Source organism: Pipistrellus hanaki, assembly GCF_964339955.1.
Source record: "Pipistrellus hanaki genome assembly, chromosome: 16".
NCBI lineage: Eukaryota > Metazoa > Chordata > Mammalia > Chiroptera > Vespertilionidae > Pipistrellus > Pipistrellus hanaki.
The window spans coordinates 9,901,088-9,971,784 of record NC_140518.1 but is presented as its reverse complement, the minus strand read 5'-3'; the positions used below and the strand labels follow the sequence as shown (position 1 = coordinate 9,971,784).

Genomic DNA, 70,697 nt, shown 5'->3' with positions numbered 1-70,697 from the left:
CCGGGTTCGATTCTGGTCAAGGGCACATACATTGGTTGCAGGCACATCCCCAGTGGTCGATGTTTCTCTCTCATCGATATTTCTAGCTTTCTATCCCTCTCCCTATCTATAAAAATAAATAAAATAAAATAGATATTTTTAAAAATAAAATAAAAGACCTCCTTGGTATGGGGCAGACTCATACAATGGAAAATCGCCTCCAAACAATGCCAATAACACCCCCACTGACAACAAGCACCGAGATGAGTGCCTTGCCCTTGCCTGAACCCCCTTCGCTCCTTGTCACTTCCTCCTGGACAGCCCTCCTCCCAGGTTGCACAGGCCTGGCTCTCGGTGGGGGTCACTGGAGGTCTGTCGGATGAATAGATGAAGGAATAGAGAGTGCAGGACTGAGGTTACAGATGAGGGCTGGAAGTTAAGGCCATCACACGGACTTCCTCCACCTGCTCAGAATCTGGGCTCTCGGGGCCTAGCAGGCCAGCCCTCCACTGAAGTCCCACCCTGACCTGTCTCATCGCTCTCCCTTCACGTGGGCTCTGTGTGTGGACTGTCCCCTCACTGTCAGCTGCCCACAGCTCGGTCTCTCCTGCTTTTGCCTGGATCACCCCCTCTCCCACCTCCCCCCTGCAACACACACACACACACACACACTTCTAAAATACATATATTTTTATTGATTTGAGAGAGAATAAAGGACGGGGAGAGAGAGAGAGACATCGATGTGAGAGAGAAACATCGAATGCTTGCCTCTAGCATGCACCTCTCCCAAGGATCAAACCCGCCACCTGGGCCTGTTTCCCTGACCAGGAATCGAACCAGATACCTTTCCGTGCACAGGACAAAGCTCCAACCACGGAGCCACCCGGCCAGGGCTCTCCGCCCCCTCTTTTAAAATATATATATTTTTTCAGTTATAGTGACATACAACATGGTGCTCACTCCAGGTGCACCGTGATTAGGCATCTGTCTCCCTCACAGAGTGGTCACCCCGATAAGCCGAGTGCCCCCCGGGGACCACACATACTTGCTACAATCTCTCTTCCCTTTTCCATCCCTGTCCCAGGCCCCGCGTGGGATCCCTCTTCTCCAGGAGCTCACCTCTGGCTGACCTCCCCCTCGCTTCCCGTGCCCACGAGTCTCCCTTTGTGAAAAGGTGCTGGCTCTGGAGCTCCGACAGCGCTGGGTCTGAGAATGAACAGAAAAGGAGTGAGGAGGCCTGGCCGGACGGGGAGGCCGGGAGCTTTGGCAGGGCCCAGAGGCGGGAGCCGGAGAGAGAAGGACGGGAACGTACTGGCTGGGGGAAGCCGGCGGACGGTTGGAAGAGCGCCTTCGCCTGCGACACGGGCGGTCAGGGAGGAGGGTGTCTTCCCAGCACCGCCACTGGAGTCCCCCGTGGAGGACGGGACAAACCCCTGGGATAGCCAGACAAGCCGGAGTCGGGAAAGGCGTGGACTGTCTGCGTTTGGCTGAATGAGCTGCAAACGCTTCGGTCAGGGATTAGCCAACTATGTGAGCTATAGGCCAAGTACATCCCTCCGCTCCTTTTTATATAGCTGACAATGGCTTTTACCCTTTTATTTACTTGTTTTTAATATATTTTATTGATTTTTTATTTTTTATTTTTATTTATTTTTTTTTTTTACAGAGAGGAAGGGATAGGGAAAGAGAGTTAGAAACATGGATGAGAGAGAAGCATCGATCAGCTGCTTCCTGCACACCTCCTACTGGAGATGTGCCTGCAACCAAGGTACGTGCCCTTGACCGGAATCGAACCTGGGAGCCTTGAGTCCGAAGGCCGATGCTCTAGCCACTGAGCCAAACCGGTTAGGACGGCTTTCACCCTTCTAAGTGGTTGGGGAAATATGAAAAGAAGAATAAGCCCGGCCGGCATGGCTCAGGGCTGAGCATCGACCTATGAGCCAGGACAGCGGCTCTCCTGGCTGACCCTGTGCAACACCACGCTGGGATGGATTTCCCATATTTCTCACCCCTTGAAGCACCTCCATTTAGTGGAAAGGATACAGGTACTAGAGTTAGAAAGATTGGGGTTTGGATTCTGATCCTGCCCCTGCTACTGACTAGCTTGGGAGATCTTGGGTCAATTACTAAAATACTTCAAACTTCTTCTCCTTCTTCTTCTTCTTCTTCTTCTTCTTCTTCTTCTTCTTCTCCTCCTCCTCTAAAAACTATTCTCACTCTCTTCCCTATTATGTCCCGAGGAGTGGACCAGGGACCAGGGAAGTTCTCGGGCATCCTGAGATGGCAGGGGGCATCCGTGTGTCCCTGACACTATGCCAGCCATTGAGAAGGGACATAAGGCCCGTCAAGGGTCTTAACCTGGTCTCATTCATATGGGGAGGGGTTGTGCTCTGGGGCCCCCTCCCCAGAGCCCCCATGTCTAGAGGGAGGTAGCCTCACCTGGCATTCCGTAAGCTCTGTACAGACATTATTTGAGGTCCATGGTACGAAATGGCGGATCACCCCAAAGTGATGTTTTGTACAAGGGTGTTGCGCATTAGCTGTTGTTGTGTCCCTGTTTACACGAGTCCCTTTACTTCTCCAGGCTCCCAGCTCCCCATCCTTCCATGGCGGGGGTAGGTCTACCAGCTCTTGGCCAGTTGATCTCGGAGCGGTGGAGAGGTGGAGGGGTGGAGGGGTGCGGAACAGGTCCAGCGGGGAGTCCCTCCCCCCCTGCTACAGCCAGGGCAGCGGGGAGCGTATCTGTCTTACCTGAGGACCTTGGTCACAGCTGTCCTGGGAGCTGGGCTCAGAGGTTCCTATTCTCTCTCTCCTCTCAGACTGAGCCCCGCGAGGCTGTGCCTCACTTCTCCACCAGGTGGCAGCAGCCTGCCTGCGGCTGCCCGTGTCCGCAAACACAGGACGTTCAGAGAAAGATCCCAGGGAAGGACTGGGAGGAGGTCAGCAGCCAGGGTGAGGATGACAGGTCCGGGTGACCTCCTGATACAGAACCCCTTGGACACCGGTGGCTGTAAATACTCACTGTCCTGCCCCAAGCACCCGCCACACGGGTGCCACCCCTCGCCTCGCCAGGGAGATCGCCACCCGGGGTAGCTCTAACGCCTCCGAACCCCAGGGCACCGGGCGCCGTTGGCAGGCCTGAGGTCAGTGTGTGGAGCTCACCCACTTGTTAGTGAATTAATACGACGCAGAGGTGACCTCAGGTTCTCGTTCTAAAGCCCCATGAGTTTTCCTCTAATTTCTTTAAGACATTTAGGAGGAGCAAAATTAAATGGAAGAGGCTGCCAGGCAGTTGGGGGAGACTTGACCTTGCATCTTATGAATGCTCTTTTTTATTTATTTATTTATTTATTTATTTATTTATTTATTTATATTTCATATATATTGATATATATATTATTGATTTTTTACAGAGAGGAAGGGAGAGGGATAGAGAGTTAGAAACATCTATGAGAGAGAAACATCCATCAGCTGCCTCCTGCACACCCCCCACTGGGGATGTGCCCGCAACTGGAATCAAACCCAGGACCCTTCAGTCCACAGGCCGACACTCTATCCAATGAGCCAAACCGGTTTCGGCTCTCTTTAAAAAAAAAATATATATATATTTTGATTTCAGAGAGATAGAAACATCTTTTTTTTTTAAATTGATTTCAGGGAGAAAGGAAGAGGGAGACAGAGATAGAAAATCAATAATGAGAAGAATCATTCATCAGCTGTTTCCTGCATGTCTCCCCCCCCCCCCCCACTGGGCATGTGTCCTGACTGGAAACTGAACCTCCTGGTTCAAAGGCTGATGCTCAATCACCAAGCAACACTGGCCGGGCATCTTGTGGATGCTCTTGATGAATGAACAGACCTAGGAAGACAAGTGTTGTGTAAACAAGCTGGTCCATTCATCCATCCAGTGATTGATTACTGCAGTAATCAATCACTGGATGGTCAGCAAACTGCGGCTCGCAAGCCACAAGCAGCTCTTTGGCCCCTTGAGTGTGGCTCTTCCACAAAATACCACATGCAGGCGCACACGTACAGTACGATGGAAACTTCTGCCCATGCGCAGAAGTCAGTTTTCAGCTCTCCAAAGAAATGTCAGTCGTTGCACTGTTGATAGTTGGCTCTGTTGACTAATGAGGGTGCCGGCCACTAGATTACTGAGTCCCTACTGTGTGCAGTTCTGGGCTAAGTGCTTCAGGGGATTGGCCGATGAATCAGACGCGGGTCCTTTATAAAGAGGCCAAGACAACTGCGCCCCGATGCCAGGTGACCAGGTCCTGTGTACTGAAGTGCATTCTGTTTTCCTTCTTCCTTCAGATTTCTGCTCCTTATTGTTTGGTTCGAGTTTGCACATAAGTGACGAGGCTGTGAAATGGAGAGAGACACAGAGAAAGGCGTGGTTGGAAGGAAGCCAGAGACAGCTCAAACGCTTGCCATAAGGAGTCCGCAAACTGGAGAGTAGAACTGGCTATTCTTCTGTCACCAACATGCACAGACCTGGTCTCCTCCATCCGTTTTCCTGGGGAAGGCGTGAGCCTCTCTCTACCCTGTTCCATCCTGCACGTGCACGCTGCCTGATTCGGTAAGCCTTACAAATAACACTTTGTGAGCTAATGCTTTTCTCTTGTACATGATGGGGACGTGTAAAGAACAGAACGGAGTGAATCATAATGCCATTGCCCACAGGTAACATTTTTTAAGTATATAAACATCACTAAAAAAAAATGCAAATGGTACAAAAAGATAAACAACGAAACGTGAACGCCTTCCCACCGCTTTCTCCCACGGTTCCTCTAACCCAGCAGAGCCGCTGTCAGGGGCGTGAATTTCCTTCCAGAAGAAAGTGAGGCATCCGCATCCATGCATCTCTCCGCCTCTGAGCATTCCCCCTTCTTCTGGTTACTGACCCCACAGGGATTGCACTGCTCTGCACCTGGCGATTTTCACCGATCAAAATGTCCCGGACACGTCGCCACAGTGGCACATACAAATCCATCCAGCTCTTTTTTTTATTTTTATTGACTTCAGAAAGGAAGGAAGAGCGAGAGAAAGACAGAAACATCCATGATGAGAGAGAATCGTGGATTGCCTGCCTCCTGCACGCCCCCACTGGGAATCGAGCCACAACCCTGGCATGTGCCCTTGACCGGAATTGAACCCGGAACATTTCAGTTCACAGGCCGATGTTCTATCCACTGAGCCTACCCGGCTAGGGATCCATCCCATTCTTTAAAAAAATAAATACTTTTAAAATTGATTTTTAGTGAGGGAAGAAGAGAGGATATACAGAGAGAAGCATGGATGTGCCCCCCTACTGGGGATGGAGCCTGCAACCCGTGCCATGACTGGGAATCAAACCGACAACCTCTCGGTGCATGGAACAGCGCTCAACCAACTGAGCCATACCGACCAGGGCCATCCCTTTTTTATATATAACTATATTTTTATTGATTTCAGAGAGGAAAGAAGAGGGAAATAGGAAGAAACATCAACGATGAGAGAGAATCATTGATCAGCTGCCTCCTTCCCGTCCCACATACCCACGCATGTGCCCTGACCAGGAGTCGAACGGTGACCTCCTCGTTCAACCACTGAGCCACGCGGGCCTGCCCACCCCATTCTTTTCTATGGCTCCGCCCTCTCCCTGGGATGGATCTGCCGTGTTTTGTTGTCACCAGCAGGCTTCTGCAAACCTGCTGGTGGTTTTCGTGTAGTTCGCTGCTGCAAACAAAACCACAGTGCATGCTGCCCGGTGGTTAAAGGGGCCCGGTGATCTCTGCACCAGATTTCCCTCCAAGGCGACACAGCGGGACCCGGGGGTCTAGGAAATGGCCCTCGGGGTGGGGAGGTGGCAATGCATGCGCCGCAGAGCTGCCCCCAGGCTTCCTCTTGTGAAGGGGTGACTCTGACATCTCTGGGGAAGTCCTTACTCCACCTCCTGCCCCCGCCAGGCTGCCATGGCTCCCCCCAGGCTGGCCACCCCGGCATGACTGTCCTAGGATGGAGTCCCTGCATCTCCCAGCTGTTGAGGGCTCACTGGGTGGGCGGACGGACGGATGGACAGGCGGGCTCTCTGGGACTCTTGCCTCAGCCCCAGGTTGCTCTGAGTAGCTGGTGTTCACAACCACACGAGGCTGCTCTGAGATTTACAAACAAACAGGAAGCCGGTCCGCTTCCTCCCTGCTGGGGCTGGCCCCCCTCCTCGGCGCCCCGTTAGCCCGGGATTCACGAGGCAGCTTCCTGGCCGAGGTGGCGGGGGAGTTCTGGGGCCCCACCCGGGGGGGCCTTCCCAGCTCTCTGCCCGTTTGCCCAGCTGGACAGCCTTCCTGACCAGCACGGGGAGGCCCAGGCCTCTCCCGGTGGGGGGACCCGTTCTGTAAACCCCACCCTGGGTGGGTCACCTTCCTCCTTCTCTCCGGAGACGGCGCTCTGAGCTGCAGTGGCCGCTCCTGGGTGTCTGTGGTGGGAGAACTTCGCCTCGCAGGCTGCTCCCCGCTCCTGGGGACACCCAGTAAGTGTTTGTAGACTGAAGGGCTGACCGGCTCTAAAAGGGGTGCCAGGGCCCCAGCTGGTGTGGCTCGGTGGATAGAGCATCAGCCTGAAGATTGAAGGGTCCCAGGTTCGATTCCCGTTAAGGGCACATGCCTGGGTTAAAGGTTCAGTCCCTCGTGGGGGACATGCAGGAGGCAGCTGATCAATGATTCTCTCTCATCGCTGATGTTTCTTTCTCTCTCCCTCTCCCTTCCTCTATAAAATCAATAAAATTTATTTTAAAAAATAAAAGGAGTGCCAGGGGGCACGGAGACGGACAGGGCCACAGTCACAGCTCACAGTGGGGCCAGAGGCGAGCTACTTGGGACCCTGGCAGCTGAACCGGGAGGGAAAGGCAGGGAAAATAACAAGAGTGAAGCCGAGGTGTGGCCGGGCGGAGGCTGGAGGTGAAAGCTGCAGATACTGTCCGGGCCCCGAGTCCTGAAGGTCCCCTTGGCAGAATGGAAAACCCACAACGCTGAGTGCACTGAACCCTAGGTGTGGTGGCGGCTCCCTGCTTCGCAGATCATTAGGCTCATCAATGACTTTATCATTAGGCTCATCAGGGACTTTAGGGAACATTAGCCTCGGGCCAGCCGCCGCTATGAGTCACTGTCAGCTGCTGGAAAAAGGAAAATCTCAGCCGGGACAGGTTTGGCTCAGTGGATAGAGCGTCGGCCTGCGGACTGATAAGTCCCGGGTTCGATTCCAGGCAGGGGCATGTACCTTGGTTGCGGGCACATCCCTGGTGGAGGGTGTGCAGGAGGCAGCTGATCGATGGTTCTCTCTCATCGATGTTTCTAACTCTCTATCCCTCTCTCTTCCTCTCTGTGAAAAATCAATAAAATATATATATTTTTAAAAATCTCGGATATCAACTTATTTAATTGCTACTGTTCAGAAAACTGGGCACAAAAACAAAATCACAAACCATCAGAACTCGGAAGCTCTGAAGGGCCGTCGGCGGCCTCACACACAGGTGTCTCTGGAAGCTGAGCCTCGTGGAGGTGAGAGAGCAGGTGAGGGCGGAGTGGAGAGCCTAGCCCGTGGGCCAGGCTCAGCGAGGAGGCCCTGGCAGCAGAGACCTCGGGAAGGTAAGGAGGGGGAGGCAGCGCCCCGCTCTCTGAGCCGCAGCTCTGGAGCTGAGAGAAGACAGCAGACCGGGGAGCAGCAGCCCTGGCAGCCCCCAATGCCCTGGGACCCCCCAATGTCCTGGGAGCCCCCCAATGCCCTGGGAGCCCCCCAATGCCCTGGGACCCCCCAATGCCCTGGGACCCCCCAATGCCCTGGGACCCCCCCAATGCCCTGGGAGCCCCCCAATGCCCTGGGAGCTCCCCAATGCCCTGGGAGCCCCAAAGCTCCAAAGGGTCTCAGTGATGCGGCCGCAGGGTGGAGCGAGAGGGGCCCCGGGCTGCTCCAGGGCCTCCTGGGTTTTCACTGGTTCCAGGTCCAACCTCTGCCCCATCCCCTAGGGGGTGGGGGGTGGGGGGATGGGGGGTGGGCTTCAGCTCCCTACAGGCAGTTTCTAAAGCCCCTTTAGGGCATTTGTTGAAGCAGAGAAGGGACAGCTTCACAGAGATGGAGGAGGGGGAGGGCCAGGCCAGGCCCCGCAGGGAGAGACACAGATTGGAGCCTCAAGGCCGCTCCCAGCCCTTCCAGCGCGCACACACACACACACACACACACACACGCACACACACACACACACACAGCCCCGCCCGGGACCCACTGGACAGCGAGCGGAGTGGAAACCTCAGGTTAAAAATACCCCGCTGGGGTGTGAAGAGACAGAACAGGAAGGAAGTGTGGGGAGGAAGGCAGACTAGACAGAAAGCCTCTGAGGAGGAGGAGAGGAAGCCGAGCAGGTAGCCCAGGTAGGGAGCGGCCTCTGGAGGCCTGAGGGGCTGCTGGGCAGGGAGTGGGGTCACGGGCATGGCTCAGGCGGGTCCTCCCGGAGAAGTGACTCGGGCCCCTGAGGCCAGGATCCCACCCCCTCGATGCACCCCGGCCCAGGAATGAGTGTGCGGTCAGAGGCCGCCCTCCAGGACAGGGAGGGCGGGTGACGGAAGGAAGGGAGCCGGCCCTTCTCCCTGGGCAGGGGGAGGCGGGGAGAGGGATGCCTGAGCCAGCAGACCCGCAGCGCCGGGCAGGGGGAAGGTTTCAGCTGGTCTTGGGAACAGCAGCCGCCTGGGGGTGGAAGAGAGAGCAGCGAGAAGGCTGAAGGAGGGGGCATGGCCCTGATCCTATCACAGAGGTCAGGATCCCGACTCTGGGTCCGAGACGCCCAGTCTGACTCCGGACGCTGTCCCTTACGAGCTGCACGACCTTGGACCATCACGTAACTCCCTGTGCCTCAGTTTCCCCACTTGTAAAGTGGAGATGCCAGGAGTGCTGGGCTCATGCCTGAGGTGAGGGTTCAGCGAGTGAATACATCCAAGTAGCTGTTACTTCGTAGCTTTTTAAATATATATTTTATTGATTTTTAGAGAGGAAGGAGGATGGAGAGAGTGATAGAAACATCAATGATGAGAGAGGATCATTGATAGGCTGCCTCCTGCACGCCCCCTACTGGGGGGGGGGGGTCAAGCCTGCAACCCAGGCATATGCCCTTGGCCGGAATCGAACCTGGGACCCTTCCGTCCGCAGGCTGATGCTCTAGCCACTGAGCCAAACCAGCCAGAGCTACTCCGCAGCTTTTTAAGGGTTAGCTAATGGGGTGGAGCCGGGGGCAGGGCAGGTGGTGGGTGGGAAAGAAGCTCCTAACCCCTTGTGTCAACCAACCGTCCTTCACAGAGAGCGTGCCCACCCCCACCCAGGGCCAGGAGGGTGCGGGGGAAGGAGGGTACAGGAAAATGAACACCGGCTCAGGTGTTCAGGAGCCACCATCTTTTTTTTTTTTTTTTAAATATATTTTATTGATTTCTTACAGAGAGGAAGAGAGAGGGACAGAGAGAAACATCCATGAGAGAGAATGGAGAATCATTGATCAGCTGCCTCCTGCACACCCCCCACCAGGGATGTGCCCGCAACCAAGGTACATGCCCCCGACCGGAATCGAACCTGGGACCCCTGAGTCTGCAGACCGACGCTCTATCCACTGAGCCACACCGGTTTCTGCCAGGAGCCAGGATCTTAAGGAGGATCCCGATACCTAAACAACCCCATGTCAGAGGAGAGTCCCACCCCCAGCGCTGGGTGCAGAGGGATGGAGCAACTTCTCTGCCCTCAGTGTCTGGAAGGTGCCAGGGAGACTGGCTCAGAGGTTGTCACGGACTCTGCAGGCCACGAGGAGAAACCATGAGAGCCGTCCGAGCAGGAGGGGGCCGTGCTCCAGGGGTGGCTCCCAGGGGCTGGCTGAGGGTGACCTTGAGGAAGGTGACCCTTAGGGAAGGGGGCTGGCTGAGGGTGACCCTTAGGGAAGGGGGCTGGCTGAGGGTGACCCTGAGGGAAGGGGGCTGGCTGAGGGTGACCCTTAGGGAAGGGGGCTGGCTGAGGGTGACCCTTAGGGAAGGGGGCTGGCTGAGGGTGACCCTGAGGGAAGGGGGCTGGCTGAGGGTGACCCTTAGGGAAGGGGGCTGGCTGAGGGTGACCCTTAGGGAAGGGGGCTGGCTGAGGGTGACCTTGAGGAAGGTGACCCTTAGGGAAGGGGGCTGGCTGAGGGTGACCTTGAGGAAGGTGACCCTTAGGGAAGGGGGCTGGCTGAGGGTGACCCTGAGGGAAGGGGGCTGGCTGAGGGTGACCTTGAGGAAGGTGACCCTTAGGGAAGGGGGTTGGCTGAGGGTGACCCTTAGGGAAGGGGGTTGGCTGAGGGTGACCCTGAGGGAAGGGGGTTGGCTGAGGGTGACCTTGAGGAAGGTGACCCTTAGGGAAGGGGGCTGGCTGAGGGTGACCCTGAGGGAAGGGGGTTGGCTGAGGGTGACCTTGAGGAAGGTGACCCTTAGGGAAGGGGGTTGGCTGAGGGTGACCTTGAGGAAGGTGACCCTTAGGGAAGGGGGCTGGCTGAGGGTGACCCTTAGGGAAGGGGGTTGGCTGAGGGTGACCCTTGCAAGCGCGGCCCAGAGTTCCCCCTTTGTTCTGCAGGCGTGAGGCCCACGGAGAGCCTAGGAACGGGGACACCCCATCAGGCTTGGGTACCTGAAACGTTTCTCTAGCAAAGTGTGGAGAGGAGAGGAGACTGGAAGAGACGGGTGGCAGGGAGCCAGGGGCCCGGCGGTGGTCAGGGCCAGGGAGGACCCTGAGAGGGTGGGCTCTTGGGGAAAGTGACGAGGAGGAAGGAGCGAGACGGACTCTGGGCTTCTGGGTAACGGAGCACGCAGCGGTGTCTTCCGTGGAAAGAGAATGGAGGGAGGCCGGTGGGCTTTGTGGAGAGGGCCTTAGAGGTGAGGTGAGGTGAGGGGAGGTGGCTGAGAGAGCCAGGGGCCCCGGGGATGCTGGAAAGGGCAGATACAGTGACAGAAACGAGGCCGCCCTTTGGATGAGCCAAGAAAGCTTCCTCTCACTTTACCCTGTGGGTGGACACGGAGACGTGGGCCACGGAGACGGTGGAATGTCCTGGAGGGTGGACAGGGCTCCCTCCCTCTTCTGTCCATGGCTAGAAACTTGCCAAGTGTCACAATACACATTGCCTGGTACAGTGGCATGGGGGCCACGAGGGGCCCGGGGGTGCATCGGGAGGGGTCCCTCAGCCCAGCCTGTGCCCCCACAGTCCGGGACCCCTCGGGGGAGCTTCCACGCCCCCCACCCCCAGCCGCGCTTCTTTGGTCCCAGGCCTTGGGTCCCAGGAGGGAGCTGGCTTCCTGCTTTATCGGCCTCCGCATCTGAAATGCCAAGCCCTGCAGTTCCCTCCGGAACAAAGGAGGCCTGTGTTCTCGAGTGCGGCCGACCGCAGCGGCTCTCTCTCACCACCTCGGTCCTCCTCTTCCTCCTGGAAGCGAGGGAATGGCGAGCGAGCTGGGCTCCCCGGAGAGAAGGATTCAGTAAATACAAGGCGTCGCCAAAGTTACCGTCACTGTCATTACAAACACGCTCAGGCAGCAGCGGAGAAGGCCGCTCCGCGGGTTCTCACAGGAGCCAGGTGCGAGGTGCTAGCACATCACCGCTCGTCTCTGCCCGCGGGAGCCCGGGGCCTTCGGGGGCAGGGTCCTAGGCATGGAGGCTGCTGGAGCTTAAACAAGAGACGCCCCCGAGGGTGGGGCTGCCGAGCTCTGAGGAGGACAGAGCCCAAGGTCAGGCTGGACCAGGGGCCAGTGAGGAGAGCATTCCACCTGTAGGCCCAGGAGCCACGTTGGGGCACGTCTTCACCGGCTACCGTGGAAGGAACACACACACACAACATTTCACATTAAAATAATTTTTTTTTTTTAATTTTTTTTTTTGCCCCAGCCTGTTTGGCTCAATGGATAGAGAGCATGGGCCTGTGGACCAAAGGGTCCCAGGTTCGATTCCGGTCAAGGACGAGTACCTTGGTTGCAGGCTCCTCCCTGGCCGGGATGGGTGCAGGAGGCAACCAATTGATGTGTTTCTCTCACATTGATGTTTCTCTCTGTTTTTCCCTCTCTCTAAAAAATAAAAATAAAAAATGAAAAATAAATCAATGGGGGAAAAAATATCCTCGGGTGAAGATTTACAACCACAACAAGGAATTGGACATATTAAAGAGTAATTGTTTTTGTTTTTACTTTTTCAAAGCACATGCATGTGGTGAAGGTGATAGGATGCCACAATGTACGTCCAACACAGATTTCTGGAGCACAGGCCCCAGGTGCAGATGCTAAACGAGGCGCCATGGAGCCAGCCAGGAACCAGGCGGGCGGACGCTGGTGGTGCTGCGGGCAGGTTGAACTACGCTCATAAGCACCCCTGTGGGCCTGAGAGGTCCAGACCAGGAGAGGCCGACGTCCCAAGGACGAGGGTCAGGCAGTCATGGAGGTGCTGGCCACTGGCCGGGGCCTCGGAGGCGGGAGCCTGGCCAGGTGGAGATGGAGGCAATGGCCTCCCGGAAGGACTGAAACCCAGAAAGGAAAAGCCGGAAGATGAATGACCGTCCGTGAGAAACGCTTCCAGCTGGCGTGCAGAAGGCGAAGAAGAAGAGATGGGAGGGGAAGGTGGGCTAGAAACAGACTTCCCGGCCGGCGTGGCTCAGTGGTTGAGCGTCAACCTATGAACCAGGAGGTCACAGTTCGATTCCCAGTTGGGGCACATGCCCAGGGTTGCCAATCAATGATTCTCTCTCATTGTTGATCTCTCTCTCTCTCTCTCTTTCTTTCTCTCTCTATCTCTCTCTTCCTCTCTGAAATCAATAAAAACATATACTTTTTTTTATTATTTAAAGAAAAGAAACTAGCGGAAACCGGTTTGGCTCAGTGGATAGAGCGTCGGCCTGCGGACTGAAAGGTCCCAGGTTCGATTCTAGTGAAGGGCATGTACCTGGGTTGCAGGCACATCCCCAGTAGGAGGTGTGCAGGAGGCAGCTGATCGATGTTTCTCTCTCATTGATGTTTCTAACTCTCTATCTCTCTCCCTTGCTCTCTGTAAAAAAACAATAAAATATATTATAGAAAAAGAAAAAGAAAAGAAACTATGCCATCCGGAGTTTATCTTCAGTGAGTAACGAGGAGCCTGGAAAGTGTGGGGCAGGTGAGGCGGTGAACCCAGAGCAATTCCAAACAGAACTCACTCAGGGCCGGACGATGAGTGGGTCTGAGGCCCAGCCAGGACCTGAATTCGGATGTGCACCGGCCCGGGCAGAGCTCCTGGCCGCACACTGGCCAGACGGAGCTGGTCTGTGGGAAAGCGCCCCAGGGCCGGGCCGGCACCGGCCTCTCTGGGAAAGCCTGGGGCCGCCCCGCTGCTGGCTTGGGCCTCGCTGGGCTGAACCTTCCCATGGAACTGGGCGGCGGACGGGCTGCAGCCCTTGGGAGCCCAGACGGGCTGGGCTGGGCAGGGCAGAGTGTGGGACCGGAGCAATAAAAGGAAGGGAGAGGAGCCGCGGAGTGTCCTGGGGGGTGAGGCGCGCAGGGCGTGGGGCCCGCATTCCTGGACGGTTAGGACGCCGGGCTGATGATTATCATTATTGTTCCTGCCCTGGCTCCGCTGAGCTTTCATCCTGCAGGACCCTGCCTCCTGGCCCGGCTTCACCTACCAGCCAGGCCTCCTGGGGTGGGCGGGGCGGGGCGGGCAGCTTCTGGCCGCGAGGGAGCTCCACCTGACTGGGTTTCTCCCCCAGTCTGCTCAGGAAGCTTCCAGAAGCTGAGCACCTTCCTCACCCTGGGAGCATGGGCATCATTCTCAAGGGGGAAACTGAGGCACCAAGCCAGGGGACGATCTGAGCAAGGTCCTGGGAGAGAGACCCGCCTCCCTCCCCTGCCATCCTCTATTCACCATGCCAGGCTTCTCCTCCCCCAGCTGGGGCAGATCTTGTCAGCCTGGCGGGGAGCCAGGGAAGGGGCAGCATCTAGAAGAGAGAACTGGGGTGGAGCCAGAACAGCAGAGCTGGTACCCCCCTTGCCAGCCGCTGTGGGCATCATGAGGTCAGCCTCGTGGTTTCTCGGTTCTCTGTAAGGTCCTGCCTCCTGGGTGAGCTCCCTTGGGTCAGAGCCCACACTGGGCATCCCCGGAGAGGAAGAGCCGGTGTGGCAGAGATGGGCCAGGCCCAGGGACAGAGGGCCAAGCCATGGCTCAGAGGCAGGGAAAGGTGTGTGTGTGTGTGTCTGTGTGTGCGCGATGGCTAACACCAGGCTTCCACGGGGACGTGTCCCTGCCCGCCGCGCTGAGATCAAAGAAAGACCAGGAGGAGAGGTGAAGGACAACCTGGTGGGGGGCTCAGAGGAACCCTGCAAAACGCAGCTCCTCCCTGGCCCGGGGAAGCCCAAGGAGAGGGAGGGTGGCCAGGCAGGCTGCAGGCTGGGACCCAGCCTGTGATTGCTGTCCAGCCAGAGAGCGGCAATCCTCAGGAACCTCTCCTGGCAGGAGACAGGTGGGACAACACGGGAGAGGAGGCTGGGGAAGCTGAGCAGGCCAGACAGTGAACAGAGATTCTCAGCGGCCTCCGTGAGCTCTCACATGCCTCCCACAGCTGGCCGGCCGGCCACGCGTTCGCGGATGAAGCTTTTATTTTTTTAATTTTTAAATATATTTTATTAATTTTTTTGCAGAGAGGAAGGGAGAGGGATACAGAGCTAGAAACATTGATGAGAGAGAATCATCGATCAGCTGCCTCCTGCACACCCCCTACCGGGGATGTTCCCGCAACCAAGGTACATGCCCTTGACCAGAATCGAACCTGGGACCCTTCAGTCCTCAGACCAACGCTCTATCCACTGAGCCAAAGCGGTTTCAGCGCAGATGAAGCTTTTATTCAGCAGCTACTACACGCAAAGCCGCCTGCTCGGAGCTGTGGGTGTGGGCGGCCAAGACACAGGCTGTGCCCCCAGGAGGCGCTCTCTGGAGAAAAACAAACTTTCCGTTTTGGTTTCACCCCGGCCCCACACAGCATATCACCAGAACCCCGAGGCCTCTCCTCCCTGGACACGTCCGGCCAGGACTGCACGGGCCCCTGTCTCTGTTCCTGCCGCCAGCTCTCCGAGTTCACCAGAATTCCTGCTGCTTTTCCTGACGTCCAGCCCCAAAGGCCATCTCTCTGGCTTACCGCTGTGATTGGGCCACGCCAGGGCGCACTGGTCTTCCGTGGCTCCGCCGTTTGCCTTCTCTTCTTGTTGACCACGAGAACCTGCCGTGGCCCATTTTCAGATACCATTGGAGCTTTCGGCCTATTTTCCAGGGCCCTCCCGCCACGTTTCTAGCTCTGATTATTATGACCACCCCACACGGTCCCTAGGATACCGACATTTATAACGTAACTGTACACCTGGCCAAGGGTTAAGAGCTCTCTTAAGGGGCTCACTTCCACATTTATAGTCGATTTATTCCACCAACATTTCACGATCAGCTGCTGTGTCCCAGGGGCCGTGACAGGTGCTAAGACAGCTCTGATGGTGATGAGAACAGACGTGCTGCCTGCCCAGGGGGAGCCCGTGAGCCAGCAGGCAGGACAGATACTAACAAGGAAAACAGAGCCTTGGCCGGTTTGGCTCAGTGGATAGAGCATCAGCCTGTGGACTCAAGGGTGGTTGTGGGCACATCCCCAATGGGGAGTGTGCAGGAGGCAGCTGATGGATGTTTCTCTCTCATCGATGTTTCTAACTCTATCCCTCTCCCTTCCTCTCTGTAAAAAAATCAATAAAATATATTTAAAATGAAAACAGAATGGGGTGCGTGGTCAGCCGGGATGGCCTTCAGGGCTGCTGCAAGCCGCGGAGACTCTTTCACTTCCTGCCTGCGTGCTTCACTGGCTGAGCGTGCCTCACCGGGAGGAACAGAGAATGTTCCACAGGATGTCCACCCAAAAGGCACCAGCCCCCCATCTGTTCTCCCTGGGCGAGCCCCCCGCCCACACACACACTCAGCCTCCGGGGAGGTGACACAGGAAGCAGGCACAGACTGGAGAGCCTCCGAATTCCACTCAGCCGGGCCGGCCTGGCTCAGCGGTGGAGCATGGACCCATGAACCAGGAGGTCACGGTTTGGTCCCCGGTCAGGGCACATGCTCCCGTTGTGGGCTCGATCCCTAGCAGGGGGCGTGCAGGAGGCAGTCAAGGGATGTTTCTCTCTCATCAATATTTCTTTTCTTTTTTTAAAAAAAAATATTTTATTGTGTTTTTACAGAGAGGAAGGGAGAGGGATACAGAGCTAGAAACATCGATGAGAGAGAAACATCGATCAGCTGCCTCCTGCACACCCCTTACTGGGGATGTGCCCGCAACCAAGGTATTTACCCTTGACCAGAATCGAGCCTGGGACCTTTCAGTCCGCAGGCTGACGCTCTGTCCACTGAGCCAAACGGGTTAGGGCTCTCATCAATATTTCTATCTCTATCCTTCTCCATTCCTCTCTCTCTAAAATAAAAATTAAAAAAAATTAAACGTATTTAAAGGAGCCTCAGAAACCCTCTGGGCAATGGCATGAGGCCCGGCACGTCCGAGTTGGAAATGACAGGGCTCGCACCTGGCCGGCGGCAGCCGCCCCGCTGGGCGTGCAGTCCCCTCCTCTGCTCTCTGACAACACCGCCCGGGGCCGGTCCGTGGCCTCCCGTGTCTGTCTCGCTTGGAAACGTGTCAGCGGTGAGGGCTTTGCCACCTCGGGCTGCTGCTGGGCGCTGAGTCAGCATGTAGCCGCTGTAATTGGAGGAAGCGTCTCCCAACCTCTAAGGAGCCAGGATGGGGCCGCACTGCCCGCCCGCCCGCCCGCCCGCCGCCGCCCTCTGCGGGCAGGTACCACGCATCCCCGCTCCGCACCCTCCCGAAAGTCTTCCGTAACACGGAGAGGAAAAGGCCTTCGGCTCGGACGCCCCCTCGTTCCCTCTACGTGTCGACATCCCGGAGGGAAACAGCTTAGAGAATGGACACGAGGGAGAGGAAGGGCCGCAGCCTCCCGGGCCTCTCCTGGGCGCCCTCTCTCCCGCCGGGGCCTCTGTCACCGGGGGTGGCGTTCACCGTCCGGGCCTGGAATGGGGGCTGTGCTCCGACGTGCGGGGGTGGGGGGCGGGGAATGTTCCTTCATTGGGGCCTTTTTAGGTAAAAGCGAAAGTGGCTTGAGATGTAAAACGAGAGCAGCACGGGAGAGAGAAAATTTTCAGAGGCTGCTGCCCTAAGTTTGCAGGAGTTTCCTCAATCAAGGGGCAAATCATTACGTCAGACAGAACGAATTTTTCTCTCTCTTTTTCTTTCTGTCTCTCTCTCTTCCTCCCTCCGACCTCCTTTCTTCCTTTCCCTCCTTCCTCCCTCTCCACACGCCCACCCCCGTCTCTCCAGAATCTACAACAACAAGTCCCTACAGAGGGATGCCTCCGTCCCTGCTCTAAAGCCGCCTCCTGAGCACCGCTCTCTCCTCTTTTCCAGCCTCGGGTTCTACCACCTTTTCCACGCTGAGCTGACGTCGAACGCCTTTCATGCGGCCCTCCCCATCCCGTCAATCTCCGAATCCCATTAAACTCCGGGGCTCGGTCCGATTACACAATGTCTCGTGTTCCCCGGCGGTTTCATGTGTGCTCATGTTGTCTCAGCCCAGTGGTGAGCTGTCAGAGGCCAGAGGCCGGAGTCCCCCGCACCCTGGACACTGAGCTGGGAACATCGGAGGCCTCTATGGAGACCTTCGTTGCCTCTCCCTTCTCGTTAAAATCAGAGAATTTACACGGGGGGAAAAAAAATCATCAGTGTAATAAACGTGAACAAGCCTTCATTTGGGTGGAGTCGCCGTCTTACAGAACATCAGATAATTCCCACTGGAAAGAACCTGGGCCTGGGAGAGCCCTCAGGTGAGTTGGAAGCGGGAAAGGTACACCTGACTCAGGACCATGGAACTCGATTACGTGAGAGCCGGGCCTGTAGGGGAACCTCCCATCTAGGTGATCTCCACCTCGGGGTGTGCAGGAGAGAGAACCCTGAGTCTGCAGAATGTGGGAAAGCCTCCCCCAAGATCTTCATCAACACCACCAGAGAATTCATCCTGAAAAGCAGTGTAGCCGAAACCGGTTTGGCTCAGTGGACAGAGCGTCGGCCTGTGGACTGGAAGGTCCCAGGTTCGATTCCGGTCAAGGGCATGTACCTTGGTTGCGGGTACATCCCCGGTGGAGGGTGTGCTGAAGGCAGCTGATCGATGTTTCTGGCTCTGTCTCTCTCCCTTCCTCTCTGTAAGAAATCAATAAAAATATATATATTATTTTTTTTAAGTAGTGTAGGTTGGGTGCGGGGGGAGGTGTACAATAGGGTGTGAGGCTGACATGGCGCCTGCCTTGTGGAGCACGTGAAATGCATTCCCAGGTGAAGAGCTGAGACTGGGAGCGGAAGCAGGAAGCACCGGGGGCACCACGGGAACATTACCAGACTCTGACTGGCGCCTTTTCCTTTTTTTGGCCTTGAGACACTTCCATGTCGATCTCCTTTGTCATCATCTCTCACTGGGGAAGGGAGGGGATGGCACCCCCAGAGCTGGTTATGGGGGGGGGGGGAGAACCGGGCAGGAGGGGCTGTGTCTCTGGTCCAGGGCCCCCTGGCAGTCAGGATGAGAGCTGTAGTCTCTGAGGACCGTTATTTGACGGGCCAAAGCCCATGCTAGTGCTAAGGGAGACCAATGCCCCCAAATGGCGTATCATTCAGGGGAAGGGGGAGCCTTATACTACGGAGCTGCTTTAACAGGAGTGCAGATGAAGGGCCGCAGCGGCGTGGGAAAGGAGCCCTATGTCCCTCGAGGGAAACGCAAGAAAGACCTCACAGAGGAGGTATTATTTGAGCTGGGCCAGAGGAAGGATGAGGAATTTGCCAAACAAGTGAGCAGAGGGTGTTCAGGTGGAAGAAGTAACACATGCAGAGGCGTGGGGATAAAGAGGACGTGACCTGGGGAGGGTCCTGGAGAAGTTCCGTGGGCAAAGCGTGGGGGAGGGGGGCCGTTAGGCAGATAACAGAAGGCCCTTGAATGCCTCGCAGAGCAGTTCAGATTTCCCTTTAGGCAACAGGGATTGAGTTTCCTGCTGCCGCTGTAACAAATTACCACTAATTCAGTGGCTTGAAACAACACAGGTCTCTTCTCGAGCCGTTCTGGAGGTCAGGCGTTTCCGATGAAGGCCGCACCAAGGTGTGGGCACGCTGTGTTCTCCCCGGAGACTCTGAAGCGTCGCTTCAGCCTGACAGGGAGCCAGTTAAAGGCCAGGCGACCCAGCACCCAGGGCGGGGATGAGTGTGCCCACCGAGCCAGTGGGCACCCGGGTCTGGGTCTCTCACGTCCCCAATACATCTTTGGCTATCGTCTCTGTCTCCGATTCCCAGTACCGGTGAACTCAAAGCGATCAAAGTATTTCTCTCCTTCCTATTGCACTGTTATCTAAGAAACTCCAGAGGAGCCGAAACCAGTTTGGCTCAGTGGATAGAGCATAGGCCTGCGGACTGAAAGGTCCCGGTCAAGGAATTGTACCATGGTTGCGGGCACATCCCCGGTAGGGGGTGTGCAAGAGGCAGCTGGTCAATGTTTCTCCCTCATCGATGTTTCTAGCTCGCTATCTTTCTCCCTTTCTCTCTGTAAGAAAAATCAATAAAATATATATATATATATTTTAAAACTAACTCCAGAGGAGTTAGCATGAATCTCTGGGTGGCTCTACCTGCAAGTAGTGTTGCCAAATAAAATACAGGACATGCAGTACAGTGAGCATTTCAGATAAACCACAAATAACCCGAGTATATCTCAAATGTTACGGTATTTTTAGGATTACTCTTTGACACAATCTACGAGGAGGGCTGGTATGCAAGCCCTGGACATTCCAGTACCTTCTTACAGGTAGCTTCCTTCGTACAGTAGTAACACCGGGAAGAAAGGCAGGCTCTGGCTCCAGAGAGATGGCAGGGGTCAGAACAATGCGGACTGGTCCCTTTTATTTCACTGTCATGAATGGTGATGGCTGGTCAGCTGTGACAGAGATCTTTCTGCTGCCCAGCTCTAAGATCAGACGAGCTCAGTTCCTGCTCTGGACCTCACCTGCCCCTCTGGTCCCCCCCTCCCCGCCATCCCCTTCATTAATGGGGAGCGCATTCCTGCTACTCCATGACCTAATGACCATGAGGGTACCCCTCTGTTTAAAATCTTTTTTTGAAATCTTTTTTTTTAAAGGTGCTATACAAGGTTGTCTTTGATCTTGACTAGGATAATGATGAAGACTTTCATCATCTTTGAGATGCAAATGAAGTGTGATTTTGAGTTGAATGTGTCAACTCTGTAGTGACCACTGTTACAGGAAGCACAAAGGAAAGAACGGTTGAAATCTGCGAGGCTGGTCACTGTTGGCCCTGGGGTTCGCTCAAGACTTTGGCTCCCAGGCTCCATCCCATGTGATTCCCATTCTAGAATGACCTCCTCTTTTTACTTCCCTGAACCCCTCCTCCTAAATTTCCCTCCTTGGTGGTGGTGGTGGGGGGGTAGGAATGGGGGGATGGATACCTGAGGTCCTTCTGTTTAACCTGTACTCAGGCCAGGGCTCCATCCTTCCAGCTGGCGCTGCACGGCGATGGTCACTTCATGGTCACTCCGGGCCACACTCCGACGCAACACTCTGCTCTGTCTAGTGCTCTCAGGTAGGACTTGAGTTCTTACATCCAAGTTGTGCAGATACTTGTGGTGGCCGATGGCCACATTTCTGAACGTATGCCTCTAAAGCGCTATTTTCTAAATGCAAATGATTATACCCGTTGATGAAGCCCTAAGGAAACCCTGGGCTTTATGGCTCTGTACGTGAACTCACCCACCGCCTCCATGACTTCCAGGAAAAAAGGTGGCCCTCAGGGGCCTGGGGAATTAATGACTTAATGCCTACAAAGCCCTAGAAACAACTTTCTGCAGATAAGGTCTCATTACGGTTAATTGTTATTATTGTTGTTGTGGTTGTTCTTCCCCCAGCTCCTGGGAAAGGCTGCCACAGCTCCGCTAGAGACCTCAGGTCAGGGTTTAATTAACACCTGCTGGAATGCCAGAGGCCCCAGGCACCATGTTGCCGCCCCCACATCCCCCGTCCTATCTCCCCTGAGCTCCGCCCTCAGGGTCCTTTCCACCCTGGAATCTTCCCAGATTCTACCTGAGTGGCTCCATCATTCTTTACTCCTGCCAACAGCTCCCCCTCCCATCCCAGACCCCCACCTTCTGCACCTTTCTCCTCCCTGGCTGCCCTTCGCCCACAATCTCACCTCCCTCCTTTGATTTTGCCTTCCCTTTTCTGCAGTTTCCTAGCCTCCTTCCCCCCCCCCCTCCCAACACGCCTTGTGGTGTTGCCAAGCCTTTTGGGGGTCATGAAAATGAAGAGAGGGTTCCCTGAGCCCCACCTTTCTCCCTTTCGGTCCCCACTTCCTGCTCTGCATCCCAGCTCTCCCACTCTACCTATGTGAACTTGGGGGTTGTTCCTCAGGCGGTGAGGCCGGTTGGGTGGGTTGGCTGGTTTAGGGTTACAAAGTCTGGCACTAACTCACAGCCCCGTGCAACTGCCTTCTTTAATTAATTAACACCAATTTTTACAAAACTATCTCTTCCATTGGGCCTCAGTGCGTGCCTCCGGGGCATATGTCACCTCAATTACAGACAACAATTAAGCGTGCTGCTTTGAAGAATTAGTGAGCCTCTTGAAAGACTCAAACACAATTGGGGCCTGACTACCTTAGAGAGCAGGCAGTCTGCTGTAGACAGAGCCTGAGGCAGGATCTACCCCCACTTCTACCCCTTCACACACACCTCTCTGCCCCCCAGGAATTGGGCTGCAGGTACACTTAGAGAGGATGTTCTGAGAAGTCCCTGCCCTCAGCCGCCCACACCCTAACCCAGGGTTTCTCTGTGTCTTTACTTAGATCCCCAGAAAGCTAAGCTGTTGCAGGTGTGGTGGTGGCCTCACTTCACTAGTAGCAAAGTCCCCCAATTCCAAAGCCCACCTCCCCACTGTCCTAACTGGCCATCTTGTATGGATAAAGACGAATCAGGCCCTGTAACAGTAAGACAGGGACTGAGCTGATCTTTCCTTCCATCAGTAAAGATGGTACATGCAGGGTTAACTGATGGTTTCACAGTGGTTTGAATTAGGCAAATGGTTGAAGATGCTTCTCTTTCTTTCTTTTTTTAAATCCTCACCCAAGGATTTTTTTCCCATTGATTTCTGGAGAAAGTAGAAGGGAGGGAGGATGGGGAGAGAGAGATGGCAGACAGGGAGGAGTGGGGAGGGAGAAAAACATTAATGTGAGAGAGACACATCAACTGGTAGCCTTAGCCCTAACCCTGACCTGGGGTGGAGACCCAGGTTTTAGTTCTGGTCATGCGACCCTTCAAATCTAGACTTCATCTGTTGGGGGGAAAAATAGTGGGAACAACATTTTTCTGCCCTTCCTACTTCTTATTGAGGGAAGGATTAAATGGGGGTAATGCAAAAGAAAGATGTGTAGAAATCCTATATAGTAATCCTATATAATAAAGAGGTAATATACAAATTGACCATTACTCCAACACACAAGATGGCCGCCCCCATGTGGTCGAAGATGGCTGCCACAAGATGGTCAGCAGGAAAGAGCAGTTGGGGGGGGAGGGACCAGTTCTGAAACAGAGGGCAGTTAGAGGCGACCAGGCCGGCAGGGGAGGGCAGTTAGGGGGTAATCAGGCCGGTAGGCAGGTGAGCGGTTGGAAGCCAGCAGTCCTGGATTGTGAGAGGGCAGTCAGACATCCCTCAAGGGGTCCCAGATTGGAGAGGGTGCAGGCTGGGCTGAGGGACACACACACACACACACACACACACACCCATGTATGAATTTTGTGCACCTGGCCTCTAGTTGTCATACAAATATGATTTTTTAAAAATTATAAAATCGCCGAAACTGGTTTGTGGATAGAGTGTCGGCCTGTGGACTGAAAGGTCCCAGGTTCAATTCCGGTCAAGGGCATGTACCCTGGTTGCAGGCACATGTGGGGGTGTGCAGGAGGCAGCTGATCAATGTCTCTCTCTCATCGATGTTTCTAACTCTCTATCCCTCTACCTTCCTCTCTGTAAAAAATAAATAAAATATAAAAAATTATAAAATGCATTTTGAGGGACATTTGAGATCTCGTTCCCTAGCACATGTTATCAGTTTGGCTCAAATAAACTCATAAAATTTTTCTCTTAAAAAAAAAAAAAAAAAAAGGCATTTTGATGATAAGCACACCAGAGTAATCAAAACCCAAACTCAGAGATGCTTCCAGCGGAGAAGCTGATATAAAGAAACCGTAGCTGTGAACCACATGACAGCCCAGGCCAGGCACGTTGCAGCTGAAACAAGCTCGAGGTCCAAGTGACACTGGCTGTCGCAATAGCCTCGCTCAAATCTGTCCCCAAGGCGGAACAGCTGCATCGCACAGCGGCCTTTCAGTGCCTCCTCTTTTTCTCTTCCAGGGCATTCTGGCATTTATTTTAACTTTTCACTAGAATTCAAGTGGGAGGTGAGGGGCACAGAGTGAGGGGAGGTAAAAGGGTCACTTCAAATGGTAGCCCTAACCCTAACCCTAACGCTGAGCCCAGGTGGGGAACCTGCAACCCGAAGACCCAGGTTTCATAGTTCTGGTCATGTGACCCTTCAAATCCAGACCTCATCTGTTCGACACAAATAGTGGGAACAACACAGAGGCCCAGGCCCATAGCCTCTCATTTACATGCGTATGCCTGCATGCGTGCACGTATGATCCCAAACCCATGATAGAAAAGCCCAGAGCCCAGCTTGCTGAGCTGTCTCTAAACACTGTCCCTGAGAGCTCTGAGAAAAGGTGAATAGGAAGGGGGAGTCCGGGACAGCTTTATCCATGTGTAAAAGGAGCAGTTCCCTGCAAGAAAGGCTGAGAGATGAGAACTGAGCAGTAATTCTTAGGAAAGGAATGGGGTTACAGGGTATTAATGAACACAGTCAGCTTTCTAGGGTCAAACCCTAGGTTTCCAATCTGGAGGACTCTAAGAACCATACAATCCCTTGCCGAAACCGGTTTGGCTCAGTGGATAGAGCGTCGGTCTGTGGACTGAAAGGTCCCAGGTTCGATTCCAGTCAAGGGCATGTACATTGGTTGTGGGCTCATCCACAGTAGGGGTTGTGCAAGAGGCACCGTCAATGTTTCTCTCTCGTCTATGTTTCTGGCTCTCTAGCCCTCTCCCTTCCTCTCTGTAAAAAATCAATAATATATATATATATATATATATATATATATATATATATATATAATTTTTTTTTTTTTAAGAACCATACAATCCCCTCTTTTCACAAAGCTTAAAAGTAAAGTGTTTGAGCAAAGGTCACAGTACTCAAGTATGGAGAGACCAGGGCCCTGGTCTGGCTCCAAGTCTGGTGCGGGGACGGGGCTCTGTCAGTCAATGCGTGGGCGGGATCCACTCGGCCCCTCTGTAAGTACAGGTGTGAGAACTATAACTGACTGGAGGACCATCCCTGGAAACTTGGGGAGCAAAGAAATATAGTGAACAGGGGCCTTGTACCAAGCCATCCAGTTCATGTTACAGAAACCAGATAGCTCTGCTGCTCTTTATTTTATTTTTTAAATATATGTTTATTGATTTCAAAGAGGAAGGGAGAAAGGGAGAGAGATACAGAAACATCAATGATGAGACAGAATCATTGATCGGCTGTCTCCTGTACGCCCCACACTGTGGATCGAGCCCAAAACCCTGTGCCCTGACCGGGAATCCAACTGTGACCTCCTGGTTCGTAGGTCAACGCTCAACCACTGAGCCACACGGGCCGGGCAACTCTGTTGTGCTTTACATGAAATCTTTGAAGGTTTTCAGAACTGTCAAAGTGTACGGAACTTTTTCCTAAAAACTTTTTAATTAAAAAAAAATAAGGGGTTCTGCTGGTTTCTGACCACTGCCTTAATGCGAATGTCAGTGAAGAATTCTACCATGGCCAGGAAACCGGGGGACAGAAGTTTGATCTCCCCACAATGCCAGGTGTGGGTGCTAAATGTGGTCTGCCGTACTGCTAAGTGCCAGCAGCTGAAGGAGGGAGACACTGCAATTAGCAGCCTAAGGGCCAATGCCCTCTTCTTGCGACACGTCAAGTGGTGACACTGGCTGGCAGCCCCCCTCTGCTGGAAGGTGCGTGAAGGAGAGGAGTTCAGAGAGAGCAAATAGAACCTCCTTAAGAGAGGAAATAGAATCTCCTTGCTAGCCCTGAGGCCCAAGGCCTTCCAAAGCGCCAATCACCAAGGTTTCAGATACTCGGAGGCAAGTCCCAGGGTTCTAGAGAGAGAAATAAGGGCGGGGGGAGGAGGGGCCATGGAATAAGGGAGACGTGGATGTAGAAGGGAATATTAGGATTACTCTCCATCAGATGCCAAGGCTGCCTGTTTCTACTCCACGGGAATACGTACCCGTTTTTCAGAGCGGGCATGTCAAGCCCTCCGAAAGGACCACCCGCTGAAAGTGATGAGCCTGGGTCTTGTTCTGGCTCCATTGTGTACTGGGCTGGGTGGTTCTGGCTGAGCTGTTAAACATTCCTTGGCTTGCATTTCCTTCATCGGGAACAATACCTGTCCTGCCTGCCTCACAGGATTTCTGGAAGATCTGATGAGATAGTGAACCCAACCTCCCTCTAAAAAAAACCACCATAAAGCACTCCTCAAACAGAAGGTAAGCATATTACTGTTCTCATTACTGGGAGCCCTTCAGAGCTTTGGCCTGTGGGTGGAGCGTTAGAGAGAATGGAAGGTCACCTTGTTTCTTTAGCCGTCACTCTGCACCCGGTCTCTTGCAAGCAGGATAGCCCTGACAGGGAGAGGGTGGGGAAGGGATCAAGTGTCCCAGAAGGCAGAGCTAGACACCTCAGTCAGATGTTCTGGGCTCACCAGCCCCCGCAGATGCCAAGTTCTTTCTTGGATCTACGTCTTTCCTTTTACTATTCATGCTTATTTCTCCCTGCTCTACCTACAGATTTCTCTGCCTGCTGAAACGTGACATCATTTTTAGTGTTTATCCACTACTGAAGAACATGACCCAAAGTTGCCAAATTACCATTCCTGGGGTCTGGAGTCAACGTGTAGTAAAAACCACGCATCTGCTTTGAGGAACCCCTTTATTTATAAAGTTTCAACGTCTTCCCTAACCTTATCCCAAACTCGGGTCATTTTACATCCTACAATAAATTTTTTTTTTGGGGGGGGGGTGGTGGTAGGAAATGCTATTTTGGGAAGAAGTGGCTGCATCTGTATTAAAACTGTGTGGAGAGGTCAGCCTTAGTGCAAGAAAATTTACTAAGTGTTCTTTTAATAATAGGAGGCCCCACCAGAGGGCTTAGTTGGTTGAGCGTTGTCTTGTGCACTAAAAGGTTGCCAGTTCAATTCCCAGTCAGGGCGCATGCCTGAGTTGCAAGTTCTATCCCTGGTTGGGGCACGTATGGAAGGCAACTGATCAGTGTTTTTCTCTCCCTTATCCTTCTCCCTCCAAAATAATGTATATATATAGGAGAATAATGTAATTAGGATAAGATTTGAAAAGCATCAAGCCCCAGCCCTTTTGGCTCAATGGATAGAGGGTTGGCCTGAGGACTGAAGGGTCCCAGGTTCAATTACGGTCAAGGGCACATGCCCGGGGTTGCAGGCTGGATCCCCAGTAGGGGGCGAGCAGGAGGCAGCTGATCAATGATTCTCTCTCATCATTGATGATGTTTCTATCTCTCTCTCCCTCTTCCTTCTCTGAAATCAATAAAAATAAATAAAAAGTATTTTAAAAAGGAAAACATCAAGGAAGTTTGGATTATGGTGAGTAAAAGTCAAGATCTTTCAAGTTGTTGTCTTAGGTCATTTCCCCTCTTTGTACTCCAAGCACCTTCAGTTATGGATACCCTCTCTTGGCTCTGAACTTGGATAAATGCTAACTTGTTAGCTAACAGTAGCATTAATTATATTAATGATTAATAGCTAATTAGTCATAATGCTGTAATGCTTACACTGGAGACTTCCCTTCTTGCAGCGGCTCTATGTCTCAAGCCCACACACATCTCCTTCCCTCTTCCTAGCCACAGAACCAGCACAGTTCTCGAACTGGTTTTCACACCGTTCTGGAAATCCCTAAATGTCTCCCTAAAACTTTTTATTAGTTTTTTCCCCCTCATTCATCTGGCCAGCGATCGCACTGCTTATTAGTTTGCCTCCTTTATTTCTGTCCTCTATCCCACCCTCTATCCCACTGCCCTTCCTCTAACAAGGAGGCCACAGGCAAGATTTTTTTTTTCTTTTTTTAACTTTATTTCATAAGCCAAAGGCTCTTTTACTTCTAAATCGCATGTGGGCCCACTTTTCAACTTTGCCCCCTTCCCGGTCTCTTCACTTTGCCTTGGCCTAACCCTAACGGGCCCCCTCGCTCCTGCAGCCCGTCCCACACCCCCCGCCCGGAGCTCCCTCCCACCCGACGCCCCGGCTTCCTCCCGGCGGCCACGCCCCCAGCCCAGGAGGGCGGCGCGCACGCGCAGTCCGCGCCTTTACCTGGGCGCTCGGCAGTGGGCGGGCGGGGGAGGAGCGGGGGCCGGCGGCTCTCGGGGCGGCGGCGGGGCGCCCACAATGCCGCGGGAGGGGGAAAGGTGCACTCCGGCCGGCCCCCGGGCTGCGCATGCGCGCCGCCGCGCCCAGCGGCCGGGATGCCGGGCCGGGCGGAGGGAGGGAGGGAGGGAGGTGTCGGGATCCCTGTTGGGCGGGGGGTGGGGGGGGCGGTGAGGGAAGGGGCCGCGGGCGCGCGCGCGCGCTCCCGCCGCCGCTCTGCCTGCCTCCTCCCTCCCCGCCCCCCGCCCCGCTCCGCACACACATCCACACGCGCACACCCCCTCCCCTGCCGCCCGCCCCGCGCGCCGCCCGCCCCGCGGCCCCGCTCGCCCTCGCGCGCTCGGAAGGGAGTCGCGAGACGTCGGAGCGGCGGCCACGTAGCGCTGCGGCGGCGGCGGCGGCGGCGGCCGAGGCCGGGCTTGCGGAGCGGCCCTGAGGACGGACGTTGGGCGGGGGGGAGGGGCCGGCCCGGCCGGCGGTTGTTACTCGAGCACCGCGGCTGCAGGGCCCCCGCCGCAGGATGGACCGCCGAGGCGGCGGTCGGGGCGGCGGAGGCGGAGGCGGAGGCGGCCGGCCCCGGTGAGTAGGGGCCCCGGCCCCCCAGTCCCACACCCCGCACCCCTGCACACGCCACAGAGGCGGCTGCGCCCCTCGCTGCCGTCCGCCTGGCCGGCGGGGCTCTGGGCGCCGGGCGAACCCTTCGCCGAGGCAGCTGCGTGCACTAGGCCGGAGCAGCCCCCATCCGGCCGGCAGGCCCCGGGCGCCGGGCTCGTCTGGCCCCGCGCTGGGGCCGGGGGCGCCCGCTTCGGCTCCCGGATCCGGGCCGGGCTCCAGTGTTGCAGAGTCTGCTGGCCCCGAGGCAAAGGGGGCTGGGTCTGCACGGGGTCGCGGGCCGAGGGGAGGTTTGCATCCGTCCTCCCACCAACAGTTCTCCTGCCCTGCAGCTGGTGGCTTGCACCCACTGCCTCCCCCCGCCCAGCGGTTGCGCCCAAACCTCCAACCCCGGGAGTATTGTGCCGCCTGAGAGCAGATGCATCCAGTGCAGGGCCTCCCAGCATTCGCCCCAGGGGGTAATGCAGACCTTCCCCCTCCTCCCCTTTCCCTCCCCTCCAGCCAAGCTCCACTCAGGATTCTTAGGTGGGAGACACTGAAGGTGGTGACACCCCGGTTACAGGGGCACGTAACATGCTCCTTGTTGAAGGATGTCTCCTGTAGAAAAGATAAATGCCCCTGCCTCTCCCTCCAAGTCTTCCTTCACAATTTAGGATCCCATATGCTCCTCTTCTGAAGAGGGCCAATCTCTGATCACATCCAGTTCATCCCTCCCCCACAACACACACACACACACACACACACACACACACACACACACTTCCTGATTGCTGAGCAGCCACTGTCATCGCGATCCATTGTCAGGAATGGCTTGTACCCATCAAAGGAATGTGCTTTTGCCTTTGGAGAAGGGTGCTTTCCACAGCCCTGTTCGCAGGGTGTCCCTCTGTGAGCCGGTCTTGGGTTGTCCCCACGCCCTGGCACCGTTATTCCAGTGTTTCCCTTCTATGCATCTCCAGCGGACCCTCAGCCACCGGGTGATGGCTTTTGCCCAGTTATTTAGACACCTATGGTGGAGGGAAAATGTCTTCTTATTTTGTTGTCGTGTTTACCATCTGTCCTCAAGGCATAGTAAAGAAAGAAGGCGACATTTATGTATTTAAGGGAAGATGGTGTCTTTCTTTTTTTAATCTTCCCCGGAGATGGTCAGGCCGGTATTGTTCTGGAAATGGCCACAAGCACACACATGCTTTGTTGACAACATGTGTATGCTTAGGGGGTGAGGAGCTGCAGAGGCCGGCGTGTGTAAGTGTGTGCGTGAAGAAGGCAGGTGATGTTCCTGGGAAAGCTGAGTTGGGAGCGGTGAGCTGCGCAGTGTGAGCCCTGGAGCTGGCGGGCAAGGCTTGGCTGTGGGAGGGAGTCAGGACTGTGCACATGCATTGGGATAGATGCTGCCGTTGGTATGACTTTGTTTAGAAGCTCACTGCTGAGTTTCCCAGCATCTGGAAGTGCCTGCTTCAGAGGTTCTCTGCTTTTCTCTGAGGTCACCGAAGCCTGGTGGGTCCGCTTAGTGAAACAGACACATGGCTTTGCGTGTCACGATTACAGTCATCTTGAAGCTGGTCCTGGGACCTCAGGATACGATCTGTATGATGACAAAGTGAAAGGAACTTGTGGGAGTGGCGGGGGGTATAGGGGAGGGGGGTGGATTTGTTTTTCTTAAGGATTGACATTACTTTGCTCCTGAGCAATGAGCAACGAAGCAGATTGTATATGTATTCTTCCTTGTGTTTTGTTACTTTATTACCGTAGGTTCTATATTTGTAAGGTATCATTTCCCTGCCTTCCTGTACAGAGGATGTGTGTGAGAGTTTCACAAAGTTAAAACTGGAGTCAGAATAATTTGTCTAAATTTGACGGGTTGGTAATGTATGATCCTTGCACTATATTCTAATCCCAGCAGCAGCCAGTGGTCTGTTTTATGATGCCCATACAGAACCTTTGTGTGTTGTTGAGGTTGACCTGGTCTCTCATAAACTTTATCGTTCCCAGAGTAGAACACCTGCTCCACGAGGGAGGTTTTTTCCAACTTTATTAAATATGATTGTGTATCTTTTTTATTCTGGGTGACACATTGCCATCAGAAGCATCTATTTTTAAGTTTCGTTGTAATGGAAGGATTTTAATTATAGTTGGGGAGTTTAATCTCCGTGTTTTAAAATCTAGAAGTAGAGATGAACCATTGCACCAGTCTGTCAATAAGCAGGGGACAGCCATCAGCTAGTCTTGTTCAAATCGCTCTGCATTTCAATCAAAAAACATTCATTCCAGCTTCATGAAAGCGTCGTGATGGGCAGTGACATTCAAGAGGCACAGTCTCCAGCCCTCCAGGAGCTTACAGTTCTGACAATGTTTTTCACTTAAAGAATCCTTTAAGACCTTACCTTTTTTTTGGCGGGGGGGATTGAGAGGCTAAGGAATTCATTGTATTAACAGCGACTTTGGGGAAGGCCAGGGTGCCGTGGAATCCTGCATAGAACCTGCTCCACATACCTGCAGAGTAGCATTTATTCTTATAAATTATGCAGTGTCCCCTAAGAAGTTTGGAAGAATGCTGAGATTGCAAATATCACATTTTTTATTGTCTAATAAACACGCTTGAAGTGGTTTATATTACAGGTTATGTTTTTCGTGTCATGCCTGAAATTTTACTGTCGGAAATTATTTGCCTTAATCCTGAACCCAAACCATTTCAAAGTTGCAAACCTGTCACTTTTCTTTGTCGGCCTAGTCTAGTAACAGATGATTACAATCTTGAGACAGGGTGCTTCCCTGGTTTTTAATGTTGCAGAACCTCTTGTAGCCAGTCACTTACCTAAACACCCACATGCCACGGAGCAGCTGATCATGTAACACACATGGCTGTGAGAACAGCATGCTCTCTGCCAGACTCGGAGCCTGGCAGCTGGAAAACAATTGCATCGCAGTGAGCCACCAGGGCGGCGGTGCCAGCAGCAACCTCGGCTCGCTTTAGTTTCTTCAGCGCTCGTCTTCAGACCCCCTTTCCGTGGGAGGTTTCAGATCAGCAGCTCCTGCTTGAGGGAGGCGGCACCTACCCTCTGCAGCTGTGGCCTCCAGAGCTGAATCGTGACACCCAGAGCTGTTTTCATTTCTGCTCTGAGCATGGGAAGTAACCTTGTCGTGTGGTAAGCAAATTCGTTTCAAGTCTGCAGAGAAAAAGTTGATTCGTAATGCTCCTGATGTGATTTTTGTCCTTGCATGTCTGAAGCCTATTGAAGTAAACTGTAAAAGTGAACTGTTAAAAGAAAGAAAAGAAAAAAAGCCCTTTTCTAAAGGGTTTTAGATAATTTGACCAAAAATACTCTCAAGTTTCATTTCCCTTGTTCGAAAAAGTCAGTTGAGACACGGCCAACTGCACCATTTAAAGGGCCTGTGGATTCTCTTGCGTTTTGAACCTCAGCCTTCGGAACTGTGATCCTCAAGGAGGCGGCTGCATTTTGTTGCTGGGAACTCTGTGCTTTGGTTTTGGGTGATGTTTTTCCTCCGCTGTTCATTGGCACGTGGATTCCCTTCGATAGAGGAGCCCTGGCTTTGCAGTTAGTGATCTAGCTGGAGGAGGAGCAGGGAGGTGCTTCTTTGGAGCCAGGCAGGGCTGGGTTTGAGGCCCAGCTCCACCACTTACTGGCTTCATAGCCTTGGGCAAGTCACCCCGACCTCTCTGGTCTGAGTCTCCTCCTCCGCAGAATGGAATTTGCGACGAGGATTAGAGGCAGTACACACAAACCTCTAGCACAGTCCTAGCACTTGTACTGAGGGAGCAGTGAGGACTCAGTCAATGGTAAGGCACCGTTGGTGTGGAGTGTAACTACAGATTGTTTTGGCTCCCAAGCTGTAGAAGTCTGGTGCTGCAATCTGCATACTTTCATTTGTGCAGATTTGGGATGAAAAAAGTGGCAAATATTTGTCTTGGAGCATACCTCAGCCTTGCAGGTGCAGGGTGCTCATTGGAACCGGGATGTGTCGCTGTATGGCTGGCTGAACTTGGTGGAGACAATAAAACTTGGCCGAGCTTGTTTTAGGCCTATTCAGAGCTTCTATGGTAAAGGGGTTTTTAAGACATGAATGTGTCTCCGTGAGTTCTGTGTCCACAGCTGAGTCATGTGCAAAGCCCTGTGTAAATGTTCATGGTTAATGAAAGCCACAGAGTGCCTGCTAGAATCAGCGGCGGCATCAGACGCTTATTTTAGCTAATCTGTTTATTTACATAGCAGGTAGCTTTGATTTTTACAAACATTTATGAACATTTTCTCTTAAAGCTTCCTCTTGCTCTTCCGAGGCTCAGTTATAAACTGTTCTGAGAGCTAGCTAGAGGTGTGAGTGCCCTCGGCATTTTTGCTTTGGTGGGAGAAGGTCCTTGTACCTGTCAGAGTGGACCAACGCTCACTTCAGGTCTACTCCTACAGATGGCGTGGAGTACCAGCCTTGTTTTTAACCAAAAAGGCAGTTTTATGGTAAACTACGACTTTTAAAAAAAAAACAAAACAGTTTAAGAGATTGATTACTTTGAAAATTCGAGTTTTACTCAGTGCAGAGAGCTTTTAAAATAGGATTTCTTAGTCTGTCACTTTTGCAGGCTGTTATTGTGGTAAGTCTGTGAGCCCAGGAGTTACCTAGAGATTTTCCACATAAGAGAGACACATCAGGTTACCTCGAGGGCACCTGCTAATCTTTATTTTCATTTATTTGTGAGCCAGCTCCAGAGGCTTGCCCATCAGTGGAATCAGCCACTGGTATTGGGTGGCGGTTAAAGATGGATTGGCAAGCAAAGGTCTCAGCCTCTCCCACCTCTGATTGTGCAGAAACTTAAAAAACGTAATCTTGGCCAGAATGTTTAATAATAGCACGCTGTGTGAATCCAGACTGACTAAACATACAATTTAGGTGATTGAGTTATGCATTTTTTCTCCATTATAATAGTTTTTGTGTGTTTGGGTTTTTTTTTTTTTTTGGTTAATCTTTACCTGAAGATATTTTTCCATTGGTTTTCAGAGAGAATAGAAGTGAGGGGGAGAGACTCAAAGAACTATCGATGTGAGAGAGACACATCAATTGGTGTCTTCCTCACGCACCTGACCAGGGCCTGGGATCGAGCCTGCTACAAGAGGTACATGCCCTGTACTGGAATCGAACCCCGGACCTTTCAGTCTGTGGGTGGAGGCTCTATCCACTGAGCTAAACCAGCTAGGGCTATCCTATATTTTTTAAGTATATTTTCTTGGGAAGGAAGGGTGCTATTTTTTAAACTATTATTTTTTCTGGTTTGCCTGGAGTAAAATGGCCTCATAGATAAGTAGATGCTTCTGTCATCTACTAGGTGAACCAGTCAGTGTGTGGTGAGAAGGGATTGTCGGAGGGATGATGCAAAGAAGGACACTGGAGCTAAATGTTCTGGTCTTTGCTATGCATGTGGCATCAGAGGGCTGTGACTCTCTCTGGGTTTCACAGAGGTACCAGCATTGGAGAGCTCCGTTTGGCTTTGATGCTAGGGAAGAACATACTTAGGTTCTTTATTATATTTATACTTTTCAGCTTTAAATTTTTTATTCCATTTGGGGGATTCAGTGGGACATAACTTCTGAATTACACCTGGTGACTTACAAAATGAGATTTGTAACTAGACCCTTATGACTTGTTTCACTCTTTTGAATGTGTCATTTTCATTTATCTAGATCAGTGTTTCCCCAGGTGTGGTACGCGTCCCCCCAGGGGTACGGGAAGAGTTTGGTGGGGGTACGCCTTGCACCGGAGTTTGGTGGGGACATGCACTGCACCGTGCTTAGCTGCGCCTAATTCTACCTTCTCATGAGTATGAGGGGTACTCAGCGTTACGGAAATTATAGAAGGGGTTCACATATGTCAAAAGTTTGGGAAACACTGATCTAGAGTAATGTCAGTGGCCTGTGAACATTGAAACACGTTGTCAAGTGCGTTTGTTTGTTTGGGGAGGTGGCAAGTGGAGCGCTGGTGACCTCAGTTACATGGATAAATCTTCATTCTTTTCAGTTCCTCTAAGACTGTACCCCAGATGCCAGGGACTTTCTTGTGTTAATATACTATTAGGACGCCTGGCAGTTTTCCTTCCTTCCTTCTCTCCTTCCTTCCTTTCTTCCTTTTTATGTTTTCTTCCTTCCTTTGCAATATAAAATCAGTTAAATTAACTGAGCAAAAGTCTAGAAAAACTAAATGCTCATCAGGGTAGAATTGGTTAAATAAATTATGGTATATTCATGAAATAGAACAGATTTTATATAGCTGCAAAAAGAATGAAGAAACTATATATATTGCTGTGGAAATCTCTAAACTGTATTGTTAATGAAAATAAGGCATATAACAGTGCATAGAACGTGTTACTGTTTGTAAAAAAGTTGGGGGACTGAACTGGATGTTACTGTTTGTAAATAACTCTAAGAAACGAATAATCTGTTGTATCAGATTTTTGGTTAAAAGTTGGGGGACTGAACTGGATGACGAGGCAACTGGGTTAGAGAGAGATGCTTCGCTGTATTTTTTTCTAAGTAAAATTTTAATTAAAATAGACAATAACATAGAAAAGTAGGGAATTCATAGGTATACACAGAAGAATCCCAGAATCTTCTGTAGAATCAGCAGATTGCATAGATTATTTCTAGAACCAGACATAGATTAGCATCCCAGAAGCTGCCTCTCTGTCCAAGTTACTGCTCTCTCAAAGGTTGCCCTATTCTGAGTTCTATCATCAGAGATTAGTTTTGCTTGTTTTTGTTGTTAAGATTCTTATAAATGGAATACAATATGTACTTATTTGTACTGTGTACTGAAGGAAGGAAACGAGAATAGCCTTCCTTAGCTCAAAATTATATTTATAAAATCTAACCATGTTGTATATAACAATAGTTTATTCTCATGTAATACTCCATTATATGCTATCTATAATAATAAAAGTATAGTGTGCTAATTAGACTGGACGTCCTTTGGGATGACCTTCCGGATGAAGCTACGATGGTGGGATCTGAGCCCCTTGTACAAATTGGTGCATTAGGCCTCTAGTATATTATAATTTATTTGTTCATACTATCACTGATGTACATTCGGATTGTTTCTGGTTTGGGCTAGCATGAGTAATGATGCTCAATTTACTACATGTTCTTCTTAAGACTTTTGATTCATGTGAATGTATTCCTATTAAATATATATGCATATATTTTTAATCCTCACCCAAGGATGTTTTTTCCATTGATTATTTTGAGAGAGTGGAAGGGATGGGGAGAGATGGAGAGAGAAACATCGATGTGAAAGAGATACATCGATTGGTTGCCTCCTACATGGCGCCCCCCACCCCCTCCGTATGTGCCCTTAACGGGAATTGAACCCAGGACCCTTCAGCCCGCAGGCCAATGCTCTATCCTCTGAGCCAAACCAGCTAGGGCTATTTTTTTTTTAGGGGTCCCCTCCCTAGCCAGGTAGCTCATTTGGTTGGGGCATCATCCCCTACACCAAAAGGTTGCCTGCTTATTCCTGACCAGGACACATACCTAGATTGTGGTTCAGTCCCTGTCCAGGCACGTGTGGGAGGCAGCCAATCAATGTTTCTCTCTTACATCTATGTTTTTTCTCTCTCCCTCCTTCCCACTCTCTAAACATTAGTTAACATGTCCTCAGGTGAAGATTTTTAAAAAATAAAAGTGGCCCCTAATTGATCCATAGGAAAATTGTAATGTCCTATTTAAAATTAAATGTTAAGATACTTAGTGGGGCAAAATAATTTCTTTTTACGTTCTCCTTATCCCCACCCCTCACAGTCACCTTTTCTCTGGTGGGATTTTACTGTAAGGAAGACTTAAATGTAAGGCTCAAAACTGTACTTATAGACCTGGCTTGTATTTCCACGATATTAAGAGAGTTCCCAAGCCTATCTAAGAGAAAAATCTGTATTCTTTTATGCTTAAATAAAGAGGATTTAAGTATGATGGAAAATGTCTTAAAAATAATTACAGCTCTTGGAGGATTTGTTTTTGTAACTGCTAAATATTTATTTTACTATCTCATCTCATAATATTGAAGTCACAATCTTTTGTGAATTGCTAATTATTAAAAATATTTTTACTTAATGTATTTTACTTAAAGTAATTTTTATAACTGCCAAATATTTAAACTCTTTGGAAACCCAGGATTTTAAACAACAACATAAAAAACTTAATTATAGGTAACCTTGTTTTGAATATTAAGAAATTAGGTAGACCTATCAATGAGTCGGTTGGTGGCATATAATTATATGTACCCTGCATTTTAATAACTGCTGAGGCCTCATCATTTCTATTAAAGACTGCATTTGATCAAATTTTTTGCTTTAATTGCAGTAATGCCATTTCCCCTTCTTTTTGCCCAAACGTGGGAATAATGATTAAAGGATAAACATGTAAAGCAGTGGTTCTCATCTGTTAAATTGCCTGCAGCGGAGGTTGGCAGAGTTTGGACACATCTCTGATTGTCACAAGTGGGGCCAGGCGTGTGCTGTTGGCATCTGGTGGGCAGAGGCCAGGTGTGTTGTTAAATATTCTATCGCCCACCCCCCAACCCCCAGCAAAGAATTCTGGTCTAAAATGTCAACTGTGCTGAGGCCGAGAGACCCTTCTGTGAAGCAACTATTTGAACTGATGCTATTAGGCAGGTAGGATTTTGGCACTTTGTTAGACTTAGCACATGAAACTCATATTTAGTTTTTCCAGTCTAGAGAAGAAAATAAGCCAGATAATTTTCCAGATAATAATAGAGTTGTTTTTTTTTTTTTTTTTAAATATATTTTACTGATTTTACACAGAGAGGAATTGAGAGGGACAGAGAGTTAGAAACATTGATGAGAGAGAAACATCGACCAGCTGCCTCTTGCACACCCCCAGCTGGGGATGTGCCCGCAACCAAGGTACATACCCTTGACCGGAATCGAACCCGGGACCTTTCAGTCCCAGGCCGACGCTCTATCCACTGAGCCAAACCGGTCCCGGCTAATAATAGAGTTTTAAATATGAAGACTGATCTTAGGATAAGTTTTAGTGGACAAGTCACCTTTTTCTAACTAGGCTATTTATAGTCTCTTACTGGGTAAAGCCAGATTATCTTGGAATATAGCTGTTATCTAAAAGGTTATCCACAAAGAGAAAAAGAAAAACCTTTATATATACTAGTACTACACAGCAAAAACTTTTAGGGGTATCATTTTTTTCAAAAGCAGATACATTTTTACTTTTATAGCTGTTTGTCATAGAATATTTTAAAAGTTCACATAATATGGTAATCTTAACACTTAATATTGCTAAGTGAGAAAATGTTTAACTTAAATTTGGAAAATACATACATAGTAGAAAAAGATCTAATTTCAAGTGGCAATTTCTTCCTGTTCCGTTGTGATAAAGAATATATGTACACTTCTGCATCTATTCTAACCTGTCCGGTATTATCACAAAATCCCAGTCTCTCCTCAACCTTTTCGTCACCTCAAATGGAAAGTTGGTTTTTTTCTTTTCTTTAAAGACGATTTATGTCTGTTGGGCCAAGTGGTACACTGAGCGCTAACAGACGGTCCACTAACACCATGCTGCAGGCTTGGACAGTTCCAATTCTAGATCCGTTTCATAATTATATATCGAATCCATGTGAAATAACTTGATTTATAGCTACCGTTTGTCCTTTGGAACTAAACATAATAATACGGTGATGGTCTGTATCATATCTATAAGTTAAAATTACTTAGGTAATATTGTAGTTAACAATCTATAGCCTGACTCTAACTATATCTTAGCTTTCTAGGATTATAGTTTACAGTAAACTCTACTTAAATAAGCTTGACTACCTGCTCATAGATTATTTTTAGTCATAGGTATGTACCATATATAATGTGTCTGGATCTCTGCACTTATTTAAACAGAGTTACCTTTGACATTAATGTCTTTGGAAGTTATCTTTTGACATTTACAGACAGTTCTGCCCAAGGCCATTTTTGGGCCACCGGGAAACTTGCAGAAACATGATTTGTAACATGGACGAGTGCAGGCTGGCACTAGTGCCCTTTCCGTGCAGTTCCAAGTCCCTGTCGCCAGCAGCACGTAGGAAACAGCCCCTTTCGTTCATTAGGACATTATCCTGTCTGTTAATTGAATGAAATAGTCAGTAGACTTTGCCAGATGGTTTCTCTGTCTGCAGTGTCTTGCTCTGAAAGAGTGTAAGTATTAAGTGATTCTTGAAGAAGAAAAAGGTGCTGGCCTTGAAGCAAAATACCATTATAGGTGGGGTAGTACTTGGGTGTCTTTTACGCTACATTGGCTAATGCAAAGAATTCCTTCTGAAACCTTGATGTCCAAACTCACCATATTAATTGAACCATTCCTTAAAACAGTTTGGGAAGAGGAGGGTGAAATTGGCAACACAAAGTAGATATGAATTTTTAAATATCCCTTTCCTCCCAGCTTAAGTGGAACTCTTGAGTGTTCCTTCCATTAGCATACCACGTTTTTCTTTTAAAGAAAAAAATTCTCTTGAGCTTTCTAGGAAAATAAAAATAGTGGTCAAGAAAAGCTTCAGGGCGATGCATCTGAGCTAGATCTTGAAAGATGTCTAGGATTTTATTTACCGTGCGTGGTGGGTGTTCTAGGTCGAGAAAGAAGGGCATAATTAGAGGGTCAGTGGTGGAGAAAGTCAAGGTGCATTGGAGAAGTAGCATGAGGATGCTGGTGGGAGAGAGAGGAGGACATGGAGCAAGGACTGAAAGGTCAGGTGGTGCAGGGTTTGTACTGCTTTGCTAAGCAGTTTGTACTTTATCCCAAGGCTGTAGTTTGTAGCTAGGGAGTTACATGATCCAAATTCTTTAGGAAAATACAGTTTAACAGCAGTCACCAGTCGGTGGTCTGCGGACCACTGGTGGTTCGTGAGGTCCAAAAGGTTGGCGACCGCTGGTTCAGAAGATCTCACACATAATAGATGCTCAATAAATGTGTTGAGCCCTGGCTAGTGTGCTCATTGGTTAGAGCATCTGCCCGCAGCCGCATACCAAAGGATTGTGAGTTCGAATCCCGGTCAAGGGTATGTACCTGGCTTGCAGGTTTGATCCCCAGCCCTGGTCAGGGTGCGATCAGTCGGTGCCCCTCTCTTTTTCAATACCTCTCAAAATAAATAAATAGATGTGTCGACATTTACTAAAAGTCTAATGATATTTTGAGATTCAGTGTACATTTTAAGGTTTTCATGCTTCATTACATTATGTTTGTACTTTTTAAAAATTGCCTTTCATCCACATTGCATCTAAAGGATCTTAAATGTGAATTTGAATGGGTTTGATGAGTTCATTTATTTTTTCAAGTTTAGGATTAGTAGTTTTGTTTATTACAGAAATAATAGATGGTCATTGTAAGCACATTAGAAAATCTTACCCTCCTTATCCCCACCCCTCACAGTCCTCTCTTCTCTGGTTGGATTTTATTGTAAGGAAGACTTAAATATAAGACTCAAAACTATAAAAATCATTAAAAACATAGGTAGTAAAATCTCAAACATTTCTTGTAGCAATCTTTTTTCTGACATGTCTTCTCAGGCAAGGGAAACACAAATGGGACTACATCAAACTAAAAAGTTTTTGCACAACAAAAAAACCACCAAAATGAAAACCCACTGAATGGGAGAACATATTCGCCAATGATACATCTGATATGGAGTTAATATCTAAAATTTATAAAGAACGTATACAACTCAACAACTAAAAAACAATCCAGTTAAAAAATGGGTAAAGGGCCTGAAAAGACACTTTTCCATAGAGGACATACAGATGGCCAGTCCCATATGAAAAGATGCTCTACTTCCCTAATCGGAGAAATACAAATTACAGCCACAGCGAGATGCCGCCTCACCCTGCCGGAATGGCTATGGGCAAAAGTCAGCAGACGAGTGTCGGTGAGGATGCGGAGCAAAGGGAACCCTCGTGCACTGTTGGTGGGACTGCGGATTGGTGCAGCCACTTTGGAAAACAGTGTGGAGTGCCTCAGAAAAATTAAAAATGGAGCTGCCGTATGACTCAGCAATTCCACTTCTGGAAATATATCTGAAAAAACGCGAGACACTGATTGGAAGGAATATATGTACCCCCATGTCCATCGAAACATTATTTATAATAGCTAAGATTCTAAGGCAGCCCATACAGGTGATGTGCTATAGGATTGTACATCTAAAATCTGTATAATTTTATTAACCAGTGTCACTCCAATAAATTCAATAAAATGTTTAAAAAGAATTATATAGGACTTCCGCCTCGGCTCCCTTCTCCCCCGCATTCCCCATTTCTGCCACTGCCCCTCCTCCCAGCCACCCACCCTCTCCCTCTTTCCCATCCCTTTCCCAGCACTAAAAAAAGAAAGAAAGAAATGAAATGAAATGAAATGAAATGAAATGAAAAGGGGGAAAAAGCATTATATAAAATTTATCTCTCCAAGTAAATGTTTTCTCCACCTACTCATTTGTCTGCAAAGCAGGAGTCTGTTCACTTCCTCCTGGGCTCTCTGCCTGGGCTGTTCCCTGCCTGGCTGTTCCCTGCCTGGGCTGTTCCCGGCCCGGGCTGTTCCCTGCCTGGGCTGCTCCCTGCCTGGGCTGTTCCCTGCCTGGGCTGCTCCCTGCCTGGGCTATTCCCTGCCTGGGCTATTCCCTGCCTGGGCTGTTCCCGGCCCGGGCTGCTCCCTGCCTGGGCTATTCCCTGCCTGGGCTATTCCCTGCCTGGGCTGCTCCCTGCCTGGGCTGTTCCCTGCCTGGGCTGCTCCCTGCCTGGGCTGCTCCCTGCCTGGGCTGTTCCAGGCTCATTTGTAGACGTTCCAGAGCAGGGAAAGCATGTTCACAGTGTGCATTGTTCCCCAAAAGTGACTGCGCTGGCGTTCAGGAGGGATCGTGTTTTGCAGCAGGTGTTCACTCAGAAATGTGGTGTGGTATTTTTGTCTTAACTGAAATAAGCACTGCTATTCACAGTTCGGTGTAGAGAACCATAATTAAGAAAAGAGTGATTAAGAATTCTGTGTGAGAAAAAATGGTCTATTTGAACACCAGTGTCACCTGCTCAGGTTATTACTGACGAGTGGTTATGCCAGGGAACACATAGCCAAGGATGATTTTATCTGATTCTGAGGGTTTTTTCTCTCGTCGCAAGCAGAGTGTTCAATTGCCACGTTCTTCAGCTTTTTTTTCTTTTTCTTTTTTAAACGTTTTTTATTGGTTTTAGAAAGAGGGAGAGCGATAGAAACATTGATGAGAGAAAAACAGTGATTGGCTGCCTCCTGCATGCCTTTAGTTTAGCTCTGAGCTAATATTTTAGAGTGAGGTCACAGTAACTAACATACGGTGTGTGTGTGTGTGTGTGTGTGTGTGTGTGTGTGTGTGTGTGCATACGGACTGTCCTTTGCTTTCATTAAACTGAAGAGTTGAGGTGTGCTGTAGCCTGAAGAGGTATTGGTTTCCCCCCTTTGCTTTACCTGTCATCTGCCATTTAATGAAAAAATCTTGCTCGAAAGTTGCAGATCCCTTGAGGGCAACAAACACAACACTCAAAATGAAACCAGGTCTCTGAAGCATGCCCGTGTGTACCCGAAGCCGCTTTGGTCTTGGCTTTGAAATTATCCCCTTTTCTTTGAAGTGGTCATATTCTGGAATGGTTTTAAATTTTAGAATTTCCTGAAGTGAACGTGAACATATTTTAATATTTTCTTATGTGGTGGCTATACACAAGTTTATAGAAAGCTTTATCTCCCGGACAAAACGCATTTCTGCAGTAAGACCGAAGGGAAACGGGACTTCAGGTTTGAGAGCGGATGGGTGACGGAGTGTGTCTTCGGAAGGTTTTCCAGATGGTTCTGGGTAGCTGGATTAGAGATTCCCCGTCTTTTGAAGTATCTGGGCTTTTGTGGTGTCGTACTTGGAGTTTGTGTTTTTATATTAGAATCATCATCATAGTACAACAGAGAAAATTAGGCATTTTTCATTTACTATTGCTGTCTTCTGTTACGTGTCTTTTTCCTTGTGGTTGATATGTTCTGAAATGTGGAGCTTAAGCTTGGGGTTCATCCAACAGGAATGGGGATTTATTTTAAATGGTCTACGTCATCTTTGATCGTTTTCTTTCTTTATCCTTTACATCTCAGGAGCAAAAGTGGCTGCCCTCCCCCTTCTGGCTCTCTGCCACCTTCCGTAACGCCTGTGTTCCTCAGCCTCTGTTTTCAGTCCCTGCTCTGTACCTTATACCGTAACCCCCGTGGGCGAGGCCGTATCATCATCACCCTGAATATATTTACTCACTCCCGGGGACAGCTCTACTCACGTAGCCTCTGCCTCGTCCTACCTTTTCACTTCCTCTCTGCCTTTTCGGACCCTCCCGCCCCTCAGCACCTGGGTCCCATCTCACGTCTGCACAGGACCTTCCCCCGCCCATCCATACACATCTTCCTTGTCATTTAAATCATCATATGGCCCCTTTAAAAAAAATACTGTTTCTTGCCAGGGCCAGTATTCTCAGTGGTTAGAGTGTCGGCCTGCATGCTGAACAGTGCAGGTTCGATCCCCAGCCCTGGTCCGGATGGGTGCGGGAGGCAACCAATGGATGTCTCTCTCGTGTCGATGTCTCTATCTAGCTAGTTATCTCCCTCTATCTCTGCCTCTCAAGAAGCATCAATCACGCCTCCTACTGGGGATCAAGCCTGCAACCCACACATGTATCCTGACCGGGAATCAAACTGGCAACCTTTCTGTGCATGGGACGACGCCCAGCCAACCGAGTCACACTGGCCAGGGCCTAAAGTGCGTCCTGAAGAAGGCATGGGGTTGTAGAAGTCACCCAAGGAACGGTGTTAAATGTGGCCGTGTCTCTTCCCCCCTGAAAAGGGTGGTGGGCCAGGGTTGTCTTTGGGAAAACTTACTTACACCATGTTTAGGTTGTGGTTCAATCCCATTTAGGGTCAGACCTGTTTCAAGACCGTAGATAATATAGCCCCTTAACCCAGGCATCCCCAACCTGAGCTTCATAAGCTCATTTTTGTGTTTGAAAGTCAAATGGAAACTACGGCAAAACTAAACAGTCTGGCCCAAAGTTACGATAGGCGATTTTTGTGTCTGGTTAGTAAAAAATACAGAAGTGTGACCTGAATGCAGAGTCTTACCATTTTTTAAAACGATGTTCCGTGGGAACGTGGCAGTGGGGGGAAGGGGTAAACGGTGGCCCTGAGTGTTGGGAAGGGTGGGAAGCACTGTGGCTGTAGGCAGTCAGGGAATTAGGCAGGAAAATGGAAACAAGTCACCAGCACAAGCAGTAAACGTCAGCGGTGGGAGGGGGAATTCCTAAGCGGACAGCGGGGAAACTGAGGGCTCCCGCAGTGAAAACCTGCCCAGTGGAGCCGTCCAGACCCCCCGTCTCATTGATCACGGCTGTGAGAGCCCGTGTGTGGTGTATGGCTATCCTGTCCATCAGTAACGGCATTTTAGATAAAATACCATTATTTTCAGATACTCTTCTTGTCTTTGGGCTGTTAGCATCCAGATAGCCTCTTTCTTTTTATTTATTTATTTATTTTTAATTGAGGTATAATTCACTTACCATGTAATTTACCGTTTTAAAGTATTCAATCCAATGTTGTTGTTGTTTTAATATATTTTATTGATTATTGATTTTTTACAGAGAGGAAGGGAGAGGGATAGAAAGCTAGAAACATTGATGAGAGAGAATCATTGACCAGCTGCCTCCTGCACATTCCCCACTGGGGATGTACCCGCAACCAATGTACATGCCCTTTACCGGAATCGAACCTGGGACCTTTCAGTCCACAGACTGATGCTCTATCCACTGAGCCAAACCGGTTTTGGCGAATCCAGTGGTTTTTAGTATTTTCAGGGGGCTATGCAACCATTACCAATATCTATTTCCAAAATATTTCATCATCCAAGAAGAAACCTGGAACCTTCCAACCCCTAACTCTTACCAATCACTAATTTATTTTCTGTGTCCATAGATTTGTTATTCTGATTATTCTGTATAATAAGAGAAGAACATGCTAATTATCCGTGACGACCTGAGGTGTAACGACCGACCACATAAATGACCAGATCTCGGATCTGCAGGGGAGTGGGGCAGCGGAGAGCTACAGGAGGAGGCAAGGCAGCAAGCTGTGAGGGGGGCAGGGGAGCTCCAGGAGGGGGCAGGGCAGCAAGCTGTGAGGGGGCAGGGGAGCTACAGGAGGGGGCAGGGGAGCTACAGGAGGGGGCAGGGCAGCAAGCTGTGAGGGGGCAGGGGAGCTACAGGAGGGGGCAGGGCAGCAAGTGTGAGGGGGCAGGGGAGCTACAGGAGGGCAGCAGCCACCTACTGGTGCACGGATTCGTGTGCAGGGCTACCAGTTTCATATAAATGGAATCTTGCAATGTACAGCCTTTTGTGTGTGGCTTCTTTCACTTAGCACAACCTTTTCAGGATTCATCTATCAGTGTTTCATTCCTTTTTTATGGCCAGTAATATATATATTTTATTTATGGATTCATCAGTTGGTGTCTATTTGGATTGTTTCCACTTTTTAGTTGTCATGAATAATGCTGCTGTGAACATTTATACACAAGTTTTTGTGTGAATGTATATTTTCAGTTCTCGAATATATACCTAGGAGTGGAATCGCTGGGTCATGTGGTAACCCTGTGTTAAACATTTTGAGGAACTGCCAGGCTGTTTTCAAAAGCGGCTGTACCTGTTTATATTCCCTCAGCAGTGTGTGCGGCTTCCAGTTTCCCCACAGCCCAGCCAACACTGCTCTTTCCCAGTCTTTTCTATAACCGTCCCTACTAGGTATAAGGTCGTATCTGATTGTGGTTTTGATTTGCATTTTTCTATTGGCAAAAGATTGTGAGCATTATTTTCCTGTACATATTGGCCATTTGTATATCTTTTTAAGTCTATTCAAATGCTTTGCCCATTTTTAAACTGGGCCTTTGTCGTCTTATTATTGAATGTAGTTCTTTTCCTATATTCTGGATGCTAGACCCTTATCGATTCTTCTTTTACAAATATTTTTTCCCATTCTCTGGGTTGTCTCGTTACTATTTTGTTGTTGTTATTAATCCTCACATGAGGATTTTTTTCCCATTGCTTTTCAGAAAGAATGGTAGAAAGTTAGGGGGGAGAGGAAGAGGAGGGGAAGGGGGAGGAGAGAAAAGAAACATTGATGTGAGAGCGACATATCAATAGATTGCCTCCCACAAGCAAACCCACAACTCAGGTATGTGCCCTCGACCGGGATCCGAACCCAGGCCCTTCAGTGCACAGGCCGGTGCTCTAGTCACCGAACACACTGGCCGGGCCTCTCTTTACTTTCTTGATAGTGTCCTTTGATGCACAAAAGTTTTTAATTTTTGCCAAAACCGGTTTGGCTCAGTAGTAGAGCGTCGGTCTGCGGACTGAAAGGTCCCAGGTTCGATTCCGGTCAAGGGCATGTACATTGGTTGCGGGCACATCCTCGGTAGAGGGTGTGCAAGAGGCAGCTGGTCGATGTTTCTCTCTCATCGACGTTTCTAGCTCTCTATCTCTCTCCCTTCCTCCCTGTAAAAAATCAATAAAATACATATTTTTTAAAAAGTTTTTAATTTTATAAACTTTAGTCTTATTCTTTCTTTGCTTTAGTCTGTTTCATTTTTTAAACTTAATTTCTCTTCACAATCTTTTCCTTTCTCTCATCTTTACTACCTCATGTTCACTATAGAAAAATGCACATATCCAATTCTAAAATTACTTAAATCTCTGCTCTGCCATTTATAATCTACAATTTCTTTAAGAAAAATCTTCTCGCCCAGCCCATGTAGCTCAGAGGTTGAGCATCAACCCATGAACCCACAGGAGGCTACATGCCCAGGTTGTGGGCTCGATCTCCAGGAAGGGATGTGCAGGGGGCAGCTGATCAATGATTCTCCTCATTGATGTTTCTCTCTCTCCCTCTCTCTGAAATCAATAAAAATATATTTTAAAAAAGAAAGATCTTCTCAAATGGAAATGAGAAAGGAGCCAGTACTGAAATCCACATGTACTGGGAACTTTGCCTGTGTCATCACATTAAATAGGTGTGGTATTGTTGTTCTAGCTTTACAAGGAACACGTTGAGATTGAGTAAGATTAATTGGCTTGTCCAAGGTGATGTATCTGGTGAAGTGGCATATTGGGGTTCATACTAAGATCTCTTATTTCTACACTTAAAGTTTTTTCACTTAATTCATTAATGGCTATAATTATGCTGGAGCGATTAGAAGGAAAGGGGGTAGGGAGAAAAATTTATAAACATAATCTAAATGTACATTTTAAATATGAAAAAGTTAAATCTGCTCTTTAACAGGAGTTCTTAGATTAGGGGTTTTGGATCCCTAGGAGACCTCGGATGGGGTTCTGGAAATGGGCAGACTCATTGATGTTACATGCAAAAGTTTGTGTGTTCATTTTTATGGAAGAAAAGATTTGTATTTTTCTAAAGATTCTCCAAAGTTTAAGAGTGCTGCTAAGGAGAGGAACACATAGACTTATGGGAAGGAAAAGGCAGGTGAAATATTAGCATTTTGTCTTTTTCCATTGGCCGTGTTTGGGGTATGTCGTGGTTTGGGTTAAACCTTCCCATCTTAGACTATTTATATATCCCTCGGTTTAAGATTAGTTCATTTAAGCTTCTTTTCCAAGTGTTACATTTTGAAGTGTCAAAAAATTTTTGTTAATGAAAAAATAATATTTCTTTTGGTAGGTCAAGTATATACATTAAATTCCATAATTTTCTGATGATGTTCATGCATCTAAAATATTTATGACTTTAATTTTTATAAAATACAGGAATGTAATAAGGGCATTCCACTTATTTTCATTTTCTTAATGAGTTTTTAATTCAAGTTCACAACGATCTAGTCAAATTAACACGTACGTAGGCCTCTCATAATGGTTTACATTATAGGTAGCCACAGTGTGAACCTCCTGCTAAATATATCTCCGTTCCGTCCTAAGGTGTTACTTATAAGGGTTTAAGAAAAAGGAAGATTCACAAGGCCTTTTAAGTCTCTTAATAAAGCTAAGAGGCAGGATTTCAATTAATAATTATCAAGGTACTTACCTTGATAGCATTTTGAAAATGGACTAGTGCATTAAAATAATTGGGTTCCATAAAACAACATTTGGTCAGGCTAACCTGAGACCTTCCAAGATGGTGTGTATTGTGGGTATGTTCTCCTGGTTGTTCTTAGGGCACTGGGTTTTATTTGCACATTCGTGTAGCCAGGACTTGGTCGGATTTTAATGGAAAAGCTGACAGTAATATGAAGCTCTTACCCTTCTTTTAAAAATAATTTCTTTGTTGCCTTGGCCTGTGTGGCTTAGTTGGTTGAGCGCATGCACCAGAGGTCTGTGGTTTGATTCTTATCAGAGCACATGCCCTGGTTGTGGGTTCAATCCCCAGTAAGGGGAGTGTAGGAGGCAGACAACTAATGTTTCTCCCTCTGCCTTCCTCTCTCATATCAATAAAAACATTTTTAAAAAGTAAAAATAAAAAACCCTTTGGTGAGATTATATTCTCCTGTCGATAGTGTTTGTGAATGGAATTGAACAATGGAAAGATGTTTTAAATGCACATGTGATCATCAGGTCCTGAAGTGTAGCCTCCTTAGTACTTGATTTCTTGTTTGGCCCTAGGGGGTTATCAGTAGCTTCGCAACTGTGTGATGAGTAATGCACATTGGTTTTTATTGTCTTACTAGAGGCCCGATGCACAAAATTTGTGCATGGGGGTAGAGGTCCCCTCAGCCCAGCCGTACCCAATCTGAGACCCTTTAGGGGGATATCCGACTGATGGTTTAGGCCTGGTCCCACAGGAATCCCTATGGGATATGGCCTAAACCTGTAGTCGGACATCCCTCTCGCAATCCAGGACTGCTGGCTCCTAATCACTCTCCTGCCTGCCTGCCTACCTCATCACCTCTGACCCCTCTGCCTGCCTGATCACCCCTAACCACTCACCTGCCTGCCTGATCTCCCCTAACCACTTTGCCTGCCTGCCTGATCACCCCTAATCGCCTCTCCCTTCCCACTGCTGTGGCTCCACCCAGAAGGACATCTGGAATGTTCTCTATTTAAAAATACACAATATTTAATATGCTGTCTTGTCTAATTAGCATATTATGCTTTTATTATAGATATGGAAATATAAATTTACCCTTTGCATGAAGTAATATCTCAAATACAGCCAACAGTAACCAGCACTCTCTTAATAGTCCCATCGTCCATCTCCCCACCAGAGCTCTCAGCTCTGTGGCATGTTATCTGTCTCATGAGGTAATGAGGTGAGTTTCAGCACTGCATCATATGAATTGCCGTCCTTTTAGCCTCCAGGAGCATTTTCCTTGCCTTCTGCTGCCAGCTTCCTAAACCTTTTTTTATACTTTGGGTATTGTGATGAAGCAGCACCCCACTTCCAGATTCCACTTGTATAAGCCGGGGTAGAGCAGATAATGCCGTCGGCATAAACAATACAAAATCCCAGTGGCTTTAAAAACACACTCCGTGTAAAAGTAAATTAAAAAAAAAAAAAAAACCACTGCCCTGTGCATATATCCCGTGAGTCCTTCTAGTCCCTCAGGGACCCCGGTTGATAGCAAAGATGGCAGTCATCACCTTGAAGATGGCTGGTCCTGTGGCAGAGGGAAGAGGTCTGAAGGCTCTTCTTGGTTAGAAAATGCCCTGGCCTGGCCTTCTGTGTCACATCTTCTCCTGAGGTGCCACAGGGAGGCAGGGCTGGGAAGTGCAGTCCCGCCAGGTGCCCAGACATATTTGGGAAGAAAGTATTAATGGCCTTCCACAGGGGCTTACCCTTCCTTCCCTCCCTTCCTCTCTCCCTCCCTCTCTCCCTCCCTTCCTCCTTCCCTCTTTTTTTCCCTCCTTCTTCCTCCCTCCCTCCCTCCCCCCCTCCTTCCCTTCCTTCATTTTTTGTCTTCCTGACTTTTATTTAACTCTTAGCTTTTGCTGGCTAGATGAATTTTATTGTTTCTCCTCCCTTGCTTAATTTGAGATTATTAATGTAAGTTTATATAACAATACTTATAGTAGTTTACATTATTTCTATGATTTAGACATTTTGGTACATGTAAAATAAAGCTCCTGGGATTTTCCTACTTAAAATATAAAGTGTGAAACTGTTGCAAAAAGATAAGTGATTATAGGAATAATTAATTTTAGGTTATTTTTTGGAGTGTCACTTGTCATAGACCATGACTTGGGGTCAGGCAGGCCTAGGATCAAACACTGCTTTTGTCGTTGAATAGATATGTGATCTTAGACAAATTAGCCTCTCAAAGGCATAATTTTCTCAATAAATACAAAAAAGTAAATATATCTATGAAGATGACAACTAAAATATAGTAGTATTTACCACCACTCCTTTCTGAGATTCCACTAAAATGAAAGTAAAAATCGTTTTTAAAGAACAAATCCACACAGAGAAAGAAAATGGGAGAGAAGAAGAATGTAAAAATTGCCCCCAAGTCATGCGGTGGTCAGTAAATAGAAATAAGAGACAGTGGCACCCTCACCCGCCTGCGCACTCAGGGAAGGCCCGTTTTCTCCCTTTGTCACCAGGCAGGGTCTGTGTTTGCATAACTCCATGTGACTCAGAGGGTGGGTGGGTGGCTAACAGCAGTGTGAGGTATGTCACAAAGCAATTCCGTGCCTCTCTGATCTTTTTATTTTTTTAAGTGATGGTTTTATTTTTCTTGGAACCGTATCAACTTGATGGTTAGCGTTTCTTAGAATTTAGGTTTCTGCAACTGACACGTGAAGAATCGCCCCGTTACTGGGTGGATGTAGTGAGCTATGCGTAGACCACATTTAGAAATACTTGGCCACTTTGAAATTATTCAGATAACCCTGAAAACAATAGTACCTATAGTAATAGTCTGGATCTAGATTTACATTGTGTGAAGCGGGGACATGTTCCTTCTTTCTGGAGTTATGTCACGTAGCGGGTTTATTTCTCGATCTTCACTCCCCCTTTGTCCGTGAGCCCTTGTGGTGGTGGACAGCGGGGTCTGGTATTGAAAAGAAAGCCAGCAGCGGGTGCTCTGTGTGTCCCACGTAGGACACAGTTATATGGCCAGGCTACACCGTGGAAGATGGATTTTGCCGTATCGGTATGCCTCACAGCATCTCGGATATGAGTGCTGTGCGGAGTAGCCATTCACTTAGTCATCAAGTGTATACTGAACACCTACTGAGTGCGAGGCATTGTGCTCAGCTCTAAGGATATATCAGTGACGGGACAGTGACTCCTGTTACCTTAGGATTCACTTAGAATCTACTTCTAACAAAACGTTTGTTGGATTCATATAACCCAGTAAAGTAGTGGCCCGCACTGAACCATTTAAAAGCAGAAGAAAGAATTGTATAGAGAGAGAGTTTGGTCATTTCAGGCCGTGTTGGCTGCGGTGTGCCAGTCAGTGCATGTTATGCGAAGGAAATGGTGGTATCTGACTCTTTTCTTCTTGCTTCTCTTTGTAGATAAGATGCTCCAAGTCGCTTGCAGCTGATCTTCAAAAGAAAAATCACTGGCCCTGCGCTTGCCGTCATACCAAACCTCTGACTGCGCTGTGGTGCTGCATCACTGGGAGGACTGCTCGCAGGTTCCAGGAATACCTTTTTCTCTTTTCTTTTTTCATTTGAATGCCTCTCTGTGGATGGAAAGAGATTTGAGTCTTGATAATTAGGCTGTTTTAAAGCTGTTTCTTTATAGTCTGAACTGCTTCATAACTTGGGCCACTTACCAATGAGCCACACAGCCGGCTCCTGTGCGGAGCTGGTTGAGAACTGTGCCACGCATGTGGCAGGGATGGCACAGGAGGACGGCCGGCGTGCCCCAGTGCCCTCGACCTTCTATCATGGTGCCAACCAGGAACTCGACCTGTCCACCAAAGTGTACAAGAGGGAGTCGGGCAGCCCGTACTCCGTGCTAGTGGACAGCAAGGCGAGCAAGCCGCATCTCCACGAGGCGGAGGAGCAGCCGTATTTCAGGGAGACAAGAGCCGGGGCGGACGCGCACGCCGTTAAGGAAGACCGCGAGAATTCTGACGACATGGAGGAGGAGGAGGAGGTCTCTTACAAAAGGGAGCAGATCATAGTGGAGGTAAACCTTAATAATCAAACATTAAATGTGTCTAAAGGGGAAAAGGGTGTCTCTTCCCAGTCCAAAGAGACTCCTGTTCTGAAGACGAGCAGCGAGGATGACGCGAGCGAGGAGGAGCCCACCGACAACAGCAGTGACTATGGGGAGAACGCGAGGCACAGGAAGAAGGAGAAGGCGGCGGAGAAGGCCTGCGTCGCCCAGAGGAGGACGCGGAGAGCCGCCTCCGTGGCCGCCGCCGCCGCCGCCCCCGCGCCCAGAGCCACGCGCGGCCGCAGGAAGAGCGCGGAGCCCCCCAAGCGGAAGAAGCGGGCCGCCAAGGAGCCCAGAGCCCCTGTCCAGAAGGCCAAGTGCGAGGAGAAGGAGACTCTGACCTGTGAGAAGTGCCCCAGGGTGTTTAACACGCGCTGGTACCTGGAGAAGCACATGAACGTGACTCACAGGCGCATGCAGATCTGTGATAAGTGTGGCAAGAAGTTTGTCCTGGAAAGTGAGCTGTCCCTCCACCAGCAAACAGACTGTGAGAAAAACATCCAGGTAGGTCTCATCAGAGGGCGCTTTGCAGCATAGAGCCTGGCCGTTCTGCCCAAGAGAATAAGTCCAATAGAGGCCGAAGGGACAGATCCACCAGTTAGCTCTTTAGAAGCTCCTGCTCTGGTCTTTCCCAAACCCAGGCTTAACATTTTGTCTCAAAGCGTTACATTTAACTGGCGCTGGACTAGTGGGGCCCAGGTACGCTGGAAGGGGGATCTGTTGTAGGTGACTGCCCCGTAGGTGAGGTCAGCGCCGACTGCACTGGGATTCAGAGCTGTGGGACGTGTGCTGGTTCATTCTGGCATCTTCTCTGTCGAGGTGGGAGATGTGGGCCAAGTGCGGGAATAGAGAGCGGTCCCCTCTGGGCATGAAAGGATGCCAGATGCTAGCGCAGCCGCTGGGGACAGAACCGTAATGACTCAGGCCCGTGGAAATGGAAGATCTCCGGGAGTGAGTGTGCTTTCACAGTGGAGAGAGGACAACACTAAATTTGTCAAGAGGCTGAGCCCATGGGAATATGCAAACTTTAAACAGGCTGAGCAGGTTGCAAACGCTGCCCGCCTGGCAGTAGGCTGTGTAACGCTGCTGTGCCGTGTGGTTGAGGGAACAAAGCATGGTGCTCGCAGGAGGCTGGTGTCCTGGGAGGACTGTGGCGATAGGGTAAGAGTGTGCTAAGTACGTTTGGTCGAGTGAATTATATTGCTGTGCTGAGCTATATTGGTTAACTCATGCGAATACATATCATTGAATACTTACGAAGGTAAGCCTGTTGATATTAATGCCTACATAAAATATGTGAAATAGACCTATTTTGTACCACATTTAAGCTAAATTTCTTTTAAAAGATGCAATTGTTTTGGTTTGGTTTGTTTCCTGGATTGCTCCTTATTTTTCACATTTCCTCTTGCTTTTAATCAACAACTGAGATCATTGCTTTACTTTAAAGAGAGTTTTAAATATATAAAGTGTAGCCCAGCCAGTGTGGCTCAGTGGTTGAGTGCTGACCCATGAACCAGGAGGTGAGGGTTTGATTCCTGGTCAGGGCACTTGCCAGGGTTGCAGGCATTATCCCCAGCGGAGGCTGCCAATCGGTGATTCTCTCTCATCATTGATGTTTCCTATCCCTCGCTCTTCCTCTCTCTGAAATCAATTTTTTTTAAATTAGAAATAATATGTATATAACTTATATTTGCTAAAATATAATTTAACTGCTTTTTGACTCATCAGTTGTGATTTAATCTCCCAAATGCTGGGTAAAGGAAAGAGCTGAGTCGTGGCTGGGGATGAACTGCTGCAGGTTCAGGCCATGGAGCGAAGCGGTGCTGCACCCTAGGGGTCTAACTAGGTCTGTGTGGTTCGTTGCTGAAAAGGTGTATCTTGAACTTGAAGACCTTACACAGTTTTTTAAACTTAAATTTATTTATTAAGTTACAGAAAAGAAAATATTTGATTAATCTTTGTTGTGACTCTCCTCACTAATTCTCACCATAATTAAGCATGCGTGTAGGTTTTTGGGTGCTGCTAAGTGAACGCTTTACATTCCTCAGGAACCCTGCTTTGTTCTAAAGTGTGGATCCTAGTAACCATGATGACCTAGTAACAAGTACAAATTAAAACCTGTCCCACAAAATGTTTACAGGAGTTGTCTGTCCTTTTCTCAAGCCATTTTTGTCAGTGGCTTATCTTTTTCTTTTTTAAAATATATTTTATTGATTCTTTACAGAGAGGAAGGGGGGGATAGAGAGTTTGAAACATCGATGAGAGAAAAACATCGATCAGCTGCCTCCTGCACGCCCCCCCCCCCCCACTGGGGATGTGCCCGCAACCAAGGTACATGCCCTTGAAGGGAATCGAACCTGAGACCCTTCAGTCCGCAGGCTCCATCCACTGAGCCAAACTGGTTAGGACAACGGCTTATCTTTTTAACCCTTCTCAGAGTCTTTGTTTCCTGAAGTGACAGTGATGTTAAGAGATCTTTATTTACAGCAAATTCCATGTTGTTTCCTTAAGCATCTCAGAATCTGATTGTTACCTAAACTTTCTAGTATTGTTTTGATTTAACCAGAACACTTTATTTTCATACACTTCACGCCTGATCATCTATGATACAAGGAGCTAAGCAGTGTTGCATGTGTTTCCTATAGGTCAGCGATTTTCTTTTTTATATATATATATATATTTTATTGATTTTTTTACAGAGAGGAAGAGAGAGGGAGAGAGAGTTAGAAACATCGATGAGAGAGAATCATCGATCAGCTGCCTCTTGCACCACCCGCCACTGGGGATGTGCCCGCAACCAAGGTACATGCCCTTGACCGGAATCGGACCCGGGACCTTTCAGTCCGCAGGCCGACGTTCTAACCCCTGAGCCAAACCGGTCTTGGCAGGTCAGCGATTTTCAACCTTTTTCATCTCATGGCATACATAAACTAATTACTAAAGTTCTGCAGCACACCAACAAATACATTTTTTGCCAATCTAACAAAAATATAGGCATAATTGTTATTCATTCACACCAGATGGCTATTGTGTTGGCTGTTGTAATTTTTTATTTGACAACCTAAGGGGCCAGTGCCCCTAACTAAATAGTCAGGTGTTGCGTGCTTTAAAAACTCTTGTGGCACACCCATTGAAAATCGCTGCATAGGTGCTTGTATGAGACATCTGGCTATAGGGGAAAAGGGAGAATGATACTAACCAGTTAGAGCTTATTCTGCCAGAGGGAAATATTTAATAGAACAAATTAGATTTGGAAAAATATAACAAAATCTCAGTCATTTGTGTTAACGAAAATTCCAAATACATTCTCTAAGGTACAAAAACATTGTTATACTTCTGCAGGTCTATAATCGTTAACATGTATTTTGTTTTTTTTTCTTTTATTTACATTAATTTTAAATTAGTTTGTATTTTCTGGTAAACACCTATTAGTGACCCACATGTAGGAGGCAGCCACTTTTGGTGATATATATATTTTCTAGAAGCTTGCAGGTTCTTTTTGTAGGTACAACACAAACTTGATAAAAATCAGTCAATTCTATATTAGTGGGACTTTCCATTTCTTCCTGTCTTATTTTTCGCCATTGTCTTCATACTCCCAAAGTGTCTCTGAATGATGCCTCTTGGAAAATAGAACACACAGATTTGGTGTCGGACGGGGACTGCATGGAGAACAGCCTGTGTTTGGATTCTGGCTTGTGCCAGGACCAGCACACCCCCGTCATCTGCCAGCAGGCAGGTCTGGCTTTCTGCACGCCCCTCCCTGTAAGTAAGGTTATTTCTGTTTTCCTGCTCAGTGTGTTTCCTGTAACAAATCATTCAAGAAACTCTGGTCCCTTCACGAACATATCAAGATCGTCCATGGATATGCAGAAAAGAAATTCTCCTGTGAAATCTGTGAGAAGAAATTCTACACCATGGCCCATGTGAGGAAACACATGGTTGGTAAGTCTGTCAGCCTCTTTTCTCTCTCACCTGCAATTCCCCTTGTCCTTTGGTGAGTTGTGTGCTCTGTACGGGGCAGAATCCGAGGCAATGCCTTTCTTTAGTCACTTTGACTTGTTGAAACTAAATGCAACATGTCAGTGAGCATCACCACATGGGACGGTCCATCTTCCGCACCCAGGTTTCTCTCAGGCGTTGCTATGTTTCCTCTCAGGGCATTGCTGTTAGAGCCCCACATGTTAGCATGTGGGGAATTGAGGTGGGTGATGGCCTCACAGTGGGACACCTGCCTATTTCACTTTGAGCTTTTGGGTGAATGTCTTTTGAGTGTAAGTGCATTCTGTGTTGCAGCGCACACGAAAGACATGCCTTTTACATGTGAAACCTGTGGGAAATCGTTCAAACGCAGCATGTCACTCAAGGTGCACTCCTTGCAGCATTCTGGAGAGAAGCCCTTCAGATGTGAGGTAAGGAAGGCCACCGCCAGGCCAGGCCAGGGGCTGGAGAAGCTTTCGTCGGTGTGGGCGGCAGCGAGGGGTTCCCAAGTGCAGGCACCGGGCTGCGAAGCCACAGAGCCTCCAGACGTGCTCTGAGCATCGGGTTACCTCACTGCTAGGCAGAGAAATGTCCTTTTTTTGTTTTTGTTAATCCTTACCCAATCCTTCCACTGCTTTTTAGAGAGAGTAGGAGGGAAGGATAGAGGGGGAGCAAGAGAGAGAGAGAGATACATCAATGTGAGAGAGACCTGGATTGGTTGCCTCCCACACACGCCCCAATCAAGGCCGAGGATCGAACCTGCAACTGAGGTTCGTGCGCTTGACCCGGAATCAAACACAAGACCCTTTGGTGCACTGTGGCTGCTCTGACCACTTCGCTCTAACGCCAGCCAGGATGAGGAATGTCTTTTTTAAACACATTGTTAAATTTTGGACTGACACATGAGTTATTTTTCCTTTAGTACGTCAGTTACCATTATATGAGAAATTTCCCTTTTATTAATAACTCAGCTGCAGAATTAGAGCAGAGCGAACAAGCTGACAAAAGCAGGGTCTGTGCTGAGGAGGAAGAGGAAGCCTCGGGAGAGGGCAGGGGGGCTCAGGCGGGGAGAGCTGCTGGCTCGGCTCAGACGTCTCCGTGTCCCGGGCAGAACTGTGACGAGCGGTTCCAGTACAAGTACCAGCTGCGCTCGCACATGAGCATCCACATCGGCCACAAGCAGTTCATGTGCCAGTGGTGCGGCAAGGACTTCAACATGAAGCAGTACTTCGACGAGCACATGAAGACGCACACTGGTAAGGGGTGCGGCCGCTGGGGAAGGTCTGCTCAGTCGCCGGCACTCGTCGGTGATCACCTGGGAGGCTGTGTATTTCACACCATAAACCACCAGTGTTCATGCCAATGGAAAATGCAGATTTATAATGCTGAGTGGTTAGGCTTTCATAGCTCTGCTTTTGAAAGGATTACCTGTTAGTGCCTTTTAACTTGAGGTTCCTTCAAGAAAATGGGTTCTTCCCTTGGGGCATGAGGTCTCCTGAAATAGTACAAAACTTGTTTTGTGTATTTCTTCTAAGGAAAGGGTCTGGACCTTTAAAAGCTGGAAGACACTGACTGCTCTAAGTAGAATACCCTCTCAGTATTCTTTTTTAAAAAAATATCTTTATTGGTTTTTTTACAGAGAGGAGAGAGAGTTAGAAACATCGACCAGCTGCCTCCTGCACACTCCCTACTGGGGATGTGCTCGCAACCAAGGTACATGCCCTTGACCGGAATCGAACCTGGGACCCTTCAGTCCGCAGACTGATGCTCTATCCACTGGGCAAACCAATTAGGGCATCTCTCAGTACTCTTAAAAGTTCGATTGGGTTTGCTTTACCAAAACGCAGTTCTTTTCAGGAAGACATCCACCCTTCTCTCTCCACATACCCATGGGCATTCCAAAACGGTGGGACACTTTTATTATAAAATCTCGGGTCACTCAGCAGGCTGGCAGCAGAATGCTGCGTGCCCTTCAGATGTGCCGGAGGCCTGCGTGATGGGGGCCGTCGCAGAGGTGCAGTGCTGCTCTTCCTGAGAAGTCCCCACTTTGGGAGGCCCATGTCCTACTGTTAGAATACAATATGCCTCTGGGAGAGGAGTGGTGATCTCCTTTCTTCGTCTGAGGAACAGCGAGCACAGTCACCGCTGAGGAGCTAACCGTGCTCTGTGTCTCTGCACCTCAGGAGAGAAGCCCTTCATCTGTGAAATCTGTGGCAAGAGCTTCACCAGCCGCCCCAACATGAAGCGGCACCGCAGGACTCACACCGGCGAGAAGCCCTACCCGTGCGACGTGTGCGGCCAGCGCTTCCGCTTCTCCAACATGCTCAAGGCGCACAAGGAGAAGTGCTTCCGGGTCACCAGCCCCGTGACCGTGACCGTGACCGTGCCGCCGGCCGCGCAGGTGCCCCTGACGGCCGCCCCCGCGCCCGCCGCGGTGACCACGCCCGCCGCCCCGGCCCCTGCCCTCAACATGAACCCCGCCGGCGCGCTGCCCCCGCGGCCCGTCCCGCACCCCTTCTCCCACCTGCACCTGCACCCGCACCCCCACCACCCGCACCACCTGCCCATCCCGCCCGTCCCGCACCTGCCCCCGCCCCCCGCGCTCTTCAAGAGCGAGCCCCTGAACCACCGCGGCCCGGGCCAGGGCGAGGACACCTTCCTGCGGCACCTGGCCGACAAGAACGGCGCGGCCCCGCACCACTAACCGTCTCCGGGGTGCCCTCCGTCTCCGGGGTGCGCTCTGTCTCCGGGGTGTCCTCCGTCTCCGGGGTGTCCGTCTCCCGGGGTGCGCTCCGTCTCCGGGGTGTTCGTTTCCCGGGGGTGCGCTCCGTCTCCGGGGTGTTCTTCTCCGGGGTGCCCTCCGTCTCCGGGGTGCGCTCCGTCTCCGGGGTGTCCTTCTCCGGGGTGTGCTCCGTCTGCGGGGTGCTCTCCGTGCTGTGTGCCCACCCGGAGCTGGGGAGCAGGGTGAACCCGCACATCGAGGGCATGAACACGGACACCTGGAGTCACGGAGGGACCGTCATCCAAACCAGGGGAACCACCAAACTAAAGCCCGACGTGCTTGCATTTTCTGGTGACTTTTATAAATCCAAACACTCAGACTGTGGAGTTTTATAATTTCATATCAGCTGATGAGGTATGCTTGCTTTTATATCCGGACTTCTCCTCAAAGAGGGGCCAGGCCTGGTGTCCTTTGTCCTAATCGGGAAGACTGTGAGATTAATCCAGAGCATTAATTGTATCACTGTGTATCGTAATGAATTCTTTTCAGCTTTCGGTGCTGGCTGCAGAGGAGCTGGCCACGTTTTCACAGTATATCAAGCATTATAGAGAGAGATGGGAATTTTCTCCTTCGTGTAGCTCTCCTAACACACTCTTTATTTTACTACAGAAATTATTTTAGAGTTTTTGTATAGACTTCTTTAGTAGTCTGTTTCTAAAATGAAATGTATTTCAATAAGCGGTGTAATTTTTTCAGTCGCTGGACCTATGTTGTAAAATAGAAAAAAAAATTTATAATCATCAAAATGTGATTCTTAAAGATGCATATAACTTCTAGAGCTCAAAGTTACTATCCTCACATCCGTACAACTCAAAGGTGCTTCAGAGACCAGCTGTGTCCGAGGGCCTCCGGGCCACGTCCCTGCGGGAATGAGGCTTGGCTTTCGGAGCGTGGGTTTCTAGCCTCTGCCTCACGCTGTGTCTCCGGGCCCCGCCACGCTCTGCCCTCCTGCTCCACACGGTCCGCTGGTGCGTTAATGGACGGGAAGTCACCGGAAAGCCGAGGAAGCTGCTCGCGGCCGGAGGAGGAAGCCGTGGGGGTGGTCTCCTCCCAGGCACGCCTGCTTCTCACTTCCCCTGGGACCTTCTTGTTCAGCCTCTGGGGAGTGACAGCACGAAGGCTAGAGGTGCATTTCTCGTTTTGAGGTCGTTTCTTTTTCTGGAATCGTTAGGAAAAGACAGGACAGCACACCAACATCACAGGCATGGCGGTGCAGGGGCTTAGGAGCGCAGGAGGACACAGCGCTGGGTTTGCCCGGTCTCTGTCCTGCACAGACCACCGGGGCCTGTCCCCGCAGGTGCTCCGCAGCCTGTGAGGCCGCGTGCGGGTGAGGGGAGGCAGTTGCTTTTCTAAGTTGGAGAGCTTTGCAAGAGCACAACCAGCAGCAGCTCACCGCAGGCGAGGCTGCACAGAGGGCTAACTATCAGTGTACTTAACGGATCTCATTTCTCCAGACTGAATGCAGCTAAACTTCCGTCCCTCTTCACCTCTGAGAACCGAGTTCCAAAGCTGGGTCTCCTGCCTTTCTCTTTCTCTCTCCCTCTTACGATTTTTAAAAATGTGTCTGTTTATTTAAAAACATAGAGCGCTCCTGAGCGTGGTGTGGTCTGTGCGCGGAGGCCGCGGTCCTGGCGGGCCGGGTGCGGCCGGGCGCTGCCGGGGGGAGTGCTCTGGGTTTTGTTCATCTTGAAGCGTCTTCGTTTTTCTTTTCCTCCGGCTGGTGAATCACTGCCTGAGTCAGAGCCCGGCTTTTATTTATTTTCAATAGTAAATCAGCAGACATACTTTAAGCACCTTTCTGGCTGATGAGTTCTGAGGGGGGAAGGTTGTATTTTTTCCATTGAGGTTGTGTCCCTGTTTTAAAAACATTGCATTCTCCACTCGCTTTTTGGTTTCAGATGTCTACATTTTTCCCATTGTGGTTGTTGCCTTCATCTTCTATAACGAGGATAGACAAATTCTGGAACGAGGCAGAAAAGTATCTCAAAACACACTTTTGGATCTAACTTCTAAAGAATGCTACTTTAAAGATGTGTGTACGTCCCGTGAACACCGGAGAAGGACAGTTAACTCCCAGCTTGACTGTTCGTCTTTAGTGGCCGCCCCTGTCACTCCCTCAGCCTCCGGGGAACCCTGGGGAAGCTGTGGGTCCGCACCTTCCTGAGACCGTTATCTCACGCCAAGCCCGTGATGCTCAAATCACTCTTTACTGAAGACGTAAGCTGCAGCTTGGTTCATTAGCTATACCTTATTTTGTTCTAAATAAACATATGGCAAAGGGCAGCAACTCTGAACTCCATACTTGAGACCATTGAAGCAACGTTCTCTGAGGTGTACTCTAATTATACACTGGAAAATTCAGGTAGTGGTCTTTGATTTCTCTATTTGAGTGAATATAGCCATAAGAAAGTGTCTGCTGCATAGGAAAGCCGGTGTTAAGCAAATAATCACCACCACCCTTAACAGAAGCAAATTTTTAAAATCAGCACCCTCACACAATACATCAGGAATATCAGGAAAATGGCCCAAAATATAACGACTCTTCATCAGTGGCATATTACATGAGTCATGAAACGCATTAAGAATAGTCACAACTATTCAGAATGCTTCTGAATAGGAGAGCTGCAGGACTGAGCCTTAAACATACATGCACATCGGGTTGGACGCGCTGGAGACTCAGACTCGGAGCTGGAGACGTGACTGGGTCCTTCACCGGATTAAAGCTGCAGCCCGAGGCGTGTGCTCCCTACACGCAGCCCAGCACCTGAGCTTGTTAAAAAACTTACTCCTCCTCGCTCTCTGTTTATGGGGGACAAACTGTGGAGGAGTTTGAGTTCTCAGCCGTTCTCTGTACCGAAATCCGTTTCTTCAAGGTGACGGCGGCCACATCTCAGCATTACACAGATACCAAAAGGAGGCTGTTTCTCAGTGCTTAGTTAATTTTATTGTCCTGAAAGCCTTGGACCATTGCTAGGGTCAAGATTTACCTGAGGAAAAGTCCCAAGAACTTTCTTGAGTTGACACTGCTTTTTGTTTTGTTTTGTTTTTTTCTTTCCCATTTTCTATTCTTTCCTTGTGGATTTATCATTCAAATATAAGCTTTCTTCGCCTTATGGAAAGGCTGCTAGCTGCTTTCTCGTATGAAGTCAGGTCTGCTCGTACCAAGTTACATTTTTTTTAGTTTGAATGGAGGATTTAAGATGAACAGTTGAAAGTTATGTGGCTTCATTTCCGCATGTATCTGTGATTTGATTTTTATTTGTAGCGAGCAGGGAGGTCACCACATAAAACTTTCTGGTTACATATGCTTTTCCAGCCTGCCACTTCCACCGGCTGCTCTCTGCTGATGACGGAGCACAGACATCGCCATCCTCTTAAAGCTCCGTGTGTGGAAGCACCTCTTCGCTGCGGTCAGGCGTTCCTTACCGTCCGATTGTCCTTAGTGTGCTCTCTGAAGAGATGCTTGTGAGCTTTGAATGTTCTACTTCTTGGACATTTTTCAGGTTTTTATGTTCGGTGAGTGGATATATGTGGTTAGTTTTGACTTTTATTTCACTGGCAGTTTTAAATGTTGAGATCAAGCAGAAATATAAATCCACTGCAGATATATTTACAGTTACCCCATCTTGCCGATTTCCGTGAGTGAAACGCAGGTGGTGGTGGGGTTTTATTGTAAGAAGGGAAAAAAGAAAGAAAACTAAAGTTAGAGAAACCTTTCTGCTTGAGCTACTGTATAGAAGAGACAGCTTTTATTATTACATTGTTGATCCACACAATGAACGTTTGGATGCTCTTCTAGACTATATGGGAAGTATTTAATGAAAAAGGGGTTAGGTTACATTGGAGAATTTTATCAGCTATGTACCATTACAAAAATAAACTCCCTTGGATCTCTTCAGACTGTAAAATTGAGCAAGAAAATATTGGGTTTTCATTTTCCTTTGCCTAAGCCAAGATTAGAAATTTCCCAAAAGGTCATTTTCTTCAGGAATGAGGGGTCATTGGCCATTAGAGATAGTGGCATTATTATGCAATAACAGCGCCTACCTACCCTGCTTCTGTCAGCGGTAGCATTCATCCTAGGTACCGATGGCCTTCCAACCCTGGACACTACCTCGATCAAGCAACCCAGAGATCCTCCTACACTTTCTATGGAAGCCATGAGTCGCCATCAGTGTCGCCACTTTCCTACTTCTGTACTTTTATACACCCGAGACTTTTTATAGACTTTACGATGAGACCTTTTTGTCTTAGAGGATAGGTTTTGCAAGATTCAAAAGAAAATCAGACTTCTTGGTTGCCCCAACTTGGAAGCTTGAGGTTCAGTACATTTGAGTCAAGAACCAGATGATGTACCGTTTATCAAATTCTTCACTTAAGTCCTAACTACTTTGCAGAGTTGCCTATTCAGGAAAGCAAACTTTCCTTTCTTATTCCCTAAGTAGACACTATACTATTTTAAGGAACTACTTACCAAGTGGATTTCTACCTTGTTACTCTGTGTGTTCCCCGGTGATACATGTATTGTCGCAGCGTTTCTGGAATCTTTTTTCCGTACGGCAGATGCATGAATACACACTTCTCTTATCTGATGCTCTCTCAGTTCCTGAGTGCCTTCAAAAAGCCAGCATCCTGGGACATTCTTTCCTGGTTTAAATCCTACCTCTGACTACTTCACTCTCCAGGAGTATCGAAATTCACCCGATTCCAGTTGGTTTGGCTCTACGAATGCCCAGCTGAAACCGTGGGCGAGGATTTTGAACGTATTTGTTGTGTTCCCCCGTGTCACGTTTAGATTGCATTTTTAACTTCTCTTTGTATCTTACTTGTTCACATATCACATCTCTAACGATGAAACATTTTATCCGTGTCTCTCTCATCCTTTGCTTTCACCAGAAACCAGATGTTCTTCTAAAACGAAAGGTCGTTGAGTATCTCTTTGGGACATCCTCTCCTGGTCCTGGGCTTCCTGTCTGCCTCCTGTTGCGAAGGGATCCTGAGTGCTGCTGTGGTGGTGCCCTCCCTCCTCCAGAAACACATCCTTGCCTTTCAATCGCATCATTTAACGGTGCTCGCTGGGTTTATCCTAAACCCTTGATTGACTTTTGTCTCTGCCTCTCATCCTCCTCAAATACTCCCAGTTGCTTTCTCTTCTGTTTGTTCTCATCTAATTAAATTTTTAAGTATGGTTGGCAGATAATATATGAAGGATATAATACAGGGGGTTGCAGTGTGTTCTCCGAGTGATGTGAGCACCTTATCAGTAAAACGTGTGAGCCATTGGCCGATCTTTCCGTCAGAACTGAGGTCTGCGCTGCCCGCAGGGCCCTCGCTCCCTTTCAGTTCTCCCCAAAACCGGAAACTCCTTAGAATGAGGAAATGGGAGCGAGCGGGGTGCTTTTTAAGGGAATGAAAGCTAGGAAGTTGAGTAGTTGGGCCTTCCTTAGTCAAGATCTTTCCTCTTCAAGTGTCATGCCTCTTTCCTGCGAGTTAACGATACTCGTGCTCAGGTTCTCCAGACCGATAACCACCTGGAGTGGGACTCGAAGGCAGCTGCTAGTAAACGGAGTCCTTTCGTCCGGCCAGCGGCATGTCTTGGTGGGATGGTGCGTAGCGGTGAGCACTGGTCTGTGTTGATAATGAGTGAGTCCCACTGGAAGTTTTCACTGGCTATTTGGGAAGGGGTGGCTAGTTGACAAGGTGCAAGAGGTCACCTTCTGCAGAAATGGGTAACACGGGCTCCTTACTGTTTTAAATTCTTTTCGCTTTAATTTGCCGTTATTGGCCTAGAAATCGCCTCTTCGGTGGCAGCTGGCTCCCTGACGTAACCACTTTGACACGTGTGGCTTTTCTCTTCCGCGTCGCAGGCCGGGCAGCGGGGAGCCACTGGGTTCCCACGTGCAGGGGCCGCATCCCGGAGGCTGTGGTGGCTCGTTTCCCGTCGTCTGTGAGGAGGCCCTGGGCCTGGGCCCCGTCCCCTCCGCTTCCCAGCACCCGGTCCCTTGTCCACAGTGGAGGTTTCTCTAGGGAGATTGGGGATTTGCAGATTACTTTAAAACGATTTGGGGGCATGTGGGGAATGGGATGGGGCAAGGAGGGGTAGGAGCTGAGTTTTGCTTCACGGCAGAAGGAAATCCGATGCTTGCGTTGCTGGTTTTGATCAAAGAGCCTGTCTCTGTACCGGATGTGCCGAAGAATCCAGCTAATATCCAGCTCCCCCGAAGGAGCCCGGCTTCCTCCCCACCTGTGTTTCACAGGGGAAGGGGACCAAGTGATCAGAAGGACAGAGATGCCCACTCAAGTCTTGCAGAGGGCAAAGGCTCGCTCTAATTGCATGTGCAAGTTGGTGGGAAGTATTCATAGAATCTCTAACCCTCCCAGAAAGATCTGTGCTTAATTATTCAACTCGTTAGGTTTTTCAAAAGTAAAAAACAAAAACTACGAGGCATAATTTTGCTGTTTACTTATGAAGTTGCATCCCCAAGGAGATATATATATATATATATATATATATATATATATATATATATAGTCTCTGAAAGCCAGGTGAGTCCTTCAAATGTGTATTTATTGAGATGAACTGTATGATTCTTTCATCAGGAGTATTGGCTTTGTCCACAAGGGGGCAGCAAAGTACTTTAGCTTATTTATGCTAAGCCTTCTACAGAAGGGGCCTGCTTTCAACTCTCCTGGGAATGTCCTCTCTTGACTCAGTGCTTATTTATAGACGTTGGTTTTTAAGACATTGTCCCTTATCACTGCGTCCAGCAGTGGCTCCGCCCTCGCCATGCAAACAAAGGTTGAGGTGGGGGTCAGAGGTCCTTGGGGGCCAGGCATCTTAATTCAGTTTTTAAAATAACGGCGCCCAAGACTGAAAGCCAGGGAGACAACCCTCCTCCTTCCAGACCCCACCACCTGTGCAGGACCACCTCTCTGAGGAGGACCGGAGCGGCGGAGGGAACTCTGAGTGAGGAAATACTTCTCACCTGCTCTGTTCCAAGTGGAGGTCTGTTACACCAGGGAGCAAGCCCCAGAGCCAGCGAGGTCCCTGCAGCAGCCACCCCTCCGGCGAGAACTCAGTGTGTGTCTTAGGGCCCCGAGCCCTCCTCAGCTCCCCGCAGCAGCCTCTGCCCCGCAGGCAAGTCGGGAACCAGCTCAGGGGGAACACACGACCGGGGCGATTTTCCCTGTAGGGCCAGGAGGCGTTTGCACCTGGTGTGGCCCTCCTCAGCAGAGCTGTCTCCTCCCCCACTCCTCACCCCCACCGGTAGAGCTGTCCACTCGTAACTCCAACACTGGACAGGAAAGCCGAAGCCAAAGCTGTGACGGGTTTAGTAACAGGTGGCCCCGGGTGTAATGCGTTCGTTTTATTTGTGTTTCCCCCGACAGTCCTGAAATCACTTGCACTTTTCCTCACTTCTTAGAGAAAGGAAAATCCAGTTGGCTTGCCAGAAATTGTTTAGTGTTAGGTTTACAGAGCTTATTGTTGAATGTTGAACATTTGTCCAAAGGAGTTTGACAAGACAGAAGCTGCTCGGTCCCTGCTCTGCCTGCGAGGTCGTGAGGACGAAGGCCACGTGGCCGGCCGGGGTGCTTGTGTCCAGTCCAGAGGGGGCGGTGGGAGGCCCAGCTGACGCGTGCAGGGCAGGTACTTCTCATGCTGCAGAGAGGTTTAGGAGAGTCCTTCGGTGGGGGATGTGACAGGGAGGCAGATGGGGTCGCGGGAGGCGGGAAAGACACTGGGGAGGGGAGAGCTGGCCGGCCCCAGGGGGCCGCAGGGAGGTGGGTCCGTGCTCTCCTCCTGAGTCTCCGACCCGGCGTAGCTTCCCGGAGCCATCTTTTCCCAGCATCCTGTCCGATCCCTCGATGTACTGACCCCCCCCCCCGCCTCCCCCCTTGCTTGTGTTAACTACACCAATATTATTTTTTTTAGCAATTGCACTTTTTTATTTCAACTCAATCATGATTTTAAGTATATAAAATTTATAGACTGTTAAAACTACTTTTTGTGTATTTTAACCACTTGATGTAGCATTGTCTATTTTATTCTTGTGAGACTCTGGTACAAGGTGTGCCACTTCATATTTCCGAGATGCTGGGCCTTTGGATGTGTACGGTAACCAACTTAATGCTAATGTTCAAAGTAAAAAAAAAAAAAAAAAAAAAAAAAGTAGCCATATCCTTTGTGTGTGTCTTTCTTTGCTTAATTCTTCCTCCTTCCTTCGTTGACAACATTTTTTAAAATACATTTAAAAAATTTTTTTTTACAGAGAGGAATGGTCCCTCATTCACTCCCACATCAATGTTTCTCTCCCTCTCCCTTCCTCACTCTCTAAAAATTAGTGTTTATACAAACCTTTAAAAAAAGAAAGAAAAGAAAAACCAATATTAAAAAAAAAAAAAGATCATAATTGGGTTCTGAACCGGTTTGAAGAAAAATACGCGCAGATGGAGCCAGCTTTTAAAGTACACGCAGTGAAAAGCAGGGACTGTGAAACATGGCTGTTCGGAGGAGGCGCCTCTTCCTCCCTCTCTTCCTCCCCCTCCCCGTCCATTCCCAGCCTCCTCGGTCCCACAGATGTTTACGGAGCGCCTGCCGTGCAGGGCACTGGCCTAGCCACTGGGGACAGGAGAGAGTCCTGCCCTCGAGGAGCACTTGTTCCGGTGGCAGAGACTGTGTCAGTAAACAAGTGATCATGGGATCCAGGGTCAGGTGGCGAGGTCAGGGCTGCCACCGGAGCCAGCGGGAAGCCACGCGTCTGTCCCGAGGCCTTCCCGCTCCGGATCCGCCCTGTGTGGCTCCGGCTGAGGACTCCGGCGAGGGCACTGAGCGCTCAGAGGAAGCCGCATTGTTCAGGGCCCCCTTTGTTCCCGGCCTCTCAGCGGAAGGGAACTGCCCGAGTCCCAGAGCGGCCGCGCTCCTCGATGCTCTGTGACTGACTGGATCCCCAGGTTAGCACATGCTTCTTCGTGGGCCTCCCGCAGGTCCTCCCACCCCAGCACCCCGCCATCGACGGCTTTCAGGCTCGGACCCTGACCCGGAGGAAGGCAGTGTCCTTCCGACACGCACATGGCGGAGCCTGCTTCTGGACGTGAAATAAAAATTCAGGAAAACAACCTTTGTGCTCCACGTGCATCCTTCCCATTTCTTTAAAACGTGGGTCATGAGCAACTAAAGTGATTGACAAGCCATGAGGAAGTCCTGCCCGCCGCTGGGAGGAGCCTGCGCCAAGCAGGGCACACGTGTGCTGCATCCCAGCAGCGGCCTGAGCTCAGTCCTGCGTGGAATCGGGCGGGTGGGGGGGGTGGGGGGTGGGTGAAGTGCATCTCCCGACACCTGCAGTCCCCCGTGTCTCTGGGCCCAGCTCTGCGGGCCTCGCCTGCACCCGGGGCCGGCGGAGGGGACACTTCCGATCGCAGCCGCGGCCGCCCTTTCCCACGGCCTGCACCCGGCCGAGGGAACCAGAGCGGCTTCCTTGCGATTGAAGCATAAGCTCCCTCTTCAGATCTCCCCGGTAACCGATAGCAAGGAGGATCCCCATGAGTCAGCCCTCCGTGTGTCCACACCCAGGCCCTTCTCCACGAAGTTCCTGAGAAGAGGAGTGGCCTTTTATCGGGAATCTGGGCTGGGCTTATGATTTCTCTGGAAACCAGAGAAGGTGGCAGAAATAATGTTTACGTTCCACCCAGCCGGTGTGGCTCAGTGGTTGAGCACTGGCTCATAAACCAAGAGGTCACCGGCTCCATTCCCAGTCAGGGCACATGCCCCGGTCACAGGCTCGATCCCCAGTAGGGGACGTGTGGGAGGCAGCCGAGCTAAGATTCTCTCTCATTATTGATGTTTCTATCTCTCCCTCTACCTTCCTCTCTCTCTCAAAATCAACAAAAACATTTTTTAAAATATATTTTATTGATTATTTTTACAGAGAGGAAGGGAGAGGGATAGAGAGTTAGAAACATCAATGAGAGAGAAACATTGATCAGCTGCCTCCTGCACACCCCCTACTGGGAATGTGCCCACAACCAAGGTACATGCCCTTGACCGGAATCGAACCCAGACCCTTCAGTCTGAGACCACTGAACAATGAGGGACCACTCCGCCCTCTGCCGAGGCTCCTCAGCCCGTGGGTGAGGGCATCTTAGGTCCTTCAGCTCAGCTGACCCTCCAACTACATGCAGAGTGACTGCCCAGCCAACCCCAAGAATCACTAACAATAAGTTAACTGCTCGAAGCCGCTGGGATGTGGGTGGCTGGTTGCACAGCCATAGGTAACTGGGAACAGCCCTCAGATTTCGGTCTCCCAGTTATAGAGTTTATACCTTGGCACCGTCCTTTGGCCACACCTTAGTCACAGTTACAGAGCTTTTGTTTCCAGATTCCCAATCCAGACTTAGCAACTATGAACTGGAAAGGTCGTACGGATGGAGGAGTTCATGCTTTCACCAACAACACAACCATTTCAGACTTCCGGCCTGCTCACTCTCCTGTGTGTCTCTTCATTCCTGAGCTTCCTGAGCTGGGAAAGGCCTGGTGTTAGAGCCTCTGGCAGGTCCCTCGGCCCGAGCTCTGACGGGAGAGCCCTGGGTAGCTTTAATATTCTGCCACCACGGTGAGCCTCCCCGAGCCTCTCTCGAGGGAGACAGCACAGTGAAGGAGACAGAAGCCACAGCTGGTTCACAGACACACCGGGCCTCAATCTTCTCTCTCCTACACAGTAATTAGTGGGGCCGTGAGCGAGTTATTTAACCACACCGAGCCTGTTTCTACCTCTGCAAAAGAGGGTATTAATAGCAACTCCCCGAAGGTCCCGGTGACGGTTAAATAAAGCAACGCAGGTGAAAGGCTCGGCTCAGTGTCTGTCCGTGTTTGGACAGGCGGCTCCGAGATGGCCCAGCGACCCTCGCCCCCCGGCATTCTCCCCCTTGCGCATCCCCTCCCCTTGCTTTAGGCTGGACAAGGAACAGAATACGACAGGAGTGATGCGATGTCCTGTCCAAGATTAGTCGGGCATGATCTCTCCTCTCCAATCCACCAGCTGCCGGGTCGCCAGAATGCCGAGGCAGCCCAAGGCAAACATGACCAAGCACGGGAGCCTGCCAACAACCACGTAAGTGAACTTGAAAGTGGATCTGGGGCTGGCCAGCAGCCTCCTGAATGAGCTTGCAAGTGGGCTCTCCAGCCCAGGAGAGTCTTGAGGTGTCTGTAGTCCAAGCCAGTAGCTTCTGAAAACCTCATGAGAGACCCTGTGGCCAGAGGCACTGAGATCAGATTCACAACCAACTGAAATGATCTACAGTACACTAATAAAAGAGTAAGATGCAAATTGACCGTACCTTTGTGACGCCCACCAGCCAAACAGGAGTATGCAAATTAACCCAACAAAGATGGTGGTTAATTTGCATAGGGAGGCTCCAAGTGGCCAGGGGTGGGACGCAGGCATTCCATTCCGTCCCTGCTGCTTCGGGCCAAGATAGTGGCCTAGGTAAAACACCTAAGCTGCCGCCTCGCACAACAATTTCAAAACAACAACTAAAAGACAGAACGGATATCATCCAAAACCACAGGAAAGCTGGCATAGTGGGAAATCTACAACTAGAAAGAAGGAAAGAGGCTCACGGATCGGATTGGGAGCCGCAAAGCGCTGAGGTAGGGAGACGCTCGTACGCAGAGAGGAAGTGCGGCTGAATGCCTGGCTGGCGGGAGGGGAAAGGAAGTCCCCGATTGCACTGAACCCTTTCTGACTGCACTGAACCCCAACCCCAGCCAAAACCCTGTGGACCCAGCCTCATACAGGGGAAGTCCGGACTGTAGAGAAAGGCACCTGGAGACTCAGAGACTGGGAGACTGGGGGAGCCGGGATCCGCAGTGGGCAGCGTCTATAGTAGCGTGCAAGTGAGTGCGTGCAGAGAGGTCTGACGTCCGAGGTTGCCACGACCTCTCCACAGCGGAAGGAGTCAGAAGCTCCAGACTACAGAGACCCAACCCAATTCCAGGCGAGCCCCTGGGACATGCACACTCTTGCATGGGGAATTAGGATGGTCAGGCGGAAACTCAGGCGGGCGCACAAGGGCAGGGCTGACGGGAAGCCAAGGCTGTCTGCTTAGCCAGAGACTCCGCCCCATCCAAGCTGAGCACAGAGGCGTTCGCAATTTCGCAAGTCTGATCCTATAAGATTGTCTCCAATACAGAAGGTATCCCGGAGTAGACACAGCTGATACTCACATCTGGGCCGCGTGGAAGGTGGAAAGGCGGCTCAGGCCAGAGCGAAGGCGGTGTTGGCAGCCAGGGGAAGGAAGGTGCATTCTTGCATGAATCTCCGTGCATCGGGCCTCTAGTAGGAAAATAAATGTTTGTTGTTTTAAGCTACTAAGTTTGGGGGCAATTTATCCTGCAGCAATAGACAATGCATACAAAGTACAAATATATACTCCTAGGAGATACAGAGAACAGTCACTGAGTGGCTG

The 70,697-nt window shown here is 49.7% G+C and overlaps 1 protein-coding gene across 3 annotated transcripts; it reads left to right on the top strand.

The window, feature by feature from the left end:
* The first annotated feature begins 27,763 nt into the window (after positions 1–27,763).
* Positions 27,764–58,969, top strand: ZNF652 (zinc finger protein 652). Of its 3 annotated transcripts, none has more exons than XM_084863494.1 (7): positions 27,764–28,223; positions 50,818–51,439; positions 51,524–51,973; positions 55,267–55,414; positions 55,766–55,881; positions 56,562–56,706; positions 57,634–58,969. In XM_084863494.1, exons 2-7 carry the CDS (start codon positions 51,083–51,085, stop codon positions 58,152–58,154), a joined length of 1,737 nt encoding a protein of 578 aa, XP_084719620.1. In that variant the 5' UTR covers positions 27,764–28,223; positions 50,818–51,082; the 3' UTR covers positions 58,155–58,969. The 3 variants fall into 3 exon arrangements, with proteins under 3 accessions (XP_084719620.1, XP_084719619.1, XP_084719618.1); XM_084863493.1 differs by adding an exon at positions 48,462–48,608 and having other exon boundaries at positions 27,769–28,223; positions 50,818–51,973; XM_084863492.1 differs by having other exon boundaries at positions 27,769–28,223; positions 50,818–51,973.
* Positions 58,970–70,697: the final 11,728 nt, after the last annotated feature.

Coding starts and splice junctions, on each gene's coding strand:
- ZNF652 (XM_084863492.1), top strand. CDS start 51,083: ATGAGCCACACAGCCGGCTCCTGTGCGGAGCTGGTTGAGAACTGTGCC. Junction 51,974..55,266: donor ACTGTGAGAAAAACATCCAG/GTAGGTCTCATC, acceptor TTTCCTGCTCAG/TGTGTTTCCTGTAACAAATC. Junction 55,415..55,765: donor TGTGAGGAAACACATGGTTG/GTAAGTCTGTCA, acceptor TCTGTGTTGCAG/CGCACACGAAAGACATGCCT.